General features: G+C 41.8%; 1 long non-coding RNA gene across 1 annotated transcript; it reads right to left on the reverse strand.

The window, feature by feature from the left end:
• Positions 1–15272: 15272 nt before the first annotated feature.
• On the reverse strand, positions 15273–46374 carry LOC139075751 (uncharacterized). Its single transcript, XR_011526506.1, has 3 exons — positions 46272–46374; positions 19229–20929; positions 15273–17643 (listed from the first exon to the last, which is right to left on the reverse strand). It is a non-coding gene; the product is annotated as an uncharacterized lncRNA (long non-coding RNA).
• Positions 46375–72089: the final 25715 nt, after the last annotated feature.

Consider the following 72089-nt stretch of genomic DNA (forward strand, 5'->3'; position numbering starts at 1 on the left):
GGCAAAATCTGAATCCTGGTTCTGCCCCTTTCTAGCTATGTGAGAAAACTTCGGTATTCTCACCTGCCAGGTGGAGAGAATAACTGTTTATACTTTATAGAGTTATTTTGGGGAATAAAGGGAATAGAGTGGGTCAAGTGCCTGGGACATGGTAAGCTCTAGATAAATGAAACATATAAATATCATTCTTCCTTCTGTCTGCACTGGCTGGTCTAAGGAATAGGACTGAATACTTACATCATCATCCTTAAAGGGAACATAGACTATCTTCTGGTTCAACTCCTACTTTCCAGCAGGCAAGACACTCTCCTTAGTGTGGTCACAGTGACACAAAGACTACAGCAGTCGTTCCTTCTAGGTGTTAGTCTTTCATTTTATCAACATTTTGTCCTGACTTTCAGATTTCTGGATGGACACCCTAATTAGGAGAACATCAACATAAACTCTACTGAAATATGCTGCACAAAGGTTTGCATTTCCGATGATACCAACCCAGCCACTGCTACACTCCTTGCCTGAACCTGCTCACCTCCCACAGCCTGGATCCCCGGGCATGTTGGCTCGTCGATGGTGAGCAGGACTTATTAAAATGTTGAAAACACTATTGGTTGAATGTACAAAGGGTGTAGAATTGGAAAACCCTGAAGGGGGAATGGGAAATTATTCACTGTCAGAATTGCCATGATGGACAAAGTGAGAAGCAGGCCCGGATTTTAACAGTCACCTTCGGTCTCCAGACATCTGGCTTCTCAACAGACACTGAGGCTCAGTTGTTACTCCACGTACTGTACAACAGGAGGCCTATCGCAGGCTTCCATTGTCCACACACGTTAACATGCATTTTCCATTATTTAAAGGTAGCTTTAAAGGAAGTGTTTGTGGGTATGATGGATGCCTCTCCAAGGACTTCCTTCTGTATTTTTCCTGTAGGCAAACCCCCTGCTGGTCACATCTGCGTTTGTCATGAGAAATCCTGCTTTCACCAGCCTCTCCAGCTCATTTCAATTCCTGACACAGTCAATGCTTCTCAAAAACCTTGTCTCCCAGGCCTCTGCTGGAGGATTTAGTTAGGTCCTCCATCCCGTGCTTGGCTTCACTCCTGGTAGCCTGTCTTAGCCATGTTGCTAAACCTGGCTGCTCCAAGTGATGTTTGACAAATGCTTTCTCTCTAAGCATCTCCAGGGCAAGGCAGGGAAAAATAATAGGGTCCTTTCTTCCTTCTCCATGAAAATCCAGAGTGTGAAGCTCTAACTTTAAAGACATTGCTTCTTCAAAGGGTCTGTCACAATCGTGGAAAGTTACCACCTCTGGAAAAGACCATATAGACCTCTAGCCTATCAGCTCAGTCCACACCTGAGTATGGCAAGGCTCAGAAAGGGGACATTTCCGGGCCCCAGGCCAGTCAGTGGTGGAGTGGGAGGAGCACTGAGTTGGCTGACCCTTCCCTGTTCCTGTTACCCCACAGCCAGGGCCTCTCAGAGTGGAGAGATGGCCCGTCTATGCCCACTTCTTCCTTCCTTTCACATCTCCATCCTTCCTTCCTTTCAAATCTCCTTCCTTCCTTCCTTCTTTCCTTCTTCTCTCCCTCCCTCCCTTCCTCCCTTCAGCCTTTTCCTTTTTAGGGGGAGGAGAGGCTTGGAATATATTAAAGAAAGAAAGAAATACCAAACAAATTTACAAAGATTTTCGTGTATCTTACACATTTGTATTTAGCAACTTAAATTGTGCTCTTTGCAAGATAATTAGGGATTTTTTTTTAAATTAAGGCTTAGCACACTCCAGGCAGGATAGGATAGTCGTGCCTTCTTTCAGTCCTTGGATGTCTCTCTGAGGCTTATATAGGACCTGGTTTGGCGACAACTTCCAAGTCTGAGCCCTATGGGGATGCATGGCCAGCAAGGTGGCCTTCCCAGCTTGGTGCCCTGCCTCCCTGTCAGCCCTCCTAGGATGGCCTTTAACCACAGCACACAGCCTTCTGTTTTGAACAGAGGGGTAAGTTGAGACATAAGAGAAGGGGAAGACAAAGGGAGTAGAAAATAAGAGAGTGAAGTGGAAAGAAGAGAAGGAAAGAGAAACACCCACTTGCCTCATTGCTGTTCTCATTCACTTTTAAATTATTCCCAGACCAAGCACTAACAGGAGATCACAGAGAAAAAGGAATCGGGACTGGAGAGGAGCTCTGTGGAAATGCGTGCCCCTCAAACTTGTGTAAACTAGAATTCCAGCCAAGCACAGGGGGCAGAGCGTGAGGTCTCCAGCCTCCAGTGCAGCCTGGAGCTGGCGAGTGGTGAGCTGAGGCTGTGCCGTCACAGAGCTCCACATCCTCAGCTCCTTATGTACTCCAAAGACAGCCTTCCACTCACACACACTTCTTTATGAATAGGCAACTTGAGCTCGCTATATTCTTATAGGTAATTGTTGGATCAAAAGTGAAATTAGGGGCCGGCCCAGTTGCATAGTGGTTAGATTCACGTGCTCCACTTCGGCAGCCTGGGGTTCGCCAGTTCCGATCCCGGGCACAGACCTGGCACTGCTTGTCAGGCCATGCTGTGGCGGCATCCCACAGAAAATTGAGGAAGCTTGGCACAGTTGTTAGCTCAGCAACAATCTTCCTCCACACACACACACACACACACACAAAGTGAAATGAACTGGTAAACACATTAGGTGCTTCAGTATATTTACCCTTTTTAAGAAAAGTTATTTTCAAAAGAAATGGGAGCTCTAGCTCTACCTAAGAAATCACAGAAAAATTCAGAGAGTGAGGAAAGCCCTCTTTTTGAATAGAGTGACAGCCTTGCTGATGCTTCACCCCACGTTTAGAGAGGTGGCTAGCCGTTTGGATGGTAATATGGTCATGGAGATGGGGAGCCAGAAGGGACCACAGAGGGAGTCCTCATTCCCAGAAGGGGCTGTGGGATGCACAGCAGCTGAGGCCAAGGGATCAGGCTTTTCTGTAACAGAAACTCTGGGTCAAGGGAAATGATTTTTAGGATCTGCAGGGAAGATGTGGAGCAAAGAGCTGTGCACTGAGCAGGAGGGAAGAAGAGATGAATGTGCGCAAGCAATTGACCGTGGAAACACAAGCTACGCATCCTGAGGGGAAGAGGAGAAACCGATGTGAATTCAAAATTGCTGCAGTATTTGAAAACTTTGAAAAAGGCAACAATAACAAAAACAATGTGGGAAAAATCCCAGGGACATTCCATCTGGAAGGAGGTTCTTTTTTCTTCTGTGGAATGTCCTTATAATAACCTGGCAGCGTACTTGGGTCTGAATTTCTAAGCCCAGCCCTCAACACAGAATTCTGTGGTTTCCAACAGAGAATTTTTCCTTCAACATGGTTTGTGACCTTCTTACTGACATTTCCTAGAAAATAAAGGCATTTTCCACTGAAGCTAGAAAAGAGATCTTTTTTCTCCCAAAGAATAGGAGTTGCTATCTGGTGTCCCTTCCGACACTAAATGTGATGATCTTTGAAATTCTAGTGCTTGTCCCGATCCACCATTATAAGCAGAGGCTGGGACAGGAGTTTGTTAACAACATAAATATTAAAATGGCGTTGGTCTTCTGCATACCAATCGCATAAACAGTATAACCTAAGAATTAGGCAAGGCACATTTTGCAAGTCTACACAGATGTGCAGGAGTATGTAAACTACTTTCTCTATTTCTGGAAGCTAAAGAAATCTCATTTGTAAAACAGTTTTTCTTTCGTGCCCTTCCCTAGCACACCCCCTCCCAAACTTTCACTGCTGTTCCTCTTACGGCAAAGGCAGTATTTCTGTTAATTGTTTCATTCCTGCTGCAAAATGCCGAATTTATACCCACCTCCTTTCCTCAAGAGATGACACAGTCTGGACTTGATGAAATGAAAAAGTTCCTTGCTTTTTTGAACTGAAGTTCCAGTAAAATTATAAGAAATGTATTTCTATTTCCCTTTGATATGGTTGTTAATTAATTCCCCCATGTTGGCCAAATTTTTGGAAAAACCATCGTTGGAATCCTGAAAGTGTTTTGGGAAGATCCCAGGCCAGGTGTCAGGACTTTGTATCTGGATAAGAAACATGTAGTACAACAGCAAACCTACTGTGTGCCTGGGTTCCATCAAAAGGCGGAGCGAATTCGTGGACACTGAGCACTGAGTCTGATTATCCAGGTGGTGAATTATTAAAGCGTTTACCTTCTTTCATTTTCTCTTGACTGACATTTCCCTGCCCACTTATACCTCAGGTTCAACAAACATTTTTAAGCAGCTGCTGTATATTGCAGGTACTTGCTCGAAACTGCCTTTTTCGTCTTCTCCACAAATCTTCAGACTCTGAAAGTCAGGCTTTTTCCATGGTATCACAGCAACCCCCAAATCAGGTGGTCAGGAGAAAGGAAGAAAGAGGACGACCCTCCCATAAATTTATATGCAGTTCTAGTAAAAGACTTGAAGAAGCAGAAGGCTAAACTAAACCTTCAGGCTAAATTTGGGTTTCTGGATTAACTGTGCTTGTGTTCACCCATAATGGAGAAATAGAGATTATAGCTGTTCATTTAGTAGATGGGAGATTCTCTGTAGAGATAATTCCTCATGGCTAGTCATTTTTAAAAGGTTTTTGAAAGCACACAGGCTTCTGAGAAAGAGATATAAATAGCTAAGCTTTCTAAAATTCATGAACATACATTGATGAAACCAGTCCTAATGTATGGGAAAGGGACTAAGAGGCATTATTTGAAAAAGTTTAGGAATAGTTTACAAACAAACTATAGTTTATTAGTTTCCACAGTTTAAGAACAAATATAAAAACTTTGGAACTAGATGATTTCTAAGGTCCCCAGAAGCTCACGCCAGCCACAATCCCATAAGATCAAGGCTGACATTTGGCCAATACATACTGGTTGTTAAAATATTGAAATACAGCCATATCAGCTTTTAAACAGCTGCTGCTTTGAACCCGCTGATGCCTCTCCACCAATCTGACCTGGCACAGCAGGGGACTTCCCACTCCCGTGGAATGGCCGGCATCCACACCACGATGGTCGTTAAATATTTTTAATATCACCTCTGTATAACATATGAGTCACACATCTATCCTGACTCAGAATTCTTGGGTCTTAAATACTCTTTTGATCATCAATACCATTGGTGTCCTATTACACCTACAAAAATACTTAGCACTTTCAGTGAAAGGATAACCATTTATTCATTCAGAGTCAAAAATCAAACTTGTACATTTCAAAGAAACTTCCATAAGTGAGTTAATCACTTACCTGCAACCAGAAAGACCCATTCCAGTGTTTTGAGCATCAGGAGAAATTTGGATCCATAGCTGCAGAGCTCTTAAAAACTATCTAATGGCACTGAGCTATGAATTAAAGAAGAAATCATTCCACAACATTCGCACCTGCAGTGCAAAGGCGGAGAATAAATCATAGTTTTTGTGTTTTGATGATTCTAGGGGTTGTGGATGTGGGTTGTGCAGGCACACATTTTCTACACTTACATTTATACTCATGCACACAGACACACACACACAGATTATTTGCCCATTGGAATACACAGGATGGCACTTCTGTGGTGACCCTGCTATAGTAGGCTGGCTATTGTGACTGTGAAAATGATCCTGCTTTCCAGCCTGAAAGAGATAATAGGGAGGTATCTCAGCAGAAGATAAAGAAAAGGGATATTACCCAACCAGTCAACAAATATTTATTTTTAGAATGTCTATGTGTGCCAAGTACTTTTCCAGAACATGATTCCCTGCCCTTTCCCAGCTTACATTCTAAAGGATAAAACATAAACAAATCAATTGTAAGTTCGGGAAAGTTGTATGTAGAAGATGTAATAAGCTAAAGACAGAGAAAGCAACAGAGTGATCGGGGAAGAATCTGAGGATGGGACATTTGAGCTGAGACCTGAATGGTGACAAAGTGCAACCACGTGAAGAATTGGAGGAAAGAGCCTTTTAAGGAAAACAAATAACAGGTGAAAAGGCTCTGAGACAGCTGTGAGCTTTATATGTTTGAGTTATAGAAAGAAGGCCAGCGTGGCCAGAGCAGACTGAGGAAGGTAAGATTCAAGGGAGGTGAGGTCATGGAGCTAGGGAGGGAATTTTGCTTCCAGCAGTGTGGCAGATCAGCCACTCTGAAAATCCTCCTGCGCGGAACCCCTAGTGCTGAACCAATTACAACATATTTTTTAATGCGTAGCTGAAATTGCATGAAAGTAAGGTAGATCCACATGGGTGGAAAGCTGCCCAGTGGACTGAAACCAGAGTTGTGAGCTAAGGGGGAAGCTGGGTCTGCCCTGGGGCAAATGTTATTAGGAGTTGGGGCTTTGGGGATTAATGATCACATGGGGGAACAGGATTGGGCACATACAAGATGGAGAGAAGAGGATGAGGCCCCCACTCCTCCAGGAAAGAAGAGAGTAGGGGAAAAGGTGCTAGAAAAAGCAGCTATAATGGAAACGTATCTCTCAATCGCAATTCCATGTGGAAAAAAGAATTGTCTGGTGTTCGAATTTATTCTATCTTGAATAGTATGGAAACCTCAAACTGAGCAATTAAACTAAAATGGCCCTATGTCTGTCCCCTTAGATCCCTGTAAAAGGAAATACGAATTTTTTTAGAGGAACGTGCCGTCTATTTTGGTCCCTCAGGACCCTACTTCAGTGAAATAGCAGCTCTTGATTGAAAATTGCTAAATTCCTAAGGAACCAGTCTACTGTAAGCCACCAGAGACAACACACAGACATTTAGACTTCCAAGAACTTCAGATGATGGCATTCCTAGACACAGAATATACGTAGCTATATACAAAATATTTAAACAAGTTAAAAATGAAACAAAAAATATGAGCAAAAACAAACATTTCAAATGATCAATTTGAAAAAAAAGAAACAAATAGAATTTCTGGAAATGAAAAATATAATAGTTAACATTAAAAGCTCAGTGCATGATTTCCCATTAACAAGTGGCCTGGATTATTCAAAAAAGGTCAATATCACAAAAAACAAGAAAAGAAGATGGGATTGTTTTAGATTAAATGTGTCTAAAAAGACATAATAACCAAACGCAATTTGCAAACCTTGATTGGACTTGGTTTTTGAAAAATACTGTAAAAAACATTTTAGTGACAATTGAGGAAATACAAATATGGACTATGAATTAGATTAAGTTATTATTAATGTTCCTATCAGAAAGATGTAACCAGTAGGATATTGGAACCAGTTCCTTATATGTCTATTTGTAGTCCCAGAAGAGACCAGAGAGAAAAAGGAAGAATTATTTTCTGCAACAGCTTTATTGAAATATAACTCACATACCGTATAATTCACCCATTTAAAGCATATATTCAATGTTTTTTAGTATATTCACAGACATATGCAACTACCACAGTCCACGTTAGGGCATTTGCCTCACTTGAAACAGAAGCCCCATACCCTTTAGCTATCACCTCCCTATGCACCAGCCCCACCTCCAACCTTAAGCAATCACTAATCTACTTTCTGTAGATTAGCATGTTTTCAAGGTTCATCCATATTATACTAGATATCAGTATTTAATTCCTTTTTATGGCTAAGTAATATTCCATTACTTATGTGGATATACCACATTTATTTATCCATTCATCAGCTGATGGACATTTCACTTTTTATTTTTTAGCTATTTGGAATAGTCCTGCTATAAACATCCATGTACAAATTTTTCATTTCTCTTGGGCATCTAACTAGGAGTGGAATTGCTGATTCATGGGGTTACTCTATGCTTTATTTGAGGAGTCGTCTGATTGCTTTCCAAAGTGGCTGCACCATTTTACATTCCCACCAGCAGTGTATGAGTGTTCTAATTTCTCCACATCCTTGTCAACACTTATTATTAACAGAATTTTGGTTGTAGCCATCATAGTGACTGTGAGAGAATAAATTTTTGAAGAGGGATGTTTTTCTGGGATTAATGGCAGAAATTAATCCTCAAGTACAAGAGAAAGACTAAATATTCAAGTGAACATGGAACATTCACCAAGATAGACCACACTCTGGACATTAAAACAAACTCAACAAATTTAATTGTACAATTGAAATTGTATAAAGTATGTCTCTGACCACAATAAAATTAAATTAGAAACCAATAGAAAAAAAATATTTAGAAAATGCCTAAACATTTGGACATTAAATAATAAAGTTCTAAATAACTCATTTTTCATAGTGGAAGTCACAAGGGAAATTAGAAAATATTCAGAATTGAGTTAAATGAAAATACATCAAAATTTGTGAGCTGCACTTTACCAGAAAAGCTATAAGGATGGCAATTAAGCACATAAAAAGATGTTCAAGGGGCCGGCCCTGTGGCCTAGTGATTAAGTTCGGCATGCTTTGCTCTGGTGGCCCAGGTTCACCAGTTCAGTTCCTGGGTGTAGACTTATACTACTCGTCAGCCACACTGTGGCAGCCACCCACATATAAAGTATAGGAAGACAGGCACAGATGTTAGCTGGAGGCTAATCTTCCTCAGGAAAAAAAAAGAAAGATGTTCAATATCACTAGTCATCTGAGCCATGCAAATTAAAGCCATAATAAAATACACTGCTCACCTATTAGGATGACTAAAAGATAAAACCCTGAAAATACTAAGTGCCAACAAAGATGCAGAGCATTAGAACCTCTCATTCTTTGGGGGTGGCAAGGCAAAATAGGACAGCCCCTTTGGAAAACAGTTTGGGAGTTTCTCATCATCTTAAACACACACCTGCTATACAGCCCAGCAATCTTACTCCTCGATATTTACCCAAGAGAAATAAAAATATATAGATACATACAAATCTGTATGAAATGTTTATATCAGTTTTATTCATAATCACCAAGAATTGGAAATACCCCAAAAGTCCATCAGCTGGTGAGTGGATAAACAACAATAGTATATCTGTACAATGAAACACTACTCAGCAGTCAAAGGGAACTACTGATACAGGCAATAACGGCATGAATCGCAAGCCTATTATGCTGAGTGAAGGAAGCAGACTCACAAGGGAACATTCTCTATGATTCCATTTCAGCGACATTTTGGAATAGGCAAAATTATAGGCACAAGAAACAGATCAGTTGTAGCTAGAGAGGACATGTGAACAAGATAACTGACCACAAAGGGTCATGAGGTAGCTTTCGGGGATGGTGGAAACATTGTACATCTTGATGTGGTGATGATTACATGACCGTTTACGTTTATCAAAATTAATAGAATTGTATACCTAAAAAGGGTGAATTTAATTAACAGAATTGTATACCCCAAAAGGGTGACTTTTACCTTAATGAACCTTACTTTTAAAACATTTTAATATGACCAGACACAGAGTAGATAGCTTCCACACAAGAAAAGGGTGGAAATTTTTAAAAACATACAAAAATAATTCTATCGATCTAAGAAGAAAAACAGGCACAGAAAAATTTGGACAGAGAGAAAGCAAAACATAGATTGTAGAAATTAATCCAAATATATTTATAATGGCAAGAAATATAATAAACTAATCAGTTTTGATAGAGTTTAGCAGATCAAATTACAAAAGAAGAACAAAATCCAGTGATATGCCGTTTTCAAGACAGACATCTAAAATATAGTGGCAAAAAATCATTGCAAGTTGAAGAACATAAAAAGTTTTTCCAGGGGCCGGCCCTGTGGCCGAGTGGTCAAGTTCTCCTGCTCCGCTTCGGCAGCCCAGGGTTTCCCTGCTTCGGATCCTGGGCGCGGACATGGCATGGCTCATCAGGCCACGCTGAGGCGGCGTCCCACATGCCGCAACTAGAGGGACCCACAACTAAAAATACACAACTCTGTACTGGTGGGCTTTGGGGAGAAAAAGGAAAAACAAAATCTTTGGAAAAAAAAAAGTTTTTCTAGACAAATACTCTCCAAATACAAAGATAAAACAAAAACCAAGCGGTAAGCCAAAACCAGGCTAGGTAAAGTCTTAGAAATCATGGCAAGGAGTTTAGATTGTACAGAGACTTAGTCTGCGGGGAGGCATTGAAGGGTTTCAGGGAAAGGAGTGATGTGGTCCGATTTATGCGTTAGAAGGTCCCTCTGGCTGCCCTGAGAGAGGAGGAAAGGAAAGCAGAGGGCAAAGGCAGAGGCAGGGAGACCAATTAGGAAGGCATGGCATTGTTTAGGCAGAAAGTACTTTGGACCAGGATTGTGACAGTGGAGACGATGAGACATGTTCTGATTTGGGACATGTCTTGAGCTAGAGCTGATGGGACTTACTCATGGAAGGGGTGGAGAGAAGAAAGAAAAGAAAGGAATTAATGGAGATTTTAGGCCTGAGCAACTGGGAATATGGTAGTCCAAGAAAAGAAAAGACTAGGGGTAGGGATGGTGGAGTGGCTTTAGAATTGAGAGGAAACAAGAGTGCTTTCCTGGGATCTTAATTTTGATACACCTCCTAGTTATTCAAGGGGAGGTATTGAGGAGGTCATTGGATGAGGGAGTCAGAAGCTCAGCATTTCAGTATGAAATGGTTTGGATTTATTCTCCAGGGACTTGAGGAGATCACCAAACAGACAGTGAAAAGAGCAAAGGGCTAAGGACAACGGTCAGAAGTTTGGAATTTGGGAGGAATGAAGAGAGTAGGAGACCACTGCAGTAGAAGGAAAACCAGGTGAATGTGGGATTAGGGTAATCTAGAGAAGAGAGGATTTCAAGAAAGAGGGAATGGCCCACAGTGTCAACAAAATTTTAAAAATAAAATGAGGACAGATAATGGGTTATTAACAAAAGGTAAGTCATTGTTGACCCCAATAACAGCCATTTCAGGGTTGTGATGGAATGTTTGGGTTGTTTGAAGAAAGAACGGAAAGTGAGAAAGTAATTTTAGGAAGTACTTTTGGGAAATTTTGATGTGAAAAGGAGTTTTATTGTTGTTTTTTAAGAAATAATATCAAGCTTTTTTATATACTAATGGGAGTAATCCCATAGATAGAGAGAAATTGGTGACTTCGGGGAGAACAGTAATAATTATGGAATGGAAATCTCTGAGAAGGTGGATGACAAGCAGAACACAAAAGGAGAAGCTGGGCTTAGAGGAGGTCAGGCGCTTGAGATGGAAGTTGTGAGTGTTTATGTGAACTGTCCGACGTGGCTGCAGGTGCAAGGGTCTTTGCTGAGGCTGGGAACCCCACAACTATGGCTCAGCCTTGCTAGTCTCTCTAGGCAACAGTTCTCCCTCAAGGTCCAGCTCAGCTCTGGGTCATATTCAGGGTGGAACTGTAGACCTTGGGTTTTCCTCTTGCCACATGGGGCCTTTCCTATTGAGTATCACAATCTAAATTTAAATCCAAACTTTCTTCACATTAAGGATGAAAGAACTATTTGGACCCATTCGTGGCCATATGTAGCCATGCTTAGTATCACAATAGCACACGGCTTTTCATAACCTGTGCTCGTGACTTTGACCGCTGTCTCCTTAAGGATGGCATGATTTTGAGGCACACCGAATGAAACCTGGATTTCATCTACATTTTCAACTTGGGTAAAGTCACAGTTTTGATATATCAATACATATGAAACAATATCTCTGGAACACAACCAGGAAGCTGCCATTGAGAGTCAATTGTCACCTGGCTGAGAGTACTTGAAGAAGTCTACGATGTCTTCTAAGAGATGTGGCCATTTCTCCTCCTTTACATGGCCTGACATGTACACAAGAACCTCCTGCTTCAGTGTTCTGTAACCACATGATCATTGTGAAGATGTTTTAACTCAATGATTCTCAAAGTTTGCTGCATTTTAGAATCATCTGGGGAGAACGATTGCCTCAGAATCTCTGGGTCTGGGACCCAGGCACGGACATTTTTTTAAGTGTTCCATATGAATTCAATGTGGAACCAAGTATTTTATGAAAGTATTCATGAACAAATGTAAGTTAAAACTTGACCCTCATGTGGTGCCACCAATGTGGATAACTGAGGTGACCAATGGATGAACAAAGTTCTACTAACCGTAATTTTCATATATATTCACACAGCCACCCATGTGTCACAACTTACTCATTGTTCAGTAGCTGTAAAATTTTTTGATATGATTGTCACACACCAATTTCAGAAAAGTTAAAATGTGAAGAAACACGTGGCTTAGAATTTGGGAAACACAGTAATATTGTTGGTAACCAGAGGGTAAGTGTTCCTAGAAGCTTTCAGCCATAAGATCCTTATTTTGACTTAAAGTTGAATTCTGACTTTAAAGCCCTCGTAACTCAAGGTGGTCTGAGGGCCAGTCACATCAGCATCACCTGGGAGCTTGTTAGATGGGCAGAATCCTGCCCTCCCATCCAGACCTACTGACTCAGAATCTGTAGTTTGACGACATCCCCAGGTGACTCACGTGTACAATTAAGTTTGAGAGGCACTGACATAGGGTGCTACAGGCAGAAGAAAAGGTGGGCAAACAAAAGGAAGTGTTACAATGTAATAATTCAAGAGGGTTAGATTGTATACAAACTCACTAATCAGCCCTTTAAAGCAAAATGTTTGGATCCTGCTGCTCAAAAAAGAGAGATCATTTTGTTGTGGTTTCCTGGTCTCCCTCTTACTGACTGTGTTAACAAGACACAAATCCTTCATGGAAGGTTTTGAGAAGGATCGTGTTGAGCAACATAGTGGAGGCTAATGTGTCGGAGTCTTTACATTCTATGTCTCTCCTTCTGTGGTTTTGATTACTAAGAACATGCACATGATGAAAGGGTCTTTGCTGCTTAGAAGTCCATCTGATCCTTCTGTTGATTACCCACCTGAACTGTTCAGCTTGTGACATCACAATTGTCTCCATGTCAATTCACATTGTGATTCCATAAACTCAGAATTAAGACCACAGGTGAACAAGAGTTCATGTGTTCATAAGCAGCAAAGCTCCCATGTTCACGTAAATAGCCGTAGTAAACAAGCAACACAAATACTAAACAGTACACACACACACATGCGCACACACACAGAGCAGAGAGAGTGAGACAGAGTTCCAGATCATCATGATTCAACAGGGCGGTTTTCCAAAGTTGAAAATTGTCTTTAATACGTTGAGGCTCATAAAGCTCCTAAAACCATGAGAGGAAATGTCATCCTACTTTGCACGTGGTTACACCAAACTCTACGTTTTGCTTTCTCCAGCTTTAGGGCACTATAGCATTTAAGCCAAAAGCATACAGTTGTATGGTCTTCAGAAGGAAAGACAAGCTAAACTCCTGGAAGAATTGCTTTTTCTCAATATTCTGGAACAGATAGAGCATAACAACCTCTCCAATGACCAAAACACACATGCGTGACTGTGCACTTGTGGCTTCGTTTACAACATCTCCCTAAATATTGAGATGATTTGGGGCTGGCCCAGTGGCATAGCAGTTAAGTTTGCATGCTCAGCTTCAGCGGCCAGGGTTCACACGTTTGGATTCCGGGGGCAGACCTACACACAGCTCATCAAGCCATGCTGTGGAGGCATCCCACATACAAAATAGAGGAACATTGGCACAAATGTTAGCTCAGCAGCAATCTCCTTCCCAAAAAACAAAAAAAAAAATATTGAGATGTTTTATTCAACTCAACAAATACTCTTCAAACACCTAATCCCAGAGAGCACCCAGATGAGTCATAAAAAATACTCGCTGAGACCTCACAGCACATTACATTACCATGGTATGCTCCACATTCAATAAACTCCTTTGAATTAAAAAAAAAACAACCCACTATGACTGAGAAAGGGAATAATAATAACAGTAATAGCTGGATATATACATGTAGAGGGAGAGAGAGGGCATGCCTTCCGTGTGTTTTGAATCTAATTTTTCATTATGACTAATTCTATAGGTTATGTTTCCATCTCCTAATTTTATAAGTTCTGTTTTTGGATGAGGAAACTGAAGCACACAGACTTGTCCAAGGACTCACAAAGAGAAATTGCCAGAGCTGGCACCCAGACTCGATCTTCCTGCTCTGCCCATGATCAGCAGAGGTAATAAACCAGAGAGTGACCTTAAAGTCTGAACACATAGATAATGTGATATCATATATCTTAATGTAATATCAATAAATCTTTTATTATTATTTACCTGTCACCCTGTAATGTGTGTGTGTGTGTGTGTGTTGGTGTGTGGGAGGGAGGTATCAGAGTAAGGTAATGCTGTAAGAAAAATAGCAAGGCTTTCCACGTTGGAACAACTTAATGGAGGAGCTGGTATTTGAGCTGGACCTTTACAATAGCTGAGATTTTCATAGCCAAAATACAGGAAATAATCCAGATGAGGAGAGAATATAGTCAGGAAACAGGGAAATCATTGGGTTAATATGGTATATTGAATACACATCTGATTTTATTCCATCCAGAAACCCCTAAAACCATAGTCAAGGGATTTCTTTTGCAAAAGATATCAACAGAGAGGAGACAGTGACAACTAACCTCTGGAAGCTGGAAAGCAGGTAAGTGGTTGAGCAGACCTAACAGTGGTAGTGGGGAAAGCAGAGATCTGACCCTGTTTACGCTGCAGAATCCTCAAAAGATTCAGCAAAGGGCAGCACCAGATCCCTCTGGAATGGGGGATGAAGGCAGGATTAAAGGAAGAAAGATTAGGAAAAGACGTTTGGTGAATATTTTTGTTTTTATTTGTTGAGATGTATTATAATTGCTAATTTCTTTCCCACACTCCCATACTGTGAGGCTTCCCCTCCCAATCGAGTGAGAAGCCTGGAGGAATTTTCTCTGGAGAAGATGTAACAGAGGGCCTCCAGATTAGGGAGTGCCATCACCGCTGAGGGCAAGGGTATTGTGCCAAGGGAACCATATGCATACTCATGCTGAGACCCCAAGCCCTCACCTCCCACTGGATCCCAGAACGTTGGCAGCCGAACTCTCATCTTCCGTGGAAGAGGTTAGAAAATCTCCTCCAGGGAAGCTGATCAGCTCAAGATGAAAGATACACAGATATTGACTTCAGGCCTTTCTCCCACAACAGGCAAAATTACTCTATAGTGAGGCTCAAGAGTGGGCAAGTCACACCCAAATGCCCAGAATTTCTACCAACTGTTTAGTTGCATGAGCAGACAGGCAAGAATGACCAGACACATATCTAAGAAAGCTTCTAATGTGAAAAGTGGACACCAAACACACACACACACACACACACACACACAGAAACTTCAAAAGAAATCAGTGGTATCTTCAGAGAGACAAGACAATGTATTGTATCTGTGAAGCAAAACTAGAAATCTCTTTAAAAAAGAAACACTTAGGAAATAAAAAAGAGCTCTTGAAAATTAAAAATATATAAGCAGAATTTTATTTTTTGCTTTGTAAGAATTTTTTTTATTGAGGTCATAATAGTTTACAAGATTGTGAAATTTCAGTGGTACGTTATTTGTCAGTCACTACATAAGTGCTCGCCTTCACCCTTTGTGCCTTTCCCTTACCCCCTTCCCCTAGGAACCGATGAACTGTTCTCTTTGTCTTTGTGTTTGCTTATCTTCCACATATGAGTGAAGTTATATGGTATTTGTCTTTCCCAGTCTGGCTTATTTTGCTTAACATAATACCCTCCAGTTCCATCCACATCATTGTGAATGTGATGATTTTGTCCTTTTTTTGTGGCTGAGTAGTATTCCATTGCATGTATATACCACATCTTCTTTATCCAATCATCAGTCAATGAGCTCTTGGGTTGCTTCCACTTCTTGGCTATTGTGAATAATGCTGCCGTGAACATAGGGGTGCATAAGTCTCTTTGAATTGTTGATTTCAAGTTCTTTGGATAGATACCTAGTGGTAGGGTTGCTGGGTCATATGGTAGTTCGATTTTTAGCTTTTTCAGGAATCTCCATACTGTTTCCCACAGTGGCCCCACCAGTTTGCATTCCCACCAGCAGTGTATGAGGGTTCCCTTTTCTCCACAACCTCTCCAACATTTGCTGTTTTTTTGTCTTGACTATTATAGCCTTTTTAATGGGTGTAATATAATATCTTAGTGTGGTTTTAGTTTGCATTTCCCTGATGATTAGTGATGTTGACCATTTTTTCATGTGTCTATTGGCCATCTGTATATCTTCTTTGGATAAATGTCTGCTCATATCCTCTGCTCATTTTTTTCATCTAGTTGTGTGGTTTTTTGTTCAGTTGTGTGAGTTCTTTATATATTGTGGAGATTAACCCCTTGTTGGATATACGACTTGCAAATATTGTCTCCCAATTGGTGGGTTGTCTTTTTGTTTTGATCTTGGTTTCCTTTGCCTTGTGGAAGCTCTTTAGTCTGATGAAGTTCCACTTGTTTATTTTTTCTTTCGTTTCCCTTGTTGGAGAAGACATGGTATTCAAAAAGATCCTTTTAAGACCAGCGTCAAAGAGTATACTACTTATATTTTCTTCTAGAAGGTTTATGCTTTCAGGTCTTACCTTCAAGTCTTTGATCCGTTTTGAGTTTATTTTTGTGTATGGCAAAAGATAATGGTCTACTTTTATCCTTTTGCACGTGGCTGTCCAATTTTCCCAATACCATTTATTGAAGAGACTTTCCTTTCTCTGTTGTGTGTTTTTGTTTTGGTTCCTTCGTCAAAGACTAGCTGTCCATAGACGTGTGGTTTTCTTTCTGGGCTTTCAAATCTGTTCCATTGATCTGTGCCTGTTTATGTACCAGTACCATGCTGTTTTGATTACTACAGCTTTGTGGTATGTTTTGAAGTCAGGGATTGTGATGCATCCAGTTATATAAGCAGAAACTTTTAAAACTCAAAGTAAAGGCTAGAATATAAAGTTGAAAAAAACTCTCAGAAAATAGACTGAGGAAAAAAAAGAGTTGGAAAACAAACAAAAAGACAATCACAGGCCAAACCAGGGAATTGAGCATGTTAATAATGAGAGTTTCAGAAAGAGAGAAGAAATAAAATAGAAGCAAAATAACCAAGACAAAAGGTCCATCACTACAGAATGGAAGCTGTCAGGCTAAAAAGCTCACGATGTACCTACACATAGAGTGGGAGCACACCCACATCCCTGGAAAATTTCAGAACGCCAGAGACAGAAAGCAGATCCCACAAATTTCCAACAAGAAAGTTCAGGAGGGTTTTGAAGGGGGACCCCAGGATACCAGCTGAGCACTAGATGTGGAGGCAACCAGCCCAGATAGGAACAGCTTGACTCAAGAAAAAAATATCTATCAAGGGCTCTCATCACTAAGATCTCCGATACCACTGTACTGTCCTTTCAACCTGAAGACAGAGTGCCCAGGTGCCCCCGGCCCAGATTCTTAGCTGTACTTGGCTTGTTCTCACTTTTGCAAGTCAATATTCTGTTTCCCATGCTTTGCCAGCCAGATCAGGTGAGGGAGCCCATTTCACTCACAGAAGACCTGCCCCTGAGAGGTGGAGGTAAGGTAGAACACAGAAAGCGTCCACTCCTGTGTTAGTCTGCTCCGGCTGCCACGACAAAATACCACAGATGGCGAGGCTTAAACAACAGAAATGTATTTTCTCACAGCTCTGGAGTCTGGAAGTCCAAGGTCAAGGTGTTGGCAGATCTGGTTTCTCCCGGGGCCTCTCTCCTTGGCTGGCAGATGGCCGCCTTCTCACTGTGTCCTCACATGGTCCTTCCTCTGTGCATGCACGTCCCTGGTGTCTGTGTCTGAATTTCCTCTTCTTATAAGGATACAAGTCAGATTGGATTAGGCCTGCCCCAAAGGCCTCGTTTTAACTTAATACCCTTTTAAAAGGCCCTATCTCCACATTCTGAGGTACTGGGAGTTTGGGCTTCAACATATGAACTTGGGGGCCACACAATTCAGCCCATCGCAGCTTCCCCTGACCGTATTTCTGACTGAACCACCTCCCTGCCAGTTGCCCTGCTAGCGGACTTCTCCTCAGAAGGGGCTCAAACCAGACACAACCCAGAAGCTCTAACCAGCTTAAGTCCTGTGACTTCCATCAGAGAGCAGTAATCCTACCCATCCTTTCCTTATGCAGTGAGGTTTGTGCCAGTGTGTGTGTGTGTGTTTTTACAGAAACACAGATGTAAGTAAAATAACTACCAAAAGGTGGGGTGGGGGGGGGGAACGACAAGGGAATGAGGGAAATGAAAGTTAGGATAGTAGTGTCATCTGAGAGAGCAGCAGAGAAGACACAGCTGGAGGACACTCAGTGGGCTTCTATTTCTTGCCCTTCATGGTAGATACACAGTTGTGAATTTTATTAATCTTTAAGCTGTACATATGCCTTTCTACATCTAAATTACAAAATTAAAAGAGAGGGAATAGTAGGGTTTGAAGGCCAAGGAGTGTGGCACACACTTAAAGGACAGTGAGTTATTCTGTTTACCTGAAACACAGGGAAGGCTGTGTTTTGTAAGAACACTTGTAAGGAAGGCTGAAAAACTATGGCAAAGTTATAGTGTGCAGGTGTTTGAATCCTAACAGGAGGAACACAGTCTGCAGGCAGCCTGCAAAGTCATTGATTGCTTTTGAACAGAAGAGAGGTGTAATTGGACTTGTGTTCTAGGAAGAAGTATCTGGTAGCAGTGTATAGGCTGGAAGGAGTTGGCCACTGGCTGCACTTGGCTACTTGACGCCATTGTCCTGATTGAAATAGGTCGAACTTCATGAAGCCAGCTAAGCCAAGTCTTTAGCATGCCAATGGAGTCAGGTCCTTTCCTTGCCTCTCCTCACCTTCTATTCCATTGTAAAACAGCCCTGCATGTTGGGTAGAAGGGTCTCACTGCCTACATGTTCTGACCCAAGGACCAGTGGAAGGGAGGTGTTGGTGGCAACGCTTGTGGAAGGCATCGGTAGGTCTTTGCAAATGTGGCATAGCAGGCAGACTTGGGAAGAACACAGGGGAGCCCTTTTTTTGTAGTTCTAGAGGTCATGACTTTCCCCAACTGCCTAAAGGACCAGTCTGGCAGTGTTCTAGCTATGATCTTTGCTGTGTCCAAGCCCAATAAATCTCACGATATAACATTAAGAGCGATCATCTAGTGAACTCCTTAACGTACCACATGCTTGTCATGTGCCAGCTCACTATGTCTGCTTTCACAATGAGCTCATTAAACAGGCATTATCGTACCTCCTCTTACATAGAGGAAACTGAGGATGGGGAAGTTTAGTAATTTACCTGGATTAATGTGCCTTTTCATGGTGGATTCAGGAGTTAAACCTCTTCTGTCTGACTCCAAAGCCCCTGCCTTTCCTACTATGCTGTGTGATACAAGAGCTTTTATCCTTCCACTTACCATTTTCAGCCATAGCCTCCTCACATCGTGGAGTTATGAGAAAGCTCAGAGGTCAGATGATCTTTTACATCTTTCAGCAAACCCATTTATGGCATCACTAAACAATGGCCATCACCCACTGCTTGCAACCATCAGTGACGGTGGCTTCCTCCATTACGCCGGGCAGCTTTGACAAAAAGTTCATTGTTGAGCTGCTAACCTCCTGTAAGTTCACTTACTGGTCTTTGTTCTGTGCTCAAGAAGAAGTCAGAGCAGGTTCATCTATCTCCCTTGTGATGTCCTTCAGATATTTCAAGGCAGCCATCTTCATTTTGCCTGGGCTTCCCTCCTCCACACACAACACCCCTATTTCCTCAGAGAGCACGTCCTCTGGATGTCCTCTTACTTGTCAATAACCTTCTAAATATGTCACAGGAAGAATAGACCACGGTACTGCAGGTGTGAGCTGGCCACAGTCTGAATACTATGAATTGCTAATTAACTCCTCATGTATGCATTCTGTCCTGCGCAGGATTCGGAAAGAACAGTGAGCCTGACTCATCGCTCTTTTTATCCTCAATGCCTTGCAAATAGGAGGTCTCGGTGGTGTTTCTTTGTCCCCTGCTTCATCTGACTCATTTGTTCAGTGGTGTTTTTTCTTATCACTCCTTGGGGCTCTCCATTTCCCAAAAAATTGGCTTTAGGAGTTGCAGTCAGCACGGTAGGGCTGCTCCCTCCAAGCCACATACATCTTGGGACCTGTTTGGGGCCATGATAAATGTGACAGTCTATGAAATACCTGTCAATATGGACATAAAACTACTTTATGTCAGTGTTCATTGTACTTCAATGATAATGTATCTGGAACACAGTGTCTGAAATGCCAGTCAGAATCAAATCCCCATTGTATTAGTTACCTATTGCTGCGTAACAAATTATCCCAAAATTTAGTGGCTTAAAACACCAATAATTATTTTTCTGGGCATTCCCCCAAGTTTCTGTGTGTCAGGAATTCAAGTGTGGCTTGGCTGAACGGTTCTGGCTCCAAGTCCCTCTTGAGGCTGCATCAGATGCCAGCCTCAGCTGGCATTATCTGAAAGCTTAACTGGGGCTGGAGGATTTTATTGCATGTAACTCACTTACACAGCTGGCAAGTGTATTCGCAGAAGGCCTCAGTTCCTCTCCCCATAGGCTTCACCACAGAGCTGCATGGGTATCTTCACAGCAGACTGGCTGGCTTCCCCCAGAGCAAGCAAAACCAAGACATAAGCTGCAATACATGTTTTTGGCTGAGTCCTGCAAGTCACATACTGTCATTTCTGCTGTATTCTATTGGTCACGTAGACTAGCCCTGATTCAGAGTGGGAAGAGTTTCAAAAGGGGTTACAAGGGTCAATGGAGATCTTCTTGGAGGCTTTCCTAAGTATTTTATATGTAGACCTTGGCTCCAATTCGTGTTGTAAGGCAGTGTTCTCTCTTTACCCAGAGACTGATTGCCCAAGCCTAGGGATTAGTTAGAGGAAGCCAAGCCACTGAAATTCATGAGGTCGTGTGATCCTAATGAGCTCCATCCAGAAGTCTACAGTTCATTCATATATTTCACTAAATCCTTGTTGAGCATTTACTATATGTTAGGCACATTGCTAGGTGCTTGGAATTTATCAGTGAGCAAAACTAAACAGGCAAGTATATTCATTCATCATCTGTCTTCTTTCTAGAATTCTGAAAAGGAGAGATAGATATAATCTCATTTCTGGGCTTCTTGAAAGTCATTCCATTAATTCTAGAACTTGGCCTTCATATATATGAAACCAAAACAATAACAACTATTACTGTTGCACAAATAACATTTGTAGGATATTTACTGTGTGCCAGACATATGCTAAGTAGTTTATAATTATTATATCATTTGATAGTCTTAACAGCTCTACAAAAGAAGTACTAGTATCATCAGCATTTCTTTACAAATGAGGAACCTGAGGCTTAGGTAAATAACTTGTCCAAAGTCATACAGTTAGCGAATGGAAGATCTGTGACTCTTAATCTAAAACTGTCTTACATCAAAATCTGTGTCCTTAAAGTTGATGAATCATCCCCTAGTTGACATTGAAACTCAAATGCCTCCAAAGCCAGGTAAATGATGTAAGGGGAGAGAACTAATGAGACAATAGGGAGTAGTGAGGACAGTGGTGGGCCATCGACTCATGTCTGTCTCAAGGCATGAAAGTTTAAATTTTTCTAAAACCCTGCATTGGCCAAATAAAACACATCTCAGGGACAGACTGAGCTAGCAAGACTCAGGTTCAGAGTTTAGGTATCATATGTTAAATTTAATTAATTTCTCAACCATAAGAATCTTTAACAATCTTGTACAGCTTGGTTTTCATCCAAAGTTTATATGCAAAACATTGGTTTCTCATGATGAACGAGACAATGGAGGCTAGAAAATGACTAAGATTTCATTCTCCATTTATTCATTCAACAAATATTTATTGAGAGGTTTCTGTATGCTAAGCTCTGGGGTTAAAGCAGATAATATAACAGATGTCCTTCCTGCCTTCCTGGAACTTAGATCTAGTTATCAAGCTTTGCGTTGATACTCAAGAGGTGACACACGATGTTTCTCAAATTCCTTTTAATATTCTGCAAGACCTACATGTTCCAAGGAAAAGACTTTGGGAAGTACTTTGCTTTAAACCAGGAAATGCAAGCACATTAGCTGAGCAGACAAGCTCTTTTGGCCAGCAGAGCGATTTGTGAATCTTTGGAAATGTCTTCTGGAAGGGCTGCGCTCTGCTGTTGGACACAGAGCCCACCATTATCTATTGGACATCACCTGTCCTGCTTCCAACATTTCTATGGCCTAATGGGTCCCGAATGCATCTACATCTGCAGCCTCTTTTCACAGCACAGACTCCCTGCTGCCCCCAAATCCTCTTGGCGTCTCGGGAAGAACTAAGAAATAAAGAAAATTGGTGATTTAAGTATTCCAGGTGGAGATAAAGCCTGGGCAATGACTGGGAAGCAGGGAAGCATATGCCAAGATAAGAAAACAGCAGCCTCTCCGGGCACCTCTGTAGAACAGTAGGAAGCAGAAACGTCACGGGAAAATGACTTTGGGAGACACACTCACAGGCAATAAAATGAGATCCAGGTTAGCCTGGAATGCAGTCAAAAGAGAACCCCTCAAGGATAAGACTGCCAAACAAAATACAGAATTTCCAGTTAAATTTGAATTTCAGATGAATAACGAATACTTTTTAGCATAAGTATGTCCCAAACATTGCATAGGACACTCATATTAACAAATCATTTGGTGTTTATCTGAAATTCAAATTCAACTAAATGTTATGGATTTTTATTTGCTGAATCTGGCACCCCTACGCAAGAGACAACCAGCCAGGGGCTTTGTGGCAACTTGCGGTTCTATCTTTTTCCTAACATGAAGGAAGGAGCTGGTGGTCATCGCCCGTGTTCAGACACTCTACTCAGTTGTCTGAAAGGCTGTGGGATACTACAACTGTCAGAAATGCGGGGAAGCTGAAGTCCAACTATTTGAGAACAAAATCAGGGCCTTTGGGCCAGGGAGGGCACCTGACAAGCCCTCCGGTCCCAGTCCCTGAGGAATCTTACACTAGTGGCCAAACAATGGCTTAGTTATAACCAGACTGAAAAATATCACTGCAGACGGAGTTGACATAGGTCCTTGAATTTGTATCTTCCTCCTAGACAAAGAAGAACTATCCAGAGGCTGGTTCTACAGAATAGCTGTCCAATTCTTGGCCAAAAGGCAGAGGAAGAAAAGAAAACTGTCAGGTAGCTTTTTTTCAACATCACCAAACATTTGCTATACTTTCTTCTAGATGCTCGGAAAGAAGAGAAAGCTTTTTGTTCGTTATTATGTTTTACTATAAAAGTATACCTAATTCCACTAAAATGTACGCATCTTCAAAAAACACAATCTTGGCCATTTCTCAGACCAAGGTTCTCTCCCCACTGGAATGAGGATCGCTGTTGCTCTTTAAGATTAAGCTGAGATTCTTTGAAGAGAATTCTCTCTACAGTGATCCGTCATCCTCAAGGACTTTCATAAACAAAAGGGACTATCGCTGTGCAAAGTTTTCTTCCTCGGACAGAGTGATATTTGAGCTGCAACAGTTTTAAAAAATCAGACTTTCACCTTAGGAAATTCCAACAGGAGAGATGGAAGGTTGTGGAGAGCTTCCAGGGCCAATTTTCCCGTTGCTTATCCAGACAGGGGAAATGTATGGGACACAGGGGACTGTGTCCCTTTGATTTCCTTTTTAACGAATTGCTTTTGTCCTGAATCTCGTTTGTGCTTTGACGTGGATGCACTTGGAGCCCATAGGAGTGTGTGTGTGCATGTATGCGTGTGTGCATGTATGTGTGTGTGCATGTATGCGTGTGTGCATATATGGATGTGTGATGAATACATTCGGTTCTACCATTTCATATGATATGGAGACTTCTTTCACGTCCCGGTTCTTTTGGTATTCAGGGAAAAACAAACAAATATAAATATTCTCACCCTTAGGTCTTGTGATGGTTAATTTTATGTGTCAACTTGGCTAGGCCATGGTACCCAGGTATTGGGTCAAATACCATGTGGAGGTCGCTACAAAGGCTTTTTTTAGATGAAATGCCTTTTGACATTTAAATCAGTAGACTTTGAGTAAATTAGATCACCCTACCTAATGTGGGTGGGCCTTGTCCAATCAGTTGAAGACCTTAGAAGAAACACTGAGGTCCCCTGAGGAAGAGGGCATTTTGCCAGCAGACAGCCGTCAGACTCAAGCTACAACATCGTCTCTTCCCTTGGTCTCCAGCCTACTAACCTAGCCAGCAGATTTCAGACTTGCCAGCCTCCATAATCATGTGAGCCACTCTCTTAAAATAAATCTCCAGTTAAATACACATACACACACACTAATATAGTTCTTTTATCCAAAATTTTGTCAAATAACATGGCCAACTTCTGAGCCAGCCCTGATGTTTAGTGGTTAAATTTTAACACCCTCACTGCTTCGGCGGCCCAGGTTCGTTTCCTGGTCATGGAACCATACCACCCATCTGTCAGTTGCCATTCTCTGGCGGCAGCTCACACAGAAGAATAGGAAGACTTACAGCTAGAACATACGACCATGTACTGGGGCTTTGGGGAGAAAAAAAAAAAAAGATGGTCAAATTCTATTTTATGTTATGAAATCAGTTCCTGAAATCCTTGGAATCTTCTCTGAGTTCTGATTGGCTTTCTGGGCTCTCTGGCCTGACTTAAAGGATGCACGCAGAAGACCACCTGTACAGTCAGCCTTGGCCAGAGACCTCACGGAGCTGAACGGGCCCCCTCCCCCCTCCTCCACGTCAGTCACTCGGGAAGGGTGAAGTCAGCCACAAACACGCCTTCTCCTCCACAGCCTGGAGCTCGGGTTTTAGTATCAGAGACAAGACAGAAGTTTATCTGAAAGCCAGCCAAGAGGCAATTGCTGCTGCTCGCACCGTAGGTGTGAAATTTTTGCACAGCTGCAGGCTTCAAGAGAGCCTCAGTGTGCGGGAGAGGAGCAGCAGGCTGGATCCCAAGCTCTCCAGAAACTTCAGGGACACGAATCAGAATTCAGCTCTCAGTGCTGAATTGAGGAACCTCCGCGAAGACTGTGGAGCCAGCCTAAGAGATGAATGGGAGTCTGTGACCAGGCCTCCTTGGACGATATTGCTGTTACCCAGATGGCATTAAACAGTAACGCTCGGCTTCAAGGGAATGCTGAATCACGTGTGCCCCGGATGTGTTAAAAATCCACCAGTGAGGTTAGCCCAAATGCTCACATTCTGCTTTCCTATGCATGGGTATCAAAGTTAGCGCGGGCCCCTCGACACCATAATCCATTATCAAAAACTGAAAGCAGCTGGTTGGATTTCTAAACTTTCTACACAGAGAAACGCATCTGGTCCCAGTTTGCTGCAAAGAAATCACTTTCGTTCTTTCTCACAGCCCAGCTACAGAAAGCACTGGGAGCAGCCTGGTTTCCCAAATAAAGGGCCATCGTGCTGGGCCTAAGGCTTCATTCATGCTGAGGAATTTGCAGCCCATCCCCACTGCCAACACCATTCTTCCTCCAGCTCAGGGGTCCCAGCCAAGCAGGGATTCTGAAACCCCACCAGTTCAGAAGGAGGAGGTTGGGATTAGCAAAGCAACTCCAGCCCCTCAGAGAAGTCTCTGCACAGATCATGTATAGGAAGGGAAAAAAAAATCATTCGTAATGGATTGTCTCAGAACCAATTTTTTAGGATTGTGCAAAGTTGAAGTATCGACTAACTTTCCGTTAATTTCAAAGGCAGGGCGCAGCCATAATTTATCCCTTTGATTCCACTGATCATCAGCAGTTGTGGCCGTGTTCTGCCCGGTTGTGGGCAACAGTTAAATGATGATGTCCTTCCTCGCTTGGACTTCTCCTCCAGCCTGTTTCAGCAGTCTCACCAGGCACTTCCTGTCTCCCCAGCTCCACTGTCTGGCACTTATTTCAGACAAGTCAATATGTTTAAATTATATCTGAACTCAAGGTAATTAATCATAAAGCCTTATGCTTTGTAATGTGTTTTTTTTTTCTTTTTAAACTTCTCACTGGCATTCCACTGAATCACAATTAAAAAGAAAAAGCTCTCCGAGGTGCATTGTGAATATCACGTAAACGCTAAGGCTGGGAATCCAATCTGGACAAGGCTGTGCACAGAGTACATCGAAAACCTCTGCTCTTTCAGGGATCTAGATAAGAGGGTCAAGATGGCATTTTGGGAAATGTTAAGCAGATCAAAGGAAAGACTCATGTGAGCTGGCTGGATCCCAGTGTACAGAAACAATCTAATTTGAAAACATAAAAGTCAGGTGATGAGTTGTGTCTTTAATGCATTTTGCAAACATAGCAAAGGCTTTGAAGCTCACGGCACAATTATGCCACGGGACCGTATTGGATACATGTTACTGAAGATTGATAGGTTCTTGCTTCAAACGAATTGTGGTCCCTTCCGGTTTTAATGGCAGCGTTAGAGCATATGATCTTAGTATTCAGTTTCATCATTCGTATCTACTCCAAGACCTGTATGCATAGCACACAGCGGTCCCTGACTCTCTCAAGGGCCGATTGACTTCAGGCTCCCATCCCTCAGGGAAGAATTTCACATCTAGGAAGTGGGTGAGGAGTACCATCCAAGATACTTCAAAAAGGGTGGTGAAAAGGTAAACCTAGGTTCAGAAAACTGGAGCTGGAGACTCATTTAGAGATACAATCTTCCAAAAATGATTAATTTAGACACATTCCAAAATTTATAAAAATGATATACACTGTTGTATCAGTATTCAGTGTAGGAAACAGATACTTCAGATATTTGATGCTGCAAGAGACTTAACACAGGGAATCAGGTGCTTTCAAAATCCCTGGGTGGGCTGAAGAAGCAGGTGCTAGGCTGGGCCTTCTGGAATGATTCCCAGAGCCGTCTAACGCTGACACACGAAGGGAATGTTGAAAAGCACCAAAGTGGCCATTGCAGGACAGTAGCTCATCTCTTTCGCGAGCATCTTGAAGCAGGCGTAGTCTTACTAGTCTAAGTACCATATTCACGTCATGTAGGACTCGATATAACAACAAAAATAAAAACTAAAACCAACCAAACAAACAAATCTCAGCCTAATACCCATGCACATTCTCCAAGGCCCTCTTTTTCCTAAAAGACTTGCTCTCCTGAGGTTGGCACTGTAATACACACACACAACTAAAAATGAAACCATTTATCTAATGTCGAAGACAGGCATTGTAGGGAAGCTAACAGTATGTATTTCTCTGGGCAGATCCCAAAGGAGGCAGGTTTAAAATGGGTGGCTGTCTGCATTTTAATCACAGCAGTCTAGTGAGAATTAGTGAGCAGGCATTGGTTAGCCTCAGCCAATATATTGATTACACTCTTGGTCAAATTCTGAGATATGAGGGAGTATAAAAAGTATTCTAGGACACGTATGGGCCAACTATCTCCCACGCCTATTTTGGTCAATAAAGTTTTCTTGGAACACAGCTACATTTGTTTACCTGTTGTTAAGGCTGCTTTTGCACACCAATGGCAGAGCTGAGTGTTCGCAACAGAGATGGTATAGCCCACAAAACCTGAAATATTTACCATCTTCGCCCTTTAGAGAAAAGTTTCCTAACCTCTGGGACTACAATTCTCAGATGCCAGTTCTCAGTATCCACACAGATTGCCACAAACTAGCTGCTGCCCTACCATTTAAATACTGAATCACAATGGAGAATCATGTTTTCCACAAGAAAAAGCTATTTAGTATTTTCCTGTCTGACAACACAGACCCGCTTTTCTGTTATCTTTTAGGGTAAGCAGAAAGCTCATGAAAATACTGGTTAGCAAAGGAAGACAGTTTTTCAAAGTTTCTTTATTCAAAAGAGCAAGAAGCTTTCTAGATAAGAGCTGTCCAGTAGAATTTTCTTCAGTGATAGAAGGTTCTATATCTCCGCCGTGCAATACACTTGAACTGAATTTTTAATTTTACATAGTTTTAATTTAAATAGACACATTATTTATAGTGGTTACTGTATTAGACAGTGTAGTTGTAAAACATCACCCATGCTCTCCAGCTTGCTTTATCAGTCACTAATACCTTGCTTAAAGATAAAAGATTCCAATGTAACTGATAGGGATATGAACAGACTCATAATCAATAAAGATCTCAAAAATATTTTATAAAAGACATCTGAATAAATCTTTATAAATAATCAACACAGGGAAAATACCCTCTTATCAGCAGCACATAAAATCTAAACTGTGAAGGCAGTGAAATCCAATAGCGTGAAAGGGTGCTATCAGGCCTCAATATTGAAAATGTTTTCACCTTTCTGAAGACACTAGTTTCTAGGGCTGTGACTGTCCTTCTGCATGAACTAGAGTTCAAGCCTTTAACATAGTTCATAAAGAAATCTTTTAAATCATTAATCAGTTCTAAATATTCATATTTAGTAGGCACATTTTTGTTTCTGGCTCACATCATATTTACTAGTTAGGTTTTAGTTTTCCTATTAATTTAAATACTGTTCTTTCTCATTCGCACAATCAATAATTTGGGGAAAGTTACTCCAAATCTGTTTTTCACCATTGACCGTTACCTCAACAGATAAATTATTTCAGGATTTGAACAGACAATTCATTTCTATTTTTCCCTATCGTATCTTTCAGAATGTGAAAGAAACATGTTGGAAACTCCCAGCATACCCGCCATGAGCAACTCAAAGGAATATGAGGAGCGACAACTTAGCTGCCAACTTCTCTTATCCCAGACTCACACGTCTGTCAGATGAACAGGATACAGACCACATTTCTCCAGCTGGACATCTGGGCTTTGCAGCTGCCACAAGGACCCCATGTGGGTAGGAATGTCAGCTTAAATCTGAGACTGAGTCAAGGAAAGGGGAAAGGGCAGAAGGCTGTGTGGTACCTGAGACACCCCCATGTGACCACCTCTACCTGGTACCTTTTTTAAATCTCAAAGGACACAATACACACCAGAGCCGTAACTATGTCACAAAATGCCAAACTGCCATGTTTGGGAAGTAAACAATGAAAAGTTGCCCCCGTGGCATTGAATAAGTTATGTGGCTCTATCCAATTTTAAGGCTATTTGTTCCCACTGAAACTTAAAATCTAAGAAAGGAAAAAATGATTTGGGGTCTGTTTGATATGTCTGAAACCCTTTCTTTTTCCATGCAGGGATGTTGACAAGGGAGGCTAGATGGAACATAGCAGTATCAAAGGATGAAGTTTCTCAAACTTCACTTGACAATGATTGTAGATAAGGACTTCTCAAGGGAATTGCATGCATTTATGTCTAAAAACAATGGATATCCAGAAAGCTCTAGAAGATAACAACAGAAGTGTCCTCAGCAGCAACACTGTCCACAGACGTTAGAACAAGGGAGGTTCCTTTCTCCACCACTTCAATTAGAAATCTAAAGTGTACCTATCACTAAGCCTCTCACTGATAATCTTATTCAGAGGGTAAGCCATGACTCGAGGGCCCTCAAAGGGATGGTTTCAGTCCACAGCAGGCTGGAACTCTTGTCTTACGTGTAATGGTAACTGTGGAAAGTCAAAACCACCAATCTATTCAGGTTCCAACAATAAACAGAATGTATGTGTGATGGATGCAATTTCTGACTGTGACTGTTTCTACATTCGCTATGGCGGTGCAAGTTTCCAGAACTATAGTGACTGGAATTTTGGTCTAAACTGATCAGTCATGGTCCCCAAAGTCACTGTAATCAGAGTAACCAATACTCCTGTGTTTCTGCCAAATGAGCTACTGTGTAGACAAACCATGGATGATAAGATTGGCTTAGTTGCAATTGGAATAGTCTCCCGTGGGCTATATTGCCACATGCAAAAGGCCTTGTAATTTTCGTCAAGGCAGAGATGCTTGGTAAATTCCAGTGCTACTGTATCGGACCATGTTTCCTCTGCACTCTCACCCAGGGAAAGCTTCTCAACCAGGGTAACTATGTATAAGAAAGAGCACTTGAAGTCAAAGGACCCACAACCCACAAGTCTCTTAATCTGTCTGTGCCTCAGTTTCCTTATCTGTAAACAGCTACCTTACAAGTTGTTTTAGGAATCAAACAAGGTAACAAGAATGTTCCTGTTACATTGTAAGCAATTAAAAAGTGTCAAGTATAAAATTCCATGCTTTTATGATTGAATTGGAAGAGACTACATGATGTCAACTGAAAATTTATATCAAAACCAATTATTTTTAACTTTTCCGCTATCTGGAGATATAACTTCCTACTTTCAACCATTTCTTCATCCCTACAAGCAATATTCGCTCTATCTGCCCAGTCATAAAGTATGTGTGTAAAGTCAGTCTTAGTACTTGTAGGGGTGAGTCTTGTCCCTATGGCTCACTAGAAACTCATTTCCTGCTGTTGTTGCAGTAACTCCATTTTTCCCAAAGAGGCCATAATTTAAAGGAAGTCATTAGGTAGTTAAGTCAGCCTGCAGCTAACATAGACAAAATCCCCTTAAAAACATTGAAATTCTAATCCACTATATTGTTACTCCAACCAGCATCGTACCAACTTGCCCTGTATTATGGGTTGAATTGCATCACCTCCAAATTCATATGTGAAGAGTCTAACTCCCACTACCTCAGGATGTTACCTTATTAGGAGATAGGGTCTTTACAGAGGTTATCAAGTTAAAATGAGTTCATTTGGGCAGACCTTAATTCAATATGACGGGTGCCCTTATAAAAAGGGGAAATTTGGAGACAAATGCACAGGAGAATGCCGTGTGACAATGAAGGCAGAATTTGGGGTGATGCTTCTTCAAGCCAAGGAAAGCCAAAGATGGTCAGCACACTGCCAGAAGATAAGGGAAAAGCATGCAACTTCCTCACAGACCCAGCAGAAACCAACCTTGTCGACACCTCCATCTCGGACTTCTAGCCTTCAGAACTGCAAGACGATAAATTTCTGTTGCTCAAGCCCATGAGTTTGTGTTACTTTGTTACAGCAGCCCTAACAAACTAGTACATTCTGGGAGGGTTATCCTCCAACAGAGAGAGATGGGTTTTCCTATAGGAGAGAGGAAAGGAAATGAGGAGAAAGAACTAACACTTCTTGAGGATTCACTTTATTTCAGGAGCTTTACACTGTCATGCTCTGTCATTTAATCCTCATCACGGCCCTACAGAGTAGGTATCACTTTCATTTTGCAGATGAAGAAACTGAAGCTTAGAGAATTTAAGTAATTTCCCTAATATCCTGCAGGTGGCACATAGCAAAACTAAGCTATGGACCCAGGTCTGACTCTGAAGACCCAAGCTGTCCCCACTTCCTCACTTTGCCATCTGCCCCTTGAAATGGGATCTCACGTCATCTCTAGACATTTCATAATTCCTGCTCCCTTGTACTATCCTGATAGAAATTCAATTTCTTGATCAAATTGCTCCTTATAGTTACACTACTTGGAAGCTAAATCTTTTACAAAAGAGAAAGTGATGCTTTAAATTTGACATTATTTCCCGGTTATATGAGCATTTTCCAGTCAGCTCAACTATAGTCAGAGTTCTCTTTCTCAAAGAAAGCAAGACTGAGTGTTCTCCAATTTTCCTCAGAGTTTGAGCTGCAGAAGGTAAGCTTGTCACTGTGATGGTAAAATGGCTAACCCATGAGAGGAGAGTGGAAATTCAGTTTCTTATTGGCTGGAGTAGCACAATGAGATCTGGAGATCTTTTATGTTAAACTCAGTGTCAGAATTCACCCAGTCTCCATTTGGAATTTAAGTACATTTTCCACCGACCATCCAGAGAGACACATTTGCTGTGTTTCTGCTCTCACTCTTTTGTATTCACTTTTGGTGGGGTGAGGTGGCAGTGGTGGAGAGGAGAAATGTATTAGTTTTGTTTCTCATATACACAAAAAGAGTTTCTACGGAAACCTGTTGGAAGCCAACCCAGAGAGAACATAGGACATGACAACCCCTTTCCACTATTTGAAGTTGGTGTGACTTTGGCTGCACAGCTCAATGTCAGTTTTTTTCAGGAAGGAAGATATGGAAGAATAAGACAGCTACAAAGACATCTGTCCTCAACTCTTACATTAGCTTTCAAAGTGGTGGTGCTCCAGTGGGGAGCCTCGTGGAAAATGAGGTGGGATGCTAAAGTGGTTCAGAACATGAGCTTTGGAGTCAAAACTAGGTTCAGTTCCCAGTTCTTCTCTATTTTCTGCAGGGAAAATATTTAACCTCACCAAGGTGTAACTGCCCTATCCTAAGAGAAAAAAAGTGCACTGGAGGAAAAGGTTCTCAATTGGAACTCTATAGGACTGGCAAAAAGATTCATTTAAATGACACAATCTATCTAAAGAGCATGGCATACAGTAGGTGCTCAAAACTAGCAGCTCTTATGATGATGAGGTGAGAGAATTCAATCCTTGGCCTCCTCTCAGGCCTGAGCCAGGGTGGACAAGCCCTTTTCCTCTCTGTGTCACGTGTGCCAACTGTAAGGTGGGGCTGACACCTTCCTTGCTCACTGTAACCATGCTCACTGTTGCATGCTATGCTTGGGAAGGAATCCCAGGGCAAATTTCTGCACTTGTGATCTATGTTCTGTGGAAATTGTGCAGCAGTGCACGATTGGGCAAGCCGGAGTCCTGCTGGCAAGGTCTGCAGCACATAAAAGGAGGTGTTCAAGCTGAGCTGACCCCAGTCTTTACAACACTCAGGCAGCTGCTCACTCTGCCCTTCACTCCGGGAGCTCAGTTTATTTGGAGCTAATAGTTGCAAAGTATGTCAAAGCATTCAGAAATACCCCTAACCTCCACATCCTATAGCTCTCCCTCCCCACCCAACCTGCAAAGGCCAAAGCACAACCACCCTCCTGAGATGGCAAACCGAGAAGTACCCGGGGTACTGGGGAGTTGGCCCAGAGCTACAAAGCAAGCGTAGGGAGAGTTCTGGAATGGAGCTCACATCTCAGCACTGGGGAGGCTGGGGCAGGACCTTCCCTTTAGGGAGTGGCTGAAACCTACAAACAGATCACTCCCAAGCATGCCTGTCCAGCCCTGAGTAAACTTCCTTAAGCCCCAATTACATTTGGCCCCACCAGGGGCCAGGGTTTCCTATGACTGTCAGGGTCTTTACGGATTTGGGCCTGGAGGCCACCTCCCTGGGCATCAGCTAGGATGAGTGTGTGCCTCCACAGCACAGACGGAAGGGGACATTCATCAGACACACTGTGAATGGGTGCCATCCAGACAGCCAACAGAACGAAATAATCACAATGACCCAACCTGAATGGTATGATTTGATTTCTAGATTGAGATGATTAAAAACCCTTACCAAATCTCCAATGTCCAAGCATTCATGTATTTGTTCAAAAAACATTTTTTATGTCCTTAAAATACATGAGGCCCTGTGCCAGGCACTGGAGATTCAAACAGGAATGAGATAGGTATCTCCCTGACCCTATCAAAACTACATTCTAGGAGCTAAGAGAGAGAAGTGCAATGTGAGGGAAATAAAAGGTGACAGGTACTATTTATTTTTGTTTCCCCAATAGAGACTTCTCAGTGATGGGCACAGAGCAAGAACTCGACAAATGATGAATGAATAAATGAATGAAAATAATGAGTACCTATTGTGTGCTATGCACCAAACACTAGTCTAAGCATGTAAATATGGTGACTCATTTTATACATGTGTTATAATTAACAATTTGATACACAAAATTAAGTATATGTACTTATCCATTTAGTAAATGGAAGTAGTAAATGAACAAATGATGTACACTCAGCCCCAAAGCTTCTGTCCTGAATAGGTCTTGAATCTGTAGAAGAAAGGATAGAAATAAACAATAACGGCAGATGAGCTTTGGGTTACGCATCAAGAAATCTATATAAACATGAAAGGAAATGGTTTTGGCAACAGCCATAAGAGTTCAAATCCTAACTTCATCTCATAGCTGGGTGATCTTACACAAAGAGTTTAATCTCTCAGGCCTCAAAATCCACATCCATAAAATGGATTTAATACACTCACCTCTTGGGGCTCTCGTGAGGGTTACATCCATCAGGTTCTATGAGAAAGTGTCCCTGCGCTGGGAGGTACCCTCAAAATACTAGTTGCTATGGATTTAGGACTTATTAAGAGGCAGCAGAGCGTAGAGGGAAGTTAAACTTAGAATCCAAGTCCTTAGTTCTAAATCTGGGCTCTATCAGCCAATTGAAATATATAAGCAGAGGGATTAATTAAGATGACGTGGGTTAAGATGCTTTAGCACAGAGCTGCTGTTGTAGAACGAGAAGAGCAGAAAAACAAGCCTTTCCTAGGGAATGAGTCACCAAAGGCTTTCTAAGAGTCTCTGGATAATCTTTTGAGTGACTTTAAATGGACGGGAAGAACTGAGTGAACTCCAAGGTCCCTCCACTCCTGGGAGCCTGTGATCATCCCACAGGGGTGTGAGAATCCTGTGATTGACCTGACAGCCTCGGGATCAACAAGGCACCCCCCCACCCCAGGTATGGATTCTTTGGGTCGCCTGTGGCATACTGAGGACTTACTGCTAGGCAAGGAATAGAGTGACAGGGCAAGAGAGAAGGCAGGGAGCAGTGGCCCTTCTTCATTCTCACAGCTAGGGCGTCTGAGGCTCCAGCAGGTATGGGGGCAGTCCTCTGAAAGCAGTTGCACAACAATGCCAGACCATTTGGGGGAAAATTAACAAAATGTTCCAGCTTTCATCAGGAAGTATCTTCCTTGAATAAATTTGCACAAGGCACAAGCACGGTGGGTTAAAAGATAATACAGATAGCATTTTACAGACTGTACAATAAATCTTTACATTTTTGCCCTTGGCCCACTGAACATGAGGCACATTTCGTGTATATTATTTCTAGTTAAAAAACAACTGAGTACAGAGTCATAAAGCCTCAAATGCATGAATTAATTAGGTGCATTGGACACTTCACTTTGAATGCAGGTGGATTCCAAGGGGACTATGGTACATCTGGTTGACCGTTTTAAATTAATTCATTAAGATGCTGGGTCAGAAGGGGTTAATTGATGTCCAGGTCATCTCTTCAGACTGCTTTTGCAAATAGTCATGACACCACAAGAATTTCAAGTTTTTGGTTCAAAATCCTAAACCCGTGAGGTTATCAACTTGGCAAAACCCGTTCTGCCTTTGCAGTGAACAGAACATATGCTATTTTGAAACATAAATCCACACGGCTCAATTTACAACTCCTTAGGTTAAATATTAGGGAAGTTATAACAAAGTGGAAAATATGTGTAACAAGTAATTGTTTGATTTACAGGACAAAATTATAGAGAGGCCATTTGCCTAATGTCTTAGAAAGCTTTTTTTTCTTTTTTTTTTTTTTGGCCTATGAGCTCTGGTCCTACTGTCCTGGTCAGGTGAGAAGGCGAGAAGAATCCTCCATTCCTATGGGATCAATGTAAGGAATCACCTGAGGCTGACTTTCAGACTGTGCATGCTAAAATCAAAACCAAAACAAAACTGCTAGAGTTCCAGGATACCTCTGGATGCCACACGGCCCTTCGTCACTTACACTGATGCACCTTGTTACAAATTTTTTTCTAATCAACTGATATTTTAAGGAGTGGAGAATTCGACAAGAATAACAATGTGGTGACAATTTAGTCCTTTCCCCTCTTCGTAAAAACACCATGTTCTATTTGGTCTCCACTCAGGTCAAGACGTTTCACTAATTTGCTAGTCATTAAAAAGATATTTTTATACCCAGCCTGTAATATTATACTCTTCAGTGATTATGATAGCTCCCAACAGAATTCCAGACTTGAAAATGAAGGCTGGGAAGCTGAACTGCAATGATGATACTTTAAATAATTCCACAAAAGTAGAACCACTGTTAAATAATTTATGGTCTTTGATCTTGTCACAGACCTACTGAAATCTTCACATCACTCAAGCTAAGTATTTTCAAACAGAAAAGGGATAGTTACTTTCCCTTCCACCGCCCACTCACCCAGGTTGAAGATACAGAATAAAGGTTCCAGATGTTCATCTTGTGGAGAGCTTGGACCCTAGGAGGGGCATTTCTGCCAGCCTTAGGGGACCGGCCAGGCATTTGACCCTGTTTGTCTAATTCGGAAATCTCTAAAAGTAGAACTGGAAGGAGGTGAGAGAATAAGTAACTTCCGATTAAATTTATCTGGATTTTTGCAGAGTGGCTCTCAAACCTCAGCATGCCTCAGAATCCCCTATAGAGCTTGTGAAAGCGCAGATTGACTCCAGCCCTAGAGGGTCTGATTTAGGAGATCTGGGGTGGGGCCCAGGAATTTGCCTTTCTAACAAGTTCCCAGGTGACGCTGATGTTGCTGGTGTGGGCACTGCATTTAGAGAACCCATGAGTTAAACCTTTCGGAAGACACAGTTACACTGTGACCTGAAAGACATGGATTTCCAGGACTCTATCAGAGCTGTCTCGGGAAATGACTGCAAGGGAGAAAGGGGGAGGCCTAGGTCTCTCCAAGGCCCAGTCTAGAGCTCATTTTAAGAAAGCAAGTTAGAAGAAAGAAAGAAGGACCTTCTGTCTTCACAGTGAGCTCTCAACCCATGACTAGGGAAAGGATAGTGTCCTTAACTGAGAAGAGAAGCAGCCTGGGAACTCAGGAGTTTTAGCATCTGAGAGAAAAGGCAGCAAATTGTCAGTCACCAGATTCTAGGGGAAAAATCTCACTTCACCTGAAAAGCAAAGACGAAGAAGCAAAACAAAACAGAAATAACAGCTCATGACGGCCATGGCTCTTCCTTCTTCTACGACCATGTCTCATATCCTTAAACAACTCTTTAACGGGCATGTATTTCAGGTATTTGACGTTTACAGATAAGATGTTTCTAAATTCAGTTTGGGTTGTCTTCATTTGCAAACTTAGGCCAGACCTTATTTGGTAATCCATACGACAGCAGTGGTTTCATGGAATTTCCTTGCTGGATTTGCTTTCTTTAAAAAAACTGGGGGGAGAGGATAGGGAGTCAAAAAGATGATCAGGACACGATCCAGCCTTAGAAACAAAGAACCCAAACCAGATGAAACTTCACGGGCTCTCTGCTGACCTGTTTGCAAAGTCTGGGCTGAGGAATCCTAGAGAAGGGTTGGGTGACAGATCTCTGTTCCCTGATAAGCGCCCTCAGTAATCATCCCCAGTTTTGCCTCAGGGACCTAGAGAATGCCCTCTAAAGCAGGTGAGTTGTTTTGCAATGATTTTCCAGATAACAGCAACTGAGTGTATTGGGACAAAGTAAAAACAAATACCTCTTAGGACAGAAAATATTGAAAGCCATTGGAAGGAATATTACCATTGTTCACTTATAAGCAGTCTTTAAAGGTAGCCTTTTGCGTAGGGTGGAGAAACAAAGGTGTCTGGGTTATTTGGGGCTTGTTTTTCTCATGGCGGAAATGTAATGCTTTAGATTTTTCAAATAAAAGTAAACTACAGGGAGGCCAAGGCTGTGAAGCTGAGCTGGAAACAGCAAGAAGATCCAACACTGCCCGAGCACGTACTCTGACCCTCACAGCCGTCCCCTGAGGAAGGGCAGGCCTGGAGAGGTTGGGGAACAAGGCCAGGGTCCCCGCGATAAGCAGCAGAGCTGGCCTCTGACCTGACACCTGCCCTCCACCAGACTCCAAAGCCCCTGCTAGGCCAGGGAGAAGTACTGAATTTGCAAAATAAAGCAATTTGTTTTCTATAAACAGTGTTGTTGCTCTTTGAGGGGAAGGTGAGAAGATGCAAAGAGGATATTCATTTGTCCTATAGTCATGTACGCAGGGGGAAGCTACAAAATTAGAGCTCCAGTCACTGCACTGAGCAAATATCAGTGTCAGGAACGAGAGAGCTACACCCACAGACCTCAGAACCCAAGACCGGCCCATTGCCACCTGCTGTCACTTGAACAGTCATTGTCTACATTCTTCCTCATGTCACTCAAGCTGCAGAAGGAGCCAGGTGCTCTGCAAAACCTCTGCTAAACCTGTTGCCTTCCTTGTCATCGTACCAAACCTCCTTCCCAGACCTTGAGAACTCACAAGGAGAAATCACTCAACTTATTAAAACACTAAATCCTCTCAGCTCAGTGATTCCCATCATTTTTCAAAAAGCGGAAAATATATTTAGCACATCACAAGCACGCTATAGCTGAAATGCCCAAACGTCCCTGTAAACCTGCTCCTCCCCACCTGTTCCCCACCTCAGTACATGGCACCTCTCAGCTTCTCAAGCCATAAACGTCTAAGTCATCCTTGTTTCTTCCTTTGTCCTCTTCCTCTGTATCGGACCCACCAGCCACTCCTAAAAACTACCTCCAGACTATAACTCAGTTCCTTCCACCCTTCTCATCTCATCTCCATCACCTCTGCTCGAGTCCAGGCTACCGCCACCTCTCACCTGGGTGAGTCCAATCACCTCCTGCCTGGTCTTCACACAGCAGCCAGGGGCATTGTTTTGCTCTCATCCTTCAAAATATTATTTTTCTTTTTAATTGTATAACAAGTACAGAAATGCACTATTGGAGGTTGAAAATGGCCCCACAAAAGATATCCACTTCTTAACTCTGGGCCTGTAAATCTGACCTTATTTGGTTGGAAAAAGGGTCCTTGTAGATGTGATTAAGGATCTTGAGACAAGAAAATGATCTTGGATTATCCGAGTGGGCCTTAAACACCATTACAAGTGTCCCTATAAGAGAAAAGCAGAGGGAGATTAAACACACAAAGAAATGAGGACGGCAATGTGACCACGAGGCAGAGACTGGAGTGATGCAGACACTAGCCAAGGAATGCTGGCAGCCATAAGAAGCTGGAAGAGACAAGGAACAGATTCTCCTTAGAGACACAGCCCTGCCAACACCTTGATTTCAGTCCACTGAAACTGATTTCAGGCTTCTAGGCTTCAGAACAGTGAGAGAATAAATGTGTGTTGTTTTAAGCCACTGAATTTGTGGCAACTTATTACAGCAGACACAGGAAAACAATGCATACACTATTGGTGTGAAATTCAAACCTTACAGATAAGATTTAAATATCTCTTCACCATCTCGTTTCTTCCCACCTCGTTCCATTTCCCTCATCTGGGGTACCCACTGTCATAAGTTTTGGTTTTTATCAGTCCACTTCTTTTTCTATGCATTTATATACGTGGATGTACTAAATAAAGATGCCATTTATCTTTATGTTTTAGTGAACCCAAAGTGCTCTCCCAAAATTTATGATTTAGTTTTGTCTGTTTTTGAACTAACATAAATGGAATAATGTTCTTCTGTGACTGACTTCTTTTACTCAACATTCTGTTTTTGAGATGCATCCATACAGTACGAGTATGGATCTATATATTTCATCTGTTTGCTCTACTGTAGCATTCATGTACCATTACATGAATGCACCACGACTTATTTTCCATTTGTCCCTAGACTATTCTTAGCAAAGAGTCATCCCATCATAGTATCCGCTGCCTGGAGCCCTCCACCAGCCTTCTTCTGTCGTCTTAGTACGTCCGGCTCTTCCACGGCCCACCTGTGCCTCTCCCATCTCACTGTCTCCTGCTCTCCCTTTCTTTGGGTTCCTTGAACTCACCAGACTTACTCCTACCTTAGCACAGTTGCTATTGCCCCTCCCTGGAGCACTGCATCCCCAGATATTTGCATCCCTAGCTCCTTCTTTTCATTCAAATCTTCTCAAATCTCATCTCATCTCTGCAGCCTTCCCTGACCATCCAGTCCGAACCAGCCCCATCCCCACTCATTTCCTCCCATAGCCCATGTTTTATCCTCCTCTGTGCACCTCTCCCTATCTGCATTTGCCCCACTTTTTTACTTCCTGGTCTATCATCTGTCTCCCTAAAGTGCAGCTCTGTGAGGGCATGAACCTATCTTATCCCTACTCTATCCTCCGTAGCTGGAACAGTGCCTACAGGGAGTGGATGTTCGCCATATATTTGTTGGATGGATGAATGAGAGAGATAATGAAGCTGTAAAGAAATGACTATCTCGAGGCCAGCCCAGTGGTGCTGTGGTTAAGTTTGCACATTCCGCTTCGGCGGCCTGGGGTTTGCTGGATCGGATCCTGGGTGCGGACCTACACACTGCTTGGCAAGCCATGCTGTGGTGGTGTCCCACATATAAAGTGGAGGAAGATGGGCCCTGATGTTCGCTCAGGGCCCATCTTCCTCAGCAAAATGAGGAGGATTGGCAGCAGTTAGCTCAGGGCTAATCTTCCTTAAAAAAAAAATAATATTAAAAAGAAAAAGAAGTGAATATCTTGAGAGTGGATTAGAGCTAACAAAAATTCACTTGCTCGTTCACTCTTTCCACGTGTATTATCAAGTGCTTATTTTTTAAAATCCCTGAGCTGGTACAGGCAATGAGAAGACACAGGTCACTCACTACGACAGTTTCTTGTTCAACAGACTTGGTTGGTGAGGGCTGACCCACAGAATGGGAGGAGCTGCAGAGGCATTTATTAAAATGGGGTTTTAGCTTCATCCTAACCATATGCTTTTCTCATCTCCTGTATATTTAAGCAGAGGAGAGCACGTGCTCTCAGGGGTGACTGAGTCGCTAGACCGTTATTAGCGAAGCAGCGGATGCTGGTGACCGCCCCAACAGGCCTCTCCCTACATGGGGCAGAGACCTCCCCAAGCCGGTCTGAGGATCTGGGCAGGATTCCAACAGGTGGAGAGTCAGACCCCCAAGAAGAGAACAAAATATCACGGAGAGGCCGAAGACCAGTTTGGGGGCTCAGAAATAAAACCAAATACAAATAATTTGCCTTACCTTTCATTTTACAAACTTTCAGAGCTTCTTACTGTGCTCCATGAATTTGATTTCAAAATTTATTCAGTTTCCTTGCTGATGTGTAGCATTCTTAATCCCTTCTAGACAGTCCATTTTTTTAAGACTTTAATCATTTCCTCCTTATCTATAGCCAGAAAATACAATAACTGAAACCTGTACAGGAAAAAATTATGACAAATGATTTTAAAGGTATCTCATGTTCCCCTTTTCTTAAAAAGTTCTCAACTATTAGGCTTCATCTCTTTTGACGTTAACTTCAAAACCCAAATGCCAAATTAACATGACAAAGAAAAGCAAAGGGGAAGAGGTGGTTATAAAATGTATTAACCACGGGGATGCTGGGGGAGGGGATGGCTCAGCACGCTAGGCATGGAGAGCAAAACTTCATGTCTAAACCACAAGTGTGGGACCAAATCTCCGGGCAGGAGCCACTTGGACACGGGAATTAGGTAGCTGGTGCATTAGGAAGGTGAGGGCGCCCTGTGGTGGGGCATTTACACTGCAGACGGACGAAGGTGGGTTCTAGTCTTTTCAGCACAACTTACACGATGCAGAACAGAAAAAGAAGGTGACCAGCAGCACGGTCACTTTCACCAAGCAAGTCACCCTGTGTCTCCTTGTCGCAAAGGTAGTTGTCCATGGAGACCAGGCAGAAACTTCAGTGAGTCAAGTTGGCCAGGTTAGGACCACGCTGACTTGGAGAGTAGATGACCCTACAAAGCAGGTAGGGCCACCAGGACCCTTTGTGTCCCTGTATCGCTAGATTGTCAGAATTTTCCAAAGAAGTCAGAAATGTAATTTTGTGAAAAATCTAGTTCTAAATGTTGGCAACACATTTGACCACATTTTGCAATCCTCTGCGGACCACACCAAATGCATCTGTGGGCTGAATTTAGCCTGCGAACCAGAAGTTTGCAACCTCTCTCCTGAGAGCAGTGCCCTCAGTGGCACCGTTCGTTTGATCTCTGACATCCACAGAGCCCCCCTTTCTTACAACAAACATTTTGAAACAGCTTCCTCCCTCTCTTAAAATGAAATTTATAGATAACATAACCTACTATATACCTAATTCAAAAATTTGATGTCGTAGCTATCATGTAAAGGAGAAGTAAAAGATGGGTAATTTATACAAAAAAATACGTATTTCATGCATCACTGCTGGGACACGACTATCCTGGAAGGGACAGGGAAATCCTTAGATGCTTGCCTCTTTACTTTTGTTGTTGTTGTTTTTTGAGGAAGATTAGCCCTGAGCTAACTACTGCCAATCCTCCTCTTTTTGCTGAGGAAGACTGGCCCTGAGTTAACATCCATGCCCATCTTCCTCTACTTTATACATGGGATGCCTACCACAGCATGGTTTTTGCCAAGTGGTGCCCTGTCTGCACCTGGGATCCAAACTGGCGAACCCCGGGCAGCCAAGAAGCGGAACATGAGAACGTAACTGCTGCACCACCAGGGGGGCCCCAGATGCTTGCCTGTGTAGAGCAAACCACTGAGAACGCACAGCCCCAAATGCGACTGATACAGGATGTTGTTTAACCAGGTCCAAGTGTTTTATCTACGGGAACGTCCAGCAGGATATTTATAAGCCGTCAGGATGCAGGGCGGTTCTCTGTAGCATAAGACTGTCCTTGCATTGCTGTTCCTGCCCACTGATCACTGTGACAACCAAAATTGCTCCCCCAAAATTCCAAATGTCCCTTGGAGGTTGGTGCCACCCCTGTTAAGAAACGATGACATAGACTGGCCAACCAAAGGGCTCACCAATGCATTTTAGTTGTCAACTGGCTGCATGATCTTGGATGGTTTGCTTGACCTCTTTGAGCTTCATAGGTATTTTGTGGAAATTAAATACATTAATCACTGCAAAGAGCTTAGATAATCAAGCTCCAAGCAAATGTTACCTTTTCAGGCTGTTATTGGGGTGCTATCAGGTGGTAGCTACTCCGAGTCACCATTCCTCAGTCTGAAGTCATCACTAATTCCCACTGTTCTCTTCTGGGGTTTGTTAAGGAAGCATGGGGAAGGAGGCAAGTCCTAGAGAGATGGAAAGCTTCATTCATGGCTCTGAACAAAGCTTTCCATTATTTTGCTGACTCTAATTCTACTTAGAAGAAAGCCACAAAGGTACCACCTTCTCAGTTTTTTTCCAAGCTGCTTCTGCTTCAGCACTTTCTGTTCTCACTAGATCAGAAAACACAAAGTGATATTGCTATCACATTGGGAGTAATAAATGAATTTTCCCAACTTGGCTCATGGTCTTTTTGGAGAAGGACCCAAGTGTTATTCTTTTTCTATCATTGCATGATACCTAACAAGGGCCCTCTAACACATGGCAGTCACCTACTGGTGAAAATAATCTACCTACCTACCTATCTATCTGAACTTGAAGCTCAGGGCTTCTATTTCTTGTCCTCCCCAAGATTCTGCACATTCCCTGGGGTTTATGTGGGCACCTCTGGTCTAAGTGCCAGCTCCGCGGGCTGATCCACCTGAATCTCACACCAGCCCGGCAGACACAGCTGTCCCCTTTCTCCGTGCTTTGTACCAAGCCTGGTAGGGAACTCAGCACTGTTCCTGATTGCTACAAAACTAAGACAAAGAACACGAACCACTCTCACAATGCACATGTGTGTGTTGGGGATTTGACTCAGTGATGTGGGATGTTTGCAGCACAGTGTTGCAAATCATGTACATTTGAATGTCAGAGCCCTATTTCTCTCGAAGGTTTTTTGACCACTCTGTCAATAAATCTCAGGTCGCATGGCATGACTCTCCTCTCCTCCCAGTCTCCCTGACCTCTAGGCACTAAAGAAAAAAGAAGAAGAATCCTTCCGTTTTGTTTTGCAGAATGATGCCCTCCCTCCAGTTCCTGTCGCCGCCCCTCCTCCCCTTCCCCACAGGCTGAACTGTGACCACCCCACAGCCTTCTGGACATCGCGCAACACGTGTTCCACACCTCCCACTTTCCAGCCCCCTGTTAGGACCGGCCAGGGGAAGGACATAGTGTCAATATTCTTGGTCCTCCTGATACAAATATGTCACCCTTCTCAAAAGGCAGGAGAGGCTAAAGCCAGAATTGGCTTTAAATATTAATTTTTTCTCTCCATTTTAGAGGACGTCTATCCCTGAGGCACATGGCATGACCTCAGAAAGTGAGCAGACAGACTTTCCTGGGGTTCACTTTACTGTGGGATGGCTGTTTAGAGGCTACTCAAGGCCAGCATTTGGAAGTGTCTTACAACGTAGCGAATCATTACCCAGCTATCCGCTCTGGATCATAATCCCACGCTTGACTTGTGGGCAGGATTCATCAACCGGACCCTGTTGCCACCTGAAGTAGGTGGCAGCCAGGGAGCCAGGCGTTGACACTCTGTGCCTTGGGTTCTCATTTGGGAGGAAGAGAACTAGATGAGCCCAATAAATCTAGGATTATAAATCCCCATGTGATCAAGTGCAGAAAAAGGCTGAGAGGCACTAAGTACGTTCCAATAAATAGGAGCAAAAATAAAATAATTTATTTCAGGATGTCATAAATTAAAGATGTTTTATGTCTCTATATTTACATTTTCAACATTTCTTGTTATTTCCTATGAGGAACTTCAATCTACCAAACTAAGAACACGACATTAGGGTAGAATGCAGCAAACACAAATATTAGCATTTTTAGTGATGTCATCAACGGAAATATTTTTTCCCCAAAATTTAGACCCAGTGCCATCCCTTGCTTCAGTTAGTGTTGAGCTTGTATATTTTTGTCGTAAGATTGAACCAGACAAATCCAAAACAGCAAAATACTCTTCAAGCTAAGCCTAAAACAAGCCAGTGGTTCATTTAGTTCAACTCATAGGTTTTCATGTTAAGAACAAACAAAAACAAGCTACCAAACAAAAAATCTTCCTCCGACTTTGAAATACGTTTCCTCTTTAGAGTGAAGTAAATATCCATATTTTTCCCCCACTTAAATCTGTGATCCAGTAATTAAAGAGTCAAAAGAGAGAATGATTTCCTTGGTCTACAGAAGAGTGATTAATCATAACTCGAGGTTTTTTCTCCCCACCCCCCAAAACGGAAAGAAAACGATACCTTTAAAAATGACTCAAATATAGGGGCTATAGATACACCAAATAAAAAATTTGAGGCAAAGACCCAACACAAATAGGCACAAGTTAAAGAACTAGACAGAATATAGCAAAAAAAACCCCACCTCTTCCAGCCCTGTGTTCATTCCTAGTAGCACAAGAAATACTTTATATTTTCTTCACCATGTTTAAGCCATTCAAACACTATTGCTATAACTTTTTTTTGTCACTTCATAACCTTTATTTCACAGTTTCAAGTTTTAAAAGAACTTTATTCATCACCCCAACTCAAAAAGTAGTAGCCATATTTTAAGTATGCTGCCACCAAGTGGTGGTCCGGCTACAGTCAACTGATTCAAACAAAAACCTTTTGCTTTGCCTACCGTTTAGAAGTAGAGCCCTACTAACACCTTCCTCTTTATAGAATTATTAGGTCTCTTTACCAACTTATTTTCCCACCACTGATACATCAAAAACAACTACACTTGCAGTCACCTAATAATATATTTCCTTATTCCATAACATAAATTCCTTCAGAATGAAAATCCTAAGTAGAAATAAGAATTGTCTTCCATGTATGAGATACCATTAGCCGTGTTTAAATGAATGATCTCAAAGATTATATTTTACAGCAAATTTTAAAGAAACAAACATCTAAGGTACAACTAAGTACCTTTTCCACTAATTCTTAGCTTTCTTTAAATCACCTTATCTGAATTGCTAAGCTTGGCATCAAAATCCCCTCTTGGCAATTTGTCCAAAACTTCTAAGCTTCCTCAAATCCAAAGAGCCCTCCGGGCTTCGCTAACATCCATATATTCTCTCACTGTCTCACTAACAGACATTCTAGGCGCCTCATCCAGGCTGTTGGAATGAATTCAGTGCTCAAAGCCTCTTCTTCCTTTCTCTTCATGTGACAGCAGAGAGTACGCAAGCCTTATTTTCTATTTCTCTGCAACTACAAGTAGTTAAGTTTCCATTTTATTCTTTTGTCCCAACTCTCCTAATCCCCAAGCAGCTATTTCCAATAAAAGCATCTGGCAGAATTTGCTAGAACTAATTTCTGTGGAGGACTTAATTAGTTACATCAAGCTCTCAGCTACCTTAGTGATATACAAAGATCTTCCAGCCTGGCAAACTGTCTCAAGGATACTTTTTTTAAAAGGCTTGGAAACTGTTTTCTGAAGCCACCTATACCTCTCACACAGAACAGTTATCTTTTACAAGGAAAAGTTATGTGAGTTTTTTGACTGAGACTTAAATTGGCTTTACGACAGGGGAGTATTCCGTATTGCTCTGGGGGCATAGATTACAATCCATTCAAACTCAAAACAGCTATGTACATAGCCTCCAGAAGAAAGTAAAAATGGAAAGGTTTTTAAAGTAATATTACTAATAAATCGGCCACCGAGGTTTTCTTCTACTAATACAAACATCTAAACCTCTCCTTTCCTCTTCTTTTACAGTCTCTCCCCCTCCTCTACCTCTATTTCCTCAGTCTCTCATAACCCCTCCTTCCTGTCAAAGCTTCTCTCACTGCCTGGCTCTGCCCGCACTTCTGCTGACAGAGCTCCCCACCCACCTGCTCCAGCCGTGGTCCCAGGAGATGGGAGCAGCTCCTGCATTCGGCATCTCCTAAAACCTCTGCCTGTTCCTGGCAATCCCAGCCGGCCCGTGGACAGTGCTGCTCCGTAAGAAAAAGTCCGTTGAGACACAAAAGTGTCTTTCTATTGCAGAAGAATAAAGGTTTGATTCAGCCACTCATGTTTAAAATCGTTGTATGTTTCTCTCTCTCCTTCACAGCCATTTCCACAGATCTAGAAGCCAGAAGACTGCCGCTCTGGAGGTTTTTGCCTGTAAAGTTAGGGGATTGAACTAGTTGAAAGGTAAGGCACTTTCCAGCTTAACATTAAGAGATGCCATCCTTAACAAAATAAATTCAAATGATTTCTGATTAAGAATAATAATACTTAATAGAACATCATTTATGGGCTGCCTGTCATGTACCAGACACCAATACACTATATAGTCACAATAAGTTAACATTGATGGTGGGCCAGCCAAGTGCAGGGCACTTGATACGTGTTGGCCCATTCGCCCCCCATCAACAACATGGTAAGACATGTGCTGTTAGGATCCCCTTTCTGCAAATGAGGAAACCCAGGCACAGAAAGAATGAAAAACTTAAGGTCACACAGCTAATGAGTGGTAGAGACAGGATGTGAGCCTAGTGAGTCTGACTCCAGTAGGCAAGCTCTTAACCACTCTCTCCACACAGAACAACTCTATGAAGGGGGTATTATTATCACTGCCTCGTGGGGAATAAACATTCGCGTGCTGACTCACCTCTCAGAGAGTGCTATCAAGTCATTAAACCCAGACACGCGTCCCTTCTCACTGGGTTTGGTACTTGAAACTCAGAGAGGACTTGAGCCTTATGGTCGTGTATAAATTGATATCCAAACAGAAATGTCAGGGAAAGAGAAAGAAACGTCTGAAGCAAATATCATTATCAGCAGAGTGTTTTACACAGATGAAGACTTTATAACAGAAATGGTATAAAAGCATGTTAATGTTGTAACATTAAATGTAAAAATGGTCTTTATAATATTACTGTACTTTTTATTTCTAGAAATTCCTTTTACCAATCTGCTTGCTCTTTACTCATACTTTACTTCATCTTTTAAGACATATTATTTTATGTTCTGTGGCTGATCTTTCCAAAACCTGAAGGTTTGTTCAGGTCTTATTTTGGGGTCTGTTGCTTCTGCTGAGTCTTGCTGGTGGTGTCTTACTTCTTTGTAGGTTTAATGATTTTTGACTATAAAGAGGTAATTACCCTCAGAATTTTACCTATGGAAAAGCTTTGAGGCCTAGGATGAAGGTGGATTCCTCAAAAAGAGATTAGTGTTCACTTCTGTCAGTGAATGGAGACATTACCAACGCTGGAAAACGTCAGAAAAATTTGTGAGACATTTTAGGCCACCCAGGTGATGTGAATTTGGTTCGCAAAGCATCATGAGAGATGGTTTGTAGTTATCAACTTTCAGGGAAGTTTTTCCCCCACTGCTTCAATGTCAAGGTTTGGGACAGTTTTCCTTCAGGTCCCTGAGTGGACAGGAGGTCATTCATTTTATTTTTAATTCACTGTACAGTGCAAGTGTAGCCAGACAGAGCCCCAGATTTCTGGAGGGTCTCCTATTAGATTCTCACGTTGGAGGGGCCCTGAGTTTTGTCTTCCAAACCCCAAGCCCCACAAAGCCTTGAAAAATGATGCTCACTTTTACCCAGAAAATGCCATTATGGCAGTAACTGGGCTCCCACCTTCCTCCAGCTCTATGCCTGACTATTCCTTAATTTCTTGCAAGTGTGTGGACAAATGATAGAAAGATTTCTTAAAATTTTCTTCAGCACATTTATTTGTTTTCAGTGGAAGGTCCATTCAGGCACTTGCCTACCATTTTGTCACATGGATAAGTTATTTTATGTCATGGAAACACAATTTCCATATGTATAGATGGATTCAATACTAATAATACTATTAAATTCATAGCTTGTTATTGAGATTGAATGAGACTAACTACATGAAAAGCACTTTGAAAATTGACAGCTCCTACATAAATATTAGCCATAATTGCTATGGCCACCTTTACTTACTCACAAATATTTATTAAGTGCCTACTGTATGGCAGACATCATTCTATGTACAAAAAGCATAGCAGAGAGAGAGAAAACCAGAGAGGAAAAGAGAAGGAAGAGGGGAGATAGAAAGTTACAGTATGTTTCAGTATGTTAAAGTTTCTGAGGGCCTACCTACACGGGGGAAGCCAGAACTCACATTCTGATTCAACCCCGTTGGCCTCCCTCAGCCAGATAGGACTTGAGCAGACAGCCCGAGAGCGTCTTCAAGGTACAGGATGCTTTGTGAATTACCAAGTGTCAAACCAGAGTCAAAGGAGCCTCTGAGAGGGCTGGGGACTGGGTGGCAGGGTGGGAGATTATTGCTTTTCATCATAAGTTTTCCAGACTGATTTCCTACTCCTTATACATTGCTTTGATGAAAAAGAATTTCTACAATCATCCTTCTGGTGTGTGGCTATGGAATGCTCTAATGAGCAATATGCATATATATCAGCAGGAAAGGCCTGGAGTCTATATTGGTCAATGTTTCCCAGAGATTCCCTAGAACCGAAGGCCCTCTATAGATATTTGGGAATAAGTGGGTGGGTGAGTGACTAGAGGAATGAATGCAATGAAGCCATGTCAAAAAGGCAATGGGTAGTGGTTAAGACTGGGACACACACAGTCCACATGTTACCTGAACAGGAATTACAGAAACAGTGTCCCTCTGGGACCAGACAACTCTGTGCCAGGGTGGAGGCTTGGTGAACTGAGCTTAGGCTTTATTTCATCTCACACTAGCCCTCTTGGCTGGGCCCCTGTATGCGGTGAAAAACCTGCTAAACTGTACAAGGCAGCTTTGAGTTAAGAGCACAGGTCTGGAACCAGATGCGGGGGTTCAAGTCCTATCTCCTTACTCACACTATCACCTTAGACAAGTAATTAAATCCCCAGTTTCCTTGTAAGTAATGTGCAAATAATAGTAACATTCAAATAGGCTTGTTATAAAGATCTAATGAGTGAATGCAGGCAACATAGCACTAAGAATGATGCTTCTAGAAAGTAATTGGTCAATCAACATTTGCCATATTCCTGAGTCTCTCACTTTGGGCACATCTGCAAAATGTATTCCAGTTTGCACAGTGACTTAGCTGTGATACATATGTGGGTTTTATCTTCCATTAGACAGACAACCAAATATAGAGATTGAAAACCTCTTTCCCAGTGACGCTTCTGCCACACGCCAATCCAATGCTAAGTCACTTGGAGCAGCTCACTTCACCTTCTTGAGTATCAAGTTTCTTTGGCTCTTAAACTGAAATAATAATATCTGAAAGCCTTCCTCTGAGGTTTAAATGAGATAGTGTATATAAAAGTGGCTTTCTTTTTAAATCGTAAATCCCTATATGATCAGAAGGCATTGGAAGTAACTGAAGGGTATAAATCCATTCCTACTTTTCTCCTGTACATATCAACCTGGGAGGCATCCAGTAGATACTTCTGAATTAATAAATAAGTAAATGTGTCAATGAATCAGAGTTTAATGGTGTCTTTCTAAAGGATTTATGAGTCATCTGCATCAACATTACCTGGGGAAGCTGTGAAAAAAAATATCCTAAGGAGTGGGCTACATCAGTAGTTCTCAACCTTCACTGCACCTGACGTGGCCTGAGCAGCTTTAAAAAACACTGATACCCGTGTCCCAGCCCCAGAGATCTGAATGAAATTGGCCTACGGAGTGGTCCAGGCTTCTGGATTTTTAAAGCTCCCTTGGCTGATTATAATGTGCGAGCAAGGTTGAGAATCACAGCTATGCTTTAATGAGTCTGAGTAGTAAGGCAGACGCTGATATTTGGGAACCCAAAAGTCATTTCTAATGCCCTTCTCCCTTGCCACTCTCTTCCATGAAGGCTGGAAGGAGAAATGCCTCATTTTCTCAACTTTTGTTAAAGCTAAGGGTATCTGTGTTCCCAAGTCTGGGACAAAGGTCAGAGGTCAGCTAGGGCAGAAGAAGAGGCTTCTGTAATGCTTTTATTATTCTGAGAAAAAGACATGAGTGTGCCTAATGTGCTTCTTGCCACAGCCCATAAGAGAAAGGGCAACCAAGAGGACCCCAGAGGTGTCAGCCTTGACATTGTTGAGCCTCTGAACCAACTTCAGCAATCACTTACTTCTGACCTTCTTGTTATGGGAGAATAACAGACTCCTAGTTTGTCAAAGCCACCAAAATCCAGCTTTCTGTAGCACGCAGATGAACAAAATCCTAACTGACAGAACGAAATCCTATTTTCTTTTGCCCTGATCTTCAGAGACGATGCCAATATACTAAATACGCTCATGTAAAAGTGACTACAGGTTTATTTATAGAGTGATGAGTTTGCTTGGGAAGGAATCTGAAGAGTGGCTTACCTGAGCGTGCCGCCTCCTCTAATTAAAAACTCTCAGAGACTGTCCTGCCCGTGGAAACACCCATGACGTAAGAGGGAGAAGGGGCTTTCATTGAATGATTCCCTGGAAAGTTTTCTTCTTTAATTGTTCCTTTACAGGATTGCACAGCATTTAGATGAAGGACAGGCATTAGGGAAAAAGTACACCTTCCATTCCCAACCCGCCCTCCCCTCCCAACCTTGGGTGAGTGCTCCACGAAGAATAACGAGGTTGACACCGGCCGACGCTGGCAGTCCTTTCTGGATTGCCTGGCAAAAAGCTAGCTAGTCCGATGGCTCCTCCTGCCCTGAACAGTCTCATCTTCCCACTAAGTTTCCAGGTGCCATCAGCACAGCTATGTCACTCCTTCTGGAGCAGCTAACATTGGCTGCAAGATGTCTATCCTCCCCAGCAGGACATGCTCATGACAGCAAAAGCCCTCATTCTCATACTCTTGGTCAGAGGCCCCCCAACTCCCAAAATACCTATCAAAAGAGAGGGAAACAGGAGAGCAGAGTTCCTCTCCTAGAGTATGACCCGCAGTGTCCAGCTGTGCTCAGCCCCCCATGGGCATCTCCGTGGAATAGCAAGTGAAAGCAATCATGTTTATGCCACTGTTGACCCTCTATGTATAAGTTCCAACCTGTGTCTTATAACATTTGTAGTTTTTCTCAGGCTCTTGAGTTCATACTAAAACAGAAGCTTCCCCGCATGGACTCTGGCTAGCTAAGCTGCTTTCACTGCCTCCCCACCCCTTCCCTTGGAACTGCTCCATCAGGCTGGATAGTGCACTCAACCTCTATTGAAAAATAATATATTATTTTGGATTTCTGCTACTCAAAAAAGCTTAAAGGCACTCTCGTACTTATAAAATTCAAAATTTATAAAATCCAAAATTTATGAATTGGCATCGAAGGCTTGCCGTATTGTGAACCCTAACAACCTTCCCATCATCATTCCCCACCATTCTCAAGTGAAGCATTAGTACCATATTGTTTCACTTCCTGCTTCACAATGTGAAAATCCCAGCAAGATCTGTGAAGTCAAGACAGAGTGCGGTTTTTGACAAAATTGTTTGCCTATTGGAGTTACCTGGGCCAGTTGTTCAAAATACTTTTTCCCTAGATCTGCTGCAAGAAAACATGATCCTTTAGCTCTAGGATAAGGTTTGAGGATTTGCCTTTTCATAAGTATAAAATGTAGTTTTAATGACTCATCCAATTTGGGTGAGAAGGATGACCAGTAAGGAAGAAGAAACACCCTTGTTCTATCTTCTTCTGTTCAAACCTACCTGTCCTTCAAGCCTAACTCAGACTTCACATCTGTAAGGCCCTCGGACCCCTCCAGTGCACACTGCTCTTGCCTTGTACTCGGCTCGCCTTCACGTGCCACTAGGAAATCTTTCCTATGGCCCATGTTGCTATTTGATCCTTCGTGTGATTGTGTGCCTTATCTCATTAACCCAGGGTCCTTAAACAGAGCCATGCATCAGAATTACCTGCAGAAGTGCTTTCAAAGTGCAGATGTTGGGGTGGCTTTGCTCCCAGTGACTTTATCCAGAAGATATAGGGTGATAGCAAGGCAATTCGATTTTGAAAAATCTCTCCAGACGATTCTCATGAGTGCCCACCCCTCTTTTACCCCGTCTCATACCACACTGCTTTGGGAATACCTGTGCTGATCAAACTGTGAGATCCTTGAGGGCAAGGACAGCATCTGATACTTATTTTTCGCTTTCAGATGGTTTACCACAGCACCTTGAGTTTAATGAAATGTGTGCAATCAAGATGCATAGACTGTTTGAATCATTGATTGATGATAGATTGAAAGGATAAGAAAAATGACCTTGGCAGTGACCAATAATTAATTTTCATTTAGCTTCTATTCCTAGTCCATGCACTCTCAGTATGCCTTCTTGCTACAGATTCTGAAATTTCTGATGAATCTACTTGTTTCCCTGTGTGAGAATGTAACTATTGACTCAAAATCAGTAAGAGGTGCCATATACACTAGAAACATAGACGACCTCTCACTTTCCCCAGAGCACCAAATCAAGGACACCCCAACCCATCCCAAATGTCATATACATTGGAAAATCTGGGGCCATATTCAGAGGCATAGTCAATGTGAACAGCCAGGCTCCATGGAGGTTGTCAGCTACATCCAAGACTGCTCTGACATCCTTCAAAAACCTTCCTAACAAGGCAAAGTTGAAATTGCTTTGACTCTTACATTAAAACAGGTGCCATCAGCAAGTAATGAAACCAGCAAAGAACAGTGCATCATGGGGGTCAGTCCTAGCAATTAGATAGAATAATATGGCAGCCCAGACAGTGGACTCTATAATTCTGACATTGTAGGAAGGCCTTTGCATGCTGACGATCTCTTCTCCCCTAGATTGTCAGGGAATCTGCCGCAGCACTTCCCTAAAATGTAGTGTGTAGTTAACACATGGCAATCAGGCATTAACAGCTCATGGTGATTGATGTGTCGTGTTGATTTTAGTTACCCCTCAGGGCTTTGAGGGGAAGGAATGTAAGACAGGTAAGTTTTGATTGACTAGGAGTCACTGGTAAGGGCTCTAGGGCTAATTATAACCTGCCAGTGGAGGCTCTGGCTGGCAAGGACATGAAGAAACTGAGAACCAGAAAGAGCTAGAGGAGGGGAGGGGAAGCTGCTAAAAGAAAGTGATTTAAGAGTTGGAGGAGCATTAGGCTGACTCTGGGTGTCATTATTCCAAAATGTATTGGGAACATGGATGTGTCATGTTTGGGATTATGAAAGTGGTATTCCAGGAATTCCCAGGATCTAAAGGGGACCAACCAGTATGAAGCTCCCGATAGGAACAAAGTTTGATTCTTGTTCAGAAACTGTTGGTTTAACTCACATACACAGATCATCCACCACAGATGGGGGTCACCCAGTGGACTCACTTGCTTCATTCCACTTCTGCGTTCACTCCTCTGGACGAGTAGTGGTTGATGTCTTATAAGGGCTCTTAAATCCTGGAGACTTCTTGGAATCGTTTTGGTAATCACCTGAAAGAATTAGTGTCAGTTTAGTTCTTCCAGGCCCTAGCCTAGTTCGGTGCCTCTCAAACCTGAACATGTGTCAGAGCCCCCTGAAGGACCTGTGAAAACACAGATTGCTGGGCCCCAACCCCAGAGATTCTGACTCAGTACATCTAGAGTGGGGCCCGAGAATTTGCAATTCTAACTTTCCCAGGTAATGCTGATGCAGCAGACCTGGGAATGGCCTAGATCATTTCTTGGGGTCCATTTTTATGACTGGTAGGCTACCCCAGTTCAACTTACTCTGTCCAGGGAAGAGAGGGAGCACCTTCCCACACAGGTTGAGGAATGTGGTACCAATTCTGTGGCCAGTAGAATGAGGTCCATGGCATAATGGTGTAAGGAGAGTCAAGGAAGCAATTCAAAACACACCAGCGAAAGATCTGGGGAAGTGATGCATGTGCTTACCTGCTTTCAGAACTCCAAAAATCTACAAACAGGCTTTGCCTCAACCCTATGCTGAATGATATGGGCTCTAGAGCAGGTGCTCTTCATATCTTAGAAATGATACACGATTTCTATAAATATCTATCTTCGTTCCTTTCTTCCTTCCTTTTTTCCTTTCTCTTTACTTCTGGAATTACTAAATTAAAAATAGAAAACAAACTCACTTAAATTGACAAAATACAAGTTGGAACTCCTCTCAAGTTTATTCATCCTCAAGGCCACCATTCTGTTTTTCCTGAGCTTTCCCTTAATGGGAAGGAATGGAGGTCCATCTTGGAATTTTCCCAGCATCCATTACAGTGGTAAGCTCCTGGGGCTCAGATCCCCACTCCACCCTGTCTTTGAGTAGGACTTTAGGATCTGGCCAGCACAAAGGCAAGGACAGCCATGAAAGTCAGGGTGGGGGAACCATCCATCTCACTGTCGATGGCATGCATCACTCCGATGCTTCAAATCCTATATACACACATCATTTTGTGTGATTTATGGCCCTAATTAGATCCCAGTGGCAGTATTCCATCAGCTAACAATGCATATCCTAATCACCTTTTCTTCATACAAATGATTTCTTTAACTTTGCATGCATAACTTAACAGCTTTTATTTTAAAAACTCATGTTAACAGCTTTCCTGTGGTAACCAGTAGGGGTGCTATGATAAGAATCTAATTTGCTGTAAAAATGACTCATTTGTCAAATAAGCATTAAAATAATTGTTCCCCTTTTGACTGTTACCCTGCTGTTTCCAGTCATTTTCCAAAACTAAATTATTTACTCATTTGAAAGTTCAGCTGTGCATATTTTAATTGATATTCCCTCACAGGACTCATATTGTTAATGACAATAATTAACCCGAAAAGGCTGCTAAATAATTATGCTGAAAAGATATGAAGTATTTGCACAGAAAGTAAAATCAGCATTTGAAAAACTATCAAAATGTAAAAGTTTCATATTTTATGGCAAAGCACAGTAATAGTTCATAATCAAATTAAAGAGAGAAAGGGAAAATGTAGATTATATGATTTGATGCAGAATACTTTATGTTTTCAATATAGAAAAGTAGTCTAGCTAACAAGATTACTCTGTCATCTCAGTAAGCTCCCAATATTACTATGCTAGCTGGCAATATAAATTGTTCTCCAGCACTTAACATGGTTTGGAATGGGAGCATACTAGCTCTTAATAATAATACCTAACACATATTCGCTGCCTCTCTGTCAGAAAAATCTCCCTGTGATGGGCTCAACAAGCTCCGTGCACTTCCAACAGAGATAGGAGCAGTCGACACGTTGTCCACCTTCCCCAAGGATACAGCTGCCTCTCAACTTGCCAGGAAGGTCTTGGCAGAAGTGGCAAGTCCTTGTTCTCTGGGTCCCACAGAAAGTAGAATTCAGAAGATGGAGCTGTGGTCTCTGGAACCTTGTCAAATTAGACAAGGGACCATGGAGAGTCTTTGACTTACTAATGTGTGATCTTCCCTGGCCAGCCTACCAGGCTTCTAGTCCCTAGGCTCCCGCAAGGTTGGAGACCATTTACCCAAGTAGACAGTTAGAGCTTCTACACTCCTAGAAGTCTTGAAGTAGGGATTAGGCCCTGGCTATGTGTATTCCACAAACACTTTTGAACTAAAGCAGAAAGCAGCTTTAGGAAGCCACAGAAGTGCTGGAACTTCAGTGAAGGTCTCCACTGGTATATTGGTGTATGCCTCCCATATGGCAAAAACAGCCAAACTGGACATCAAGAAATGCCTCTGTCATTGCTTCAACTCCCTTTATTTTTACCTTACAGTAGATACCACTTGTAGCATAATAATGTTGTAATAAAAGTGATGATAATACTTGTATTTACATAGCTCTATTTATTTTTGCTCACAGGTGCAAAGACTAATGCTAATGGGAAGCAGAAGAATAACTTACAAATACACGGCCGTGCCTGACTTCCACAAATACCTCCAAAGGATTGGATACATGGAATAAATGGATAGGTGAGTGTGGTGCTAATTAGGCTTGTCATCAGATAAAAGTGCAATTTGTATAAAGAACAAGATTTGATTTTAATGAATATCTAGATTGTTCATTTGTCATTTTTCTATATCACTTCTTCAATGGCTATTCTTTCCATAAACATTAATTTAGCAGTTACTCTGTGATTAGCACTGGTAATATAGTGGTCAACAGGATGGACAGTGGCCCTCCCTCAAGTTGCTTACATTCTGTCAGTTAAACCAAAGGGTATATGAGAAAATTTATTTCTAGTAAAGATGGTAAAGAGTGACAGCATTTTGATGCAATCCCTTTCTCCAAATCTGCAGGGATAATACTAAGTCACAACTGAGCTCAATAGTTAACCAGTCCTGAACCAGAAATGCAAAGAGGTGAGCTTGGCTGGAGCAACGGGCCAACTCGGTTCCAGGTCTGGAAGGAAATACTGGAGCCCGGAAGTCAGCTCCCTGTAAAACGAGAGGTTGAAATTAGGGACTGAACTGAGGCTCCCCTTGGATGAGATGAAACTGAGAGTGGGAGTGGGAGAATACTTCCTTATTTTGCCTAGCTCTGTGGCTAGAGACCTCAGGCAAAGGGCAGGGGCATATCCAGCTTCATCAACAAGGACTGAGCTAAACCATCCATTGACTCAGTGCCTGGATCGGTCATATTCCTAATATCATCTTAAGAAGGAATACAAAATGCTATTATAAGACCTGATCCTGAACTCGGGGCAGAAGGAGCAAAGAGTAAAGTAGAGGTAACCACAAACCCACCAGGCAAGGAAAGGTGATCAATGAGGGAGAGAAATATAGTTGGGGACCCACCTCCCCCAAAATGAGCCTATATAACAGAATCCCAAAACATATGAGATAGTCTAGTGCTAAGAAAGACATCTGGAAACATTAGCACTAGGAGTGTGAATTCATGCCAGATAAAATTGATTTTATAGAACAGCATGATGAAAACTTTAAAATAAGTATATTTAAGGTACTCAATTAAAAATAAAATAACAGTCTTTGTTTAAAAGAGAACAAAAAATTGTGAAACAAGAATAGATACAATATAAGAATATGTGAGTCTGAAAAAGAACCCATTAGAAATATTAAAAATACAAAATGTAGTCATTATATAAGGAAGTTAAAATCTAGACCAGATACAATCTAGAACAGAATTCTGGAATTAGAGATATTATAGAGGAATTTGTCCAGAGCAAAGCACAGAGAGACCAATGTAACAACATGAAAGAATAGCTAAGAGATACAGATTCTAGACTGAGATACTCTACACCGAGATCAGCAAACTAGGACCCACAGGCCAAGTCCAGCCTTCTGCCTGTGTTTGCACAGCCTGTGAGCTAAGAATGGTTTTCACAGTTTTGACTGATTGGAAGAAATCAAAAAAATAATACTATTTTGTGACACATGAAAATTACATAAAAATTTAATTTTCAGAATCCATAAATAAAGTTGATTTGGAACACAGCCACACAGTTTCTGACTGCTTTCAGACTACAGTGGTAGAATTGAGTGCAGTCTCCCTTATCCAAGGGGCTGGAGGCTGTTCCAAGATGCCCAGTGGATGCCTGAAACCGTGGATGTTACTGAACTCTATAGATATACTATTTTTTCCTATACATTCATACATACCTATGATAAAGCTTAATTTATAAATTAGGCACAGTAAGAGATTAACAACAACTAACAATAAAATAGAACAGTTATAACAATATACTGTAATAACAGTTACTATAGATCTCAGCAACCTCAGCATATGATTTTTTTCTTTTCTTATTAAGTCGAATTTTCACTTTTTCTTGTAAAAGAAGCACCTTACGGCTTCTCTTTGGCATATCCAAACTGCCAGCATCACCACTCTTGTGCTTTGGGGCCATTATTAAGTAACATAAGAGTTGTTTGTACACAAGCAGTGTGATATGGCAATGGTCGATCTGATAACTGAGATAGCTACTAAGTGACCAACGGGCAGGTAGCACATACCATGTGGATACTCTGGACAAAGAGATGATTCGCATCTGGGCAGGACAGAGTTGGATAGCGTGACATCACACTACTCAGAATGGCATGCAATTTAAAACTTGTAAATTGTTTATTTCTGGAATTTTCCACCTAATATTTTTGGACCATGTTTGACTACAGATAACTAAAACCTCAGAAAGGAAAACTGTAGATAAGGGGGAACTACTGCAATGAGAACAGAAGGGCCCACACAGCTTATTTACATTTTCTATATGGCCCTTCACAGAAAAGTTTGCAGATCTCTGCTCTAACCTCCCAGGTTAAGGAAAGAAGGAAACGACACAGAAGCTATACTTGAACAGACAATAAGTAAGAATTTCCCAAATTAAAGAAAGACTTGGTTGTGAGCGAGATTTAATACTCTTCTTCCTAACTCTTTCTTATTTTAAGAATGTTGATGGGGCATTTGTTGGGTCATCACTGAGCTTTACAATCTAAGGTTCATAGTCAATGTGCTATTTCATTGAACTGACCAATTAATTAGACGACTCACCAATCCAATCAACCATCCGTTGTGGGTTCACTGAAATGATTGTCAAATTCTGTTCAACTGCCTCTAGAAGCTCTGATCCTATAAATCTCAAAAATCCTCTAGGTTCCTACCTATCCGTCTCACCACATTTCTGCCCTCTCCTGAGACATGATCCCTGAGCTGCCTCGCTCACTCAGCTCCTTCTGCCAGGCGTGCCCTTTCCATAGTTCTTCTTGTGGCTGTCTTTCAAGTTGCAATCTTTCAAGGTTCAGCCAAGACATTATCTTGTTCATTCGGTACAAATTCTCCAAATATTTATTGAGTATCTTCCGTGCAGCGAGTGCTCTTCCAGGTGCTCGGGAGACAAAGGTAAACAAGTAACCACTCTGCCTTCAAGGATCTTATTGTATTTTACAGCAAAGCAGGTTATTCAAACCGACAGTAATAAGCACTAAAATCAGGAGCAGATGGACAGATGAAGAGCACACATCACTGGAAGGCTTGGTACAGTCAGGGAAGCTTTCTTGAGGAAGAAGGGTCTCAGCTGGGACATCAAAGATGAGTGGGAGTTAGCTGGACAAGGGTGGTGAGGGGTAGAAGAGAGAATTCTAGGCAGCAGGCATAATATGTGCAAAGGCCAGGAAGTAAGAGAGTGCATAGAATTTCAAAAAGTGTGTGCAGTTGGAAAGTAGAGGTGGGATCGTGGATTAGTAATAAATGAAGCTGGAAAGGCAAACCGGCGCTAAATCATTAAGAACAATTTTAAGTCTAATGGAGAAGCCTGGAGATTTTCTACGGGCAGAAGGGGAGGTTTTGAACAGCATTAGGCAGACAGCAGTGTGATCATCTTTGAACTTTAGAAGCATTTCCCTGGCAGCACTGAGGAGGAAGGCTTGGTGGGGGCTAGGGAGGCACGGTTGCAGACAGATAAATTTGGGTGCAGGAACCTGAGGGAGTTACCATCTTATGCCTTCCACTTTCTCTGTGAAGTCAGAGACAAGGTCATCTACAAAGATAAATGAGAAAATGGTTGGCTAAGACATGTAAAGATGGTAGAAGAGATTTGTTACAGCTGTCATGAAAAATAAGATAAACAGATAAAGAGCTGACTGGGAACATAGAAAAAGGACTGCCAAACTCAGTGAGAGTGGAGAACTCGAATTTTTAGCAGCCTCATTTGCTCAGCAGCTGGCCTGGAGAAGACAGTGGGTCAAGAACTCATGGTTGGAGGTCTTACTTGGCATATGAGTTAAAAGGATAATGAGCCCAAGAAGTTGAAGAAGCTTTCAAAAAATAGTTGAAAATGGACAATGGGATGCATGAGTAAAGAAGAAAGTGAAGAAAACCAGAGAGCTGGAGAGCTGGAAAATGCTAAGTGACCTGAATGGGAGGGGCTTTGAGAGGCCCTAGAAGGTCAGGAAGAGAAGTTTAGATTTTAGAATGCCAGTGGTTTCATCAACAAAGAGGTTGGGTAACACCAAAGTTTAGAGAGTAGCCATGGGAGTAGATGGATGAAGCCAAGTGGAAGCTAAAATTAGGAACTGAAGTGATCAAGGAACTGAGCGGCCAAGGTGTTACTGGGTCATCACGTGGATGATGTTTTCACCCTGGATGATGGAAGATCTTAATTTGGGGATAGAAAAGAAGATTGAGCCAGATACCAGTATCTTCAATATCAAAGAAGGAATGAGGCAGAGGGTGAAAAATTACAATAAGGAGAGGCAGAGGGTAGTATAATTGGATAGCATGAGCCACAAGGAAGCAAAAGTGATTTTATATGTAATAATAGTGGCAAGGTCATAGTCTTAAAGGGATCCTGAAGGAGTCAGGAAGATATTGATGGTATCTCCCAGATGGGAGTCATGTTATGTAGGTGGCAGAAACCAGCTGCAGAAAAAGCCATGTGCTCAGGGGAAAGCCACGTTTTCAGCTAACTAGGAAGTGGATGGCAGTTTAGAGATTGTGTAAGAAAGAACTCATCCCAAAAGGGGGATTTTAGGAGGTAAAGTAGAAAGGTTTGGAAGAGAGGGAACTTCAGAGAGCTAAGGTCAGTTCTGTTTATATCATTCATTCATTCAGCAATTGACTATAGTCCTTCCAAGTGCCATGCCATGTGCTTGATACTGAGGATGTATAAATGGAGAAGACATGGACACTGTCTCCAAAGCAATCTCCATCCATTCATCATAAGCTACACTGGAGCTCCTTCCAAGCAGTGTCCCCACGACATCGTGGTGGATGCTGAGACTATGGAGAGACTTGGAAGAGGAGACTGCAGTTCACGGCCACTTTCCTGAGCAAAAGCAAGAGACGGTGGAGGCACTGACTTCATGAGTCTCCTACAACGGTTCTAATGCAATTGGAGAAATTAGGTAGCACAACGTGCTGCCAACTCTCTGTACAAATGCAAGGGGAGGAGAAAACCCCGCACCAGGTGTCCCAACTTCTATGTCCACCAAATCCTTTCTTTAAGGTGCCAACATGGAACAATGAGCAAAATGAAGAAGCACGAACTTCCCCATCATCGTGCTCTGTTCACATGACCATCTCCTCCATCAGATTAAAAGCTCCTCAGAAGCAGGAGTTGTGTCTTGTTTTTCTGTTCCTACTTGTACTTAGCATAGTGTCTGGCACATCGCAGATATTCAATAAGCATGTGTGGAGCTCAAATGAACTAACAACTGACATTTGTGTGATATTTAACAGTTGACCAAGCAGCGTCACATGAATTATCCAAGGCTACAAAAACTTCGCAAGGTAATCATTCTCATAGCTCTGCTTTCTTGGGTGCTCCCGCCCAGTTAGAATTAGCATAATTATTTCCCTTACTTTACAGATAAGGAAAGTGAGATTCAAAAGTTAAGTGGCTTACCCTGGGTTACACAACTAGCTAAGGGTGGATAGGACTAGAACCCATCAAATCCTGGGCAGTTTCTGTCACAAAATGTTGTAGTTCACAGGGAATTAATTCCTTGGTGGCCAGTGAGTGTGAGAAAGAAGTAACAATAATAATACTGTGTATTGTAATAGTATTGATAGCATAGTAATGATAATACAACAATAATAATAATCATTTATGTCGCTTCTATCCTATGCCAGGCTTTAGCTATAAAATCTCTAATATAAAAATCTGTAGGATACCTGTCATTATTCCCACTTTATACAAGAAGAAATTGTGTATCAAAGAGGCTAATTAATTTACCCAATGTCACAGAGCAAGAAAGAGACATATTCCAGCCCCAAACTCAGGTCTGTCTGTGGCCAAAGTCTGAATTCTTTCTCCCATTCTATTCTGCCTCGCAAACCATGCCAAGTCAGCCCTTGAATACTAGCTTGCCTAAATCTTCATGCTAAGTGTCCTGAAATTCGTGGCCAGGAAGAATTTTGGCAGTTTTGTCATGAGTGCTCAGAGTCAGCCATACTTACTGCTTACCACTATTCACTCCTCCTTAGGGGATAAATCAGGAGAAGGTGAACAGAAAAAAGAAAGAAGATATTCCTTCATTCTTTCTTTCACTAAATATTTAGTGAGGGCTCGCTATGTGCTGGTCCCTGTTCTAGGCATTAGGGATGAAGAAGTGAACAAAACAGACAAAATCCCCATCCTCATGGAACGTCTATTCCAGCAAGTCTCTGTCCTCTGTGGTCCACGATCCAGTCAGGGGAACCCCCTCCGCTCGTACAGAGACGTTCCCACCTCTGCAAATGATGTTCGTGCTTTCAGACCTCCAAATCCTGAAGAGAGGCAGCCCGCCTTGTAATGAGAGCCTGCACAAGGATGTCCAAGGGACTGGATTTTTTATAGGACCTGGAACGTTGTACCCTCACGGCCACTTGAGAGAATTTGCATCCATCATTTCCACTAGTCAAGACAGTCTTCATGTAAGGGAAGAAAGCAGATGTGAGGCTGAACCACTGTGCTCAAAAGATCCGCTTGCTCTATTGACCCCGGTTTCAAGTTCACTGTGTGCTGAACTTAGGGTTATGTTGAGATCGTGCCTCTCAACCTCGGTCATCAGAAATGGTTGTGTTTCCTTTTAGAAGGCTTTTGAAATGCTGCCGCACCCCTCCCATATGGGCAGCCCTCCTCGTTGCCAAGCCTATTTTTATGGTTCCTCTCCAAAACGCAAAGTGCAAAATAGTTGGCCTCAGATGAGCCCTCCCTCTCGCTGGCCACTGGAACACCATCTGCAAGTTGAGTGGGAACAGTAAACACCACAGGTTAAGTAACTCATTACTAATATTTTCCTTGAGCTCTGAAACTTTTCAAACAAACAACAACAACAATTGTATCATAATAACCTTCCAGAGGTTAACAGCCGGCAGGTGGTCCAGCTCAGTGGAAATGCAAACCAGACAGCTGTTTGATTATAAACTGTTGATTCTTATGGAGATCTGGGGAAAACTTCTTGCTGAAAAAGGGTCTTCTCTTAAAAATCCCTAATGAAACAACACATAAATGTCAAAATGACAAAAATAAGGAAGTGTGTCATAGACTAAGCATTTTAATGTCCTTTCTGGCTTCCTCCAGAGTGTTCTCTGGATCCAGCCACATTTAATGGCACAGATTCTTAAAGAGGTGGTGCACAGCATGAATTTTTATGACCCAAATAAAACTCGGAGAGGGTCACTTTCTCTGCCATAGTCAGTGTCCTCAGCAGATGTGTGGGAGGCTCACGTTTCAACCCAGCCACCCGAGCCAGCCTTTTACCTGGACCCAAAGGCTCCGCTGGAGTGCACATGTGAAGATGTAGGGAAACCCTGACGTGTGCAGCATTATCCTGTCTGTCTCCAACCCATTAAGACATTGCAGGGGTTCCCCTGGGAAGCCTTGGCAAAGCTAGAGAAAATTCCGAGGGCTGATAAAATGGTTCGAGAAAGCCCGGTGAAAACTTTTTAATCAAAACCTTACATTAGCACCGTACGGCCTCACAGATTGATGGCTATAACTGTTTTCCTCCTCTGATGATGAAATGGGACAAAAGAAAATCACTCCCTAAATCAGTATTTAATTACTGGTCTATTATATCACAATCAGAAACATTTCAGAAAGCTCAGAAAAGAAAACAAGTTTGAATTTTTTTATACTGAAATCTGCAGCAAGTGGTGAAATGCAAAAATCTTAGGACTCCAAAGAAAAAGAAGTTATACAATGGCAATCATCTAATTTTCTAAAATAAAAGAGAAGTAACGGGGGGCTAGCCTGGTGGCGTAGAGTTTAAGCTCTAATGCTCTGCTTTGGCGGCCTGGAGTTCGCAGGTTCGGATTCCAGGCACGGACCTAGCACCAATTGTCAAGCCACACTGTGGCAGCATCCCACATAAAACAGAGGAAGATTGGCACAAATGTTAGCTCAGCAACAATCTTCCTCAAGCAAAAAGAGGATGATTGGGGGGCCGGCCCTAGTGGTTAAGTTTGCACCCTCCACTTTGGTGGCCTGGGGGTTGCTGGTTTGGATCCCAGGCATGGACCTTTGCACCACATATCAAGCCATGCTGTGGCAGGCGTCCCACATACAAAGTAGAGGAAGATTGCCACAGATGTTAGCTCAGGGCCAATCTTCCTCAGCAGAAAGTGGAGGATGGGCAGTGGCTGTTAGCTCAGGGCTAATCTTCCTCAAAAAAACAAAAAAAAAGAGGAAGATCAGCAAAAGATGTTAGCTGAGAGCCAATCTTCCTCACACATACAAAAAAGAGGAATAAGAAACAAAAATGAAAAGTGTAGAAAAGAGAATTTCACAGCTCCTAGTTTAGTTGTAAAAAAAATGAGCAGAAAGGTGAGATCACAGAATGCGAAAAAAAAAATGCTTTTTGGTTTGACCCATATTTGATGGGGTTTTCTGATGTGACCATATAAACAAGAGGTGGCAATGAGCCAAATCCACAGAGACAGGATGGGTAGCAAAATAAAGGAAGCCCCTGACATGCTTAGCAGGCCCTTGATACTTTGTGCTAGTTTGTAAAAAGCGGAGTGTGAGGGCGGTAGCCCTTCAGTCCCATAAAACAGAGTCCCAAGCCCTTTGAGGGCTTTTTAATACTGTACTAGAACCAGACTATGGCTGCTTCTCGATTCCTGGAGGCCCTGAGAGTGAGACCAATGCGATTTAATAAATATTTATTGAAGGGTCAACATACAATACATACTCTGCTAGGCAACGTGTAGCCACAAAAATCCAGACAGTTTTGACTTCAGAGAGCTTTCAATCCACAATTAAGAAAAATACATGAATACTAACTAGAAGACAAAACATAAAGGCATGAAGACTCTTTCTCTGCACTTCATTATTATGCTTATTTTATTTATTATTTAGTTAGGGAGCTTCCAGGAATGCTACCTGGGAGGAAGAGACTTTGAGCTTCATCTGAAAGTTCAAGAAGTATTTCAATCATGAAGGTTAATTCTAGAGTAAGCCAGGAAGCATAAGATAAGTGTGGATAGTGAAAACTGACACCAATTTACCTAGTCACTACACACTGCTTCATAGGTTGCTCCTATTCTTTTTAAAACTCTAAATGTAAGTAATCAGTGCCTGTATAACATTATTTTTATTTTAAAGAGTTTTTATGTTTTAAATATATTCACGTGACTTTCGGTCTGAAATAATTGTCTATCCTAGAAGTAAGCTATGACAGGTGTGTCTGTCACCCGCTGTAATTACTGATAATGTAGCCATAACTCCACCTCAAGAGGTCAAGGCCAGCAATTCCGATCCTATGCATGCAATATAAATGGACAGGTCAGGCCTTCAAGCCTGCTGCTCAGGAATTTCACTTCCCTACTTGCTGCAGGATAGCTGGAATTTCACCCTTAGAACACGAGTTCCCTAAGCTAATGCTTTGTTTAGTTTTATTAGGTTTGATTATGGAAATCCTCAAACAGATACAATTGTAGATAGATTACAAAATGAACCACCACGCACCCATCATCTAGCTTCAACAATTATCAATATAGGGTCAACTTTATTTCATCTCTACCCCATCAACTGCTTCCTCATGGATAATTTTGAAGCAACTCCCAGATGTCATATGTGTAAATATTCCAATATGTGTATCTTTTTAAAATGTAATCACAATATCACTGTGACACCTTAAAAATTAATAATTTTTTATAAATTAAATATAAAGATTATAAAAGTTTACCCTCGGATTTCTAACAAAATTTTTAAATAACTTCAAATATCCATTGTGTTCACATTTCTCTTATTATTTCATAAATTTTTTTGATAATTTGTTTGAAGTGTTTCCAAGTAAGTTCCAATGTGTCAGTTATCTCCTGCTGCATAACAAACCATTCCAAATCTTGGTGACTTAAAGCAATCATTTATTATTTTGCATGATTCCGTGGGTTGGTCGGGCGATTCTTCTCCGGGATCATGCAACTCTATTCAGCTGGCATCTTGACTGGGCTGGAATAACCAAGGCTTCACTTTCATGCTGGAGGTCTTAATGAGGATGGCCAAAGGCTGGGACCTCTCCCTCCTTCCATGTGTTCTCTCCAGAAGGGTAGTTATACCTCTTTACATGGTGGCTCAGAGCTCCAAGACAGTAAAGCAGATGGTGCCAGGCTTCTTAAGACCCAGGCCCAGAACAACATCATTTCCACCGCGTTCTATTGGTCAAAGTCAGTTAGGGTCAACCCAATTTAAGAAGAGGGAAAATACACGCTATCTCCTGATAGGAAGAGGACATGATTGTATAGAGATGGGAGAAATTGCTGGTGACCATCTCTGCAGGGAAACAACCACATTCACCCATTGAAATTATTTGATATGTTTGATAAGTCATTTTTAATCTTTTTTTTTTTTTTTTACAGAAGATTAGCCCTGAGCTAATCTGCTGCCAATCCTCCTCATTTTGCTGAGGAAGACTGGCCCTGAGCTAACATCCATGGCCAGCTTCCTCTACTTTATATATGGGACGACTACTACAGCATGGCTTGACAAGCGGTGCCATGTCCACACCCAGGATCTGAACCAGTGAACCCCAGGCGACTGAAGCAGAACATGTGAACTTAATCACTGTGCCACTAGGCCGGCCCCCATTTTTAATCTTTAAGTTACTCCTCCGTATTGTTTTTCCTCTTGCAAGAAATCGATTGTTTATTCTATAGAGTTTCCTAGAGTCTAGATTTTGCTGATTGCCTCTCCCTGGGTTTTCTAATATATTCTTCTGTTCCCTTTGTTCTCTGAAAATTGCTGCTTAGATCTAGAGGCTTGATCAGATTCTGGTTTGATTTTTTTTTTCCAAGATGGAGTCATATACCTCCATCAAGTGACACATAACTTGGTTGCCTTTTTTATCATAATGTTATCAGACACTGATGATCATTTTCTAGATCAGGGATCTGCAAACTAGTTTATGGGCAAAATCCAGCCAGTGCACCTTGTTTTCATAAATAAAGTTTTATCAGAACACAGTCATGTCCATTTATTTTCATTGCCCACAGCTGCTCTCACACTCCAACTGCAGAATTGAGCAGCCACAACATACGGCCCACAAAGCCTAAAATATGTGCTGTGTGATCCTTTACAGAAAAAGTTTGCTGAGCTCTGATCTAGATTCATCCAGATTGCAAAATCAAAATCTTCTAATTCTATCGTTTCTTCTTTTTATTAATTGAAGTATTCCTATAAAAAAATTTTCATTAACTCTCTGGTTACCTAAGATACAGATCACAGGAAAAGCAGGCTTCGTGCTAGATCCTTTCCCTCTGCTTACCAGTTTTTAATATGAGGTAGTTTCTTAGTATTCTCCAAAAGTGACCAAAGAGGTGTTGAAGGCATTTTTTTTTTTGATGTTTCTGTTTTGTTTTAAAGTATCATTATGAATGCATAGATTTAAACATAGGGTTAAATCCACTGCATTCAATTAATATTAATGCTCAAATTATCCCATATTTTCAAAGTAGAAGGTTATTTAAATTGTCTCCTGAGCCTTTTTAAAATAATCCCCATATTATTGAGAGCTTTATTACTACCTGGTCTAACAAGATGTTCTCGGCTAATCTTGTACATTTCCTTCCCCGCACACGGAATTACCCATCTCTCCAAGGACATGTGGTCCTTTGGTGAGAAATGATATTTAGTGAACTGAATTCAGATGCATGGGGTACACATTGATACTGAGGTGATTACTATTTCTAAGTCTTTTTGAGAATAGAACTTGAAAATATATATATATATATTTAAAGAAAGAATATTCTGAATTTACACTGATTCTTCTGATTCAAATTCAGGACCACAGTATTTTTACTTTTTCTCATTGATTTTACATCTTTATTTCCCTAAACCACTCTGAAAAATCTCAATTTTAAACAAACCGAAATAGATACTCATTTGAATTATCCCATAAACACACACAACAACTGCAGGATAGCAATACGAGCATTATCACCCATAATATGATTACCGAAAATAGAGATTTTTTTGTACTCCTTTTTCCTACTAAAGTATATCCCACTGCGGTTATCTAGTCATATCACTCTGTTAAAAAGTTAAGCTAATGTTTTTTATGAAATATGACATTTGACATGACCGTTTCAAAACAACTCAAATTGTTGAAGCATTGTTTTGATTACCAAGTAATACTTGCAACAGAAACCATGGATCCCCGCCCAGTTTCTGAATCACACTCCAGACAGGACTAGGGATGGGGTGAGGCTCAGAAATGAGGTGTGTCCGTCGTATATATTACAAAAAGCAAAAACAAAAAAAACTATTTCTTAGGAGGAAACATCATGTTCTTTCACTTTATCTTCTTTTCAAAGTACATGTTCCCCTAGCAGGAGTAATAATCCTTTCTATTACTGGTAATTTACCAGTAATAGTATTTTGTAATAGTAATTTGTGTTAATGGGCTCTGATAGGAATAGGGGAAGAAGCTTAAAGTCCTACCTAACCACAGGAAGGGGAGTCAGAGAAGAATGTGAGGGAAAAAGGGAAGAGCATGAAGATCCTGAGACTGCAACTCAAAAATGTGTCCTTCATCCTACTTTTCCAAACAATCATACCTTAGAAGGCAACCAGATCGAGTCGGCAGAGAGATTTCACGGTAGTCAGCATCCTTAAACCTCCTTTAAATTACCAAATTGCTTTTGAGAGGCATGACTTCTCTCCTCATACATATGTTTCTGTTTCCTTCTCTGTTTTCGTCTCTCTTCCCCCTATGCCTTCAGCCAGGCATTAGCAAACTACAACCACTGGCCAAACCCAACTGCCACCATTTTTTGCAAATAAAGTTTTATTGGCACTCAGCCAGGCCCATTCATTTATGTATTGTCTATGGTGGCTTTCATGCTCGAATGGCAGAGTTGAATTGTTGAGAAAGAGCGTATGAACCACAAAGCCTAAATTATTTATTATTTGGCTTTCTATGGAAAAAGTTTGCCAACATCTGCTCTAACCTCACTTCAGCCTGCCAGGGTATGGCTCAGCCTTTTTGAACTTGGAAAATTGCTAAACTTTAGGTTAAATTTGCCAATAAGAATAAGCTTACTACCTAAACAGGGTAGAAAATAGGTTCTGGAAATTGAGCTAAACTCAGGTTCAAGGGCAGTGCCTGCTAGGGATAATCTGAAGTCATTGGTTCAGCTTGCAATTTTTTGAGAATTCTGAAAGGAACCAAAAAATTTTTTAGGCACAATACAACCAGAAATACCCAAATATTTCAGTTAAGGATAGTAATGAATACTGTCATTACACACTTTTCATGCGTTAGAAACCATGTACTTTATAGGTAACGCATTATCTTCTTTAATTCTTATATCAATCCTAGGAGGTGGGTACTATGATTATCCATATTTTGTAGTTGAGAAAACAGACCTAGAAAGAATAAGAAACTTGCCTAAGTTCACACAGCTGGGAAACAATGGACCTGAAATGCAAACCTAAGCCTTTTCAAACAAAGCCCATGCTTTAAAACCACTAAGCAGGGTACTTCCAGTCCAGGACACTGGAGTTTGCCCCAGTCCCAAGTCTAGACTCAGAAGGGCTCCTGAGAAAGGGCTGAACTTTCTTGTTTAGGGCTCAGACTATCTAGAGGGAGAAGAACTGCTGTGAGCAGCATGAGAAGAGAGGAATCTGTCCCCAAAGCTAAGAGATAACTTCTTCATTAAAGAGACTTCCAGTTAAATATGGCAGCCTGACCACAGACATTTAACCTCTCTTCCTCCTGAGCCCCTACTAAAATAATGATAGAGGAATAAAAAGGATATAAGTCCTCAAAGACAAGCAAGCAGGAGAGGAGATATCATCAGATGAGAAATGTAATATACTTTTAGAATGAAAGAACTATCAAGGAGGAGTGGTGACCAATCCAGCTGAGCAGGGAAACTTAGAGCCTGGAGTCCCTGCAGAGGAAGATACCCCAAAGGGAAGAGAGTGATGATACCCTAGAGAATGCCGAAGAGGCTCAGAAATTAAAGTGCTGGCTATTGCACAAGGCAGGGGGCAGGCTCAGGTCTAAATACAGATTAGGGTATGGTGGGAAAAGTCTGCACATAAAGTGGTCGCCTCCCTAAAGCCTTTTCCTCACACCACATAATCCCAGGCAGAAGTCTGTAAGTGTATTCTTCTAAAAACAATAAACTAGAGAGGCTCCAGCTGCAACAAAGAGATGGGGTAGGATGAAGAAATAAAAACTGGACGTTTAGGGAAGCTTTGTAGGCCTGTTAACTAGGCTATTTTCCTTGTCCTGTCCCTAAAACTACAGCAAAGTGTACGTCCCATGCTCAGAGCTCCCACAGTCACATTCTTTGCTAGACACACTGAACAGCCCCATGCTTCATATGCTGACATGTGGGACATTCTCCAATGAAAATGCTACTCTCTGTGCAATGACATTACAGTGAATCCCACTAGTTAACAGGCCCACAAACTTTCAATAAACCCCATTCTTTTTTTTTAAAGTACGCTTTTTTTGGTGAGGAAGATTGGCCCCAAGCTAATATCTGTTACCAATCTTCCTCTTTTTTTTCCTCCTCAAAGTCCCAGTACACAGTTGTATATCCTAGTTGTAGGTCATTCTAGTTCTTCTATGTCGGATGCTGCCTCAGCATGGCCTGATGAGCAGTGTGTAGGTCCATGCCCAGGATCCGAACCAGAGGACCCTGGGGCCGTCAAAGCGGAGCTCGCAAACTTAACCACTTGGCCATGGGGACAGTCCCCAATCCCATTCTTAACTAAGAACAGACATTCAAAGATTTTCAGATTTGAAGATAAGTCTCCAGAATAAAAGAGATAAAAACAAATCAACACAGAAAAAGGGACCCAGATGAAAGATAGATAATGTAAGAATAAAAGAAAGCTTCACAAACTATGGTTAATATCTGCAGAGAGATGAAAGGATACTGCACCCATAAAACAAAAATTGAATGATATAGAGGAGGAACAATCGGAGGAAAAGAGGAGTTCTTGGAAAGTAAAATTATGATAGATACACCTTTTTAAAAAAAATCAGTAGAAGATTTGAAAGGCAAAATCATGCAAACCTCCTAAAAGAAAATAAAAGAAGATAGAATAATGGCAAATAGGAGAGAAACAAGAAGACAGAGAAGATAAATCTGGTTAATCCAACATCTAATTTATAAAAGTTCCATAAAAGGAAAACAAAAAAATGGCGAGATGGAAGTTATCAAATATGTTATACAAGAAAATTTCTCTAAAATTATGAATCTTCTGATGGCCCCACACACTTAGAACCCCAGGCGAACATGGAATATCCAAAAAGAAAATTTCTTTTTAAAGACTATACCAAGGCACATCATTGTGAAATTTTAGAGTAAGAGTAAAATGAAAGTCCTAAAAAGATTCCACTCAGAAAATCACATGCAAAGTATAAGAATCAGAATGACACAGGACTTCTCAACAGCAATAAAATGCCAGATGACAATGGAATAATGCCTTCAAAATTCTTAATGAGAAGTGATTTCCAACCCAAAATTGTTTACCAAGCCAAACTAAAACTTAGATGGAGGTAAGGGGAGGGAAGACTGCTATGAAAGACCCAGCTAAAACTTCCCTGTGTCTCACAGCTACCCTATACCCTTTCTTAGGAAGCTACTGGATTAGTGCCCCACTGATAAAAAGGAGTAAACTAAGAAGGAGAAATATTCAAGGAGATCTAGAAGCGGGGGATCTAATCCAAAAGAAAGGCGAAGGGAAGTCTCTATTATGGCATCAGTGCAAAAGCTGTGCAGGAAGCCCTCAATTTTTATTTTATTTTATTTTATTTTTAGTGAAGAAGATTTTCCCTGAGCTAACATTTCCCTCTATTTTGTTTGTGGGTCACTGCCACAGCATGGCCACTGACGAGTGGTGTAGGACCACACCCAGGAACCGAACCCAG

The sequence above is a fragment of the Equus przewalskii genome, chromosome 14 (genome assembly GCF_037783145.1).
Source record: "Equus przewalskii isolate Varuska chromosome 14, EquPr2, whole genome shotgun sequence".
NCBI lineage: Eukaryota > Metazoa > Chordata > Mammalia > Perissodactyla > Equidae > Equus > Equus przewalskii.